At 44.6% G+C, this 70,856-nt stretch overlaps 1 protein-coding gene and 1 long non-coding RNA gene across 2 annotated transcripts; both read left to right on the forward strand.

Annotated features, from left to right (window-relative positions):
* The first annotated feature begins 633 nt into the window (after positions 1–633).
* On the forward strand, positions 634–5,438 carry LOC136571146 (uncharacterized). Its single transcript, XR_010785650.1, has 7 exons — positions 634–1,078; positions 1,602–1,666; positions 2,286–2,349; positions 2,608–2,676; positions 2,992–3,067; positions 3,835–3,956; positions 4,369–5,438. It is a non-coding gene; the product is annotated as an uncharacterized lncRNA (long non-coding RNA).
* A 6,256-nt stretch (positions 5,439–11,694) lies between these two features.
* LOC136571147 (polypeptide N-acetylgalactosaminyltransferase 9-like) lies at positions 11,695–60,539 on the forward strand. Its single transcript, XM_066571507.1, has 10 exons — positions 11,695–12,187; positions 15,117–15,140; positions 15,376–15,416; positions 15,495–15,579; positions 20,240–20,423; positions 21,289–21,486; positions 24,226–24,340; positions 43,336–43,500; positions 59,221–59,345; positions 60,060–60,539. Exons 1-10 carry the CDS (start codon positions 11,695–11,697, stop codon positions 60,175–60,177), a joined length of 1,548 nt encoding a protein of 515 aa, XP_066427604.1. The 3' UTR covers positions 60,178–60,539.
* The last annotated feature ends 10,317 nt before the right edge of the window (positions 60,540–70,856 follow it).

Here is a 70,856-nt window from a genome sequence, read left to right on the forward strand (position 1 = left end):
GAGACAGAAAGAAAGAAAGAGAGAGAGAAAGAAATAGAGAAAGGGAGACAGAAAGAGAAAGACAGAAAGAAAGAAAGACAGACAGAAAGAAAGAAAAGGAAAAAGGAAAGGAAGAAAAAAAAAGGAAGGAAGAGAAAGGAAGAAAAAAAATGAAACAGGAAAAGGGTGAGAGTGAAAAAGAAAGAGCGAAAGTGGAAAAAGGGGTGAAAAAACAGAGTGAAAAAAAGAAAAAAGAGTTGGAGTGGAAAAGAAAGGACATTCGGGAGGGGCGGTGCTGCCTAAGGTGCTTCCGCGCCCAGGAGCGAAGGAGCCGTTTGATCCCCTGGCGGGAGCGCAGCTCCCGGTGGCGGAAAACGGAGCGGTGGCTGTCAGTCCGAGACTACAACTCCCGGCAGGCCCTGCAGCCGTAAAGCGCGGCGTCTGACGCAACGGCCGACGCGCCGTAGGAGTGGCTGGCGGGCCGAGGCGGCCGCGCGCCGGGGGAGCGGGCTGGGCGCGGGGAGCTCCCGGCGCCTCTCCCGCGCGGGACGGAGCCGCGGCAGCGACGCTGGAGGGGCGAAGCCTCCGGCCGGCCGCCCGCACGGAGCCGAGCGGCGCGGAGGGGGCGTCCGCCCGGTGCCTCGGCCTCGCTCAGCGGTCCCGGTGGCGGGGGCTCAGCTCGGGCGGGGCGCGCTGCCGCCCGCCGATGGCGGAGCGCCAGGCGGTGCTTTGCTGCCGCGGGCCGGGAGCTGCAGGAGCCGCCCCGGGCGAGCGGCGCCGGGCGCTGCCGCGGTCACTGTGCGGCGGCTGGCGGAGGCGCGGGAGCCGCCGAGCTGCAGCCGTCTCCCTCGGGCTGCTGCCGCTGCTGCGGGCGGGGGCGGACGAGCGGCTGCGCAGGTGGCTCCGCGGCGTGCTCAGCCTTGCGAGCAGAGAGCGCTCGACAGCGCTGGAATGACACGGCTGCTGAGTGCCTCAGTGCTCGTGGCTCTTTCTTCCACGCAAACAGATGGAGCGGCATCGCTGAGCAGTAAAACACAGCGATGGCCCGGAGAATGGCGAGAGCAAGGAGCACGCGGGCTGGATCCTTCTGCTGGCACAGGTGCGATCCGCAAACTCAGCCCCTTGTGCCCCTACCCTCCCGACCCCCAGGGGAAATGCTCTCCAGCCTCGAGCTGCTGCAAGACAAAACGTGTGATTTGACACTAGGGTCCGGAAAAGGTTTCCGTTTAGATTAGCAAATGCCTCAATTGTTCTTGGTTACATCCTAGGATCGGTTTTAGGCAGTGACTTTATACCGCTTGTCGGATTTTCTTGTGCAATGGTAAGAAAATAGGCAGGTCTGATACTGGTTTCGCTTTTTTTCTACTTCATGTTCCATGAGCTGCTTTTATCCAAGCAATTGTTTTAAAGTTCTACTGTAGGCGTTTCTGGTTCACTTTTTTTTTTTTTCTTTGCAGCACCCGTGACTTTTTTTTTTTTTTTCTCTAAATCGGCAGCAAATATAGCTGAGTAAAATTACCTTGGTTTTCTTCCTTCTTAAATGTTTTTATTGATAATCCTATTTGAATATGCAGAACAAGTGGGTATGTCCTGTAATATATCCTAGCTTTTCTTGTTTACAGGGTACTCAGAAAATACTTTTCCCTTAGAGTCCCACTGAAACATTCTCAGTGCAATCTCCGTTAAGGTATGTGTTTACAAATAAGCCACCATCAGCTGAGATATTTGCCTGTGTACCTTTTCCTGTAATTCAGAGCTTGCGTTCTGTGGTTTTTATGATAAACCTATCAAACTTGTGAAACTGTTTTGCAAGTCTTAATCGTTGAAGGCAGCAAGAAGTGGTTTTAAAGCCTGTTCTTGAGCAGACAAAGGGAAAAAGTGTGAATTTGATGCTGAACTTGTCCTTTTTCATTTGACTTGCCTTGAATGATTTAGGAAGAGAGAGAACTAGAAAAAAGAGAGAAATAGAATTGGTTCTTGAGCCCTCCTAAAATGCTCCCCGTGATTCTGTGTGGAGCCAAAGTGAAGGGTGATGGAACAGAGCCCTGTGCTTTAGAAGGAAATCACTTTCAACCTGATCTCCACCCTGAGTCTCCCTAATTTCTGTTTTTAAAATGCAAACTAAGTTTAGGAAGTGTTGGAAGTTAGTATTTTGGGGAAGAAATGGCAGTTGCACCAACCGTTCCATTTCCCAGAGGCTCTGGGAACGATTCATTTTGTAAGCGCTGTAACTGCAATCGGTTGGTGGTTCGGGGTTGGAATGTGCACTTGCCCTCCTCTAAAGCACTCGTTCATTTGCATTTCAGTGCCAGGAGTCTGGAGAAACTGGAGAAGAGCCCAAGAGACATTTTTCATCCTGAGATACAAAAGGTAGGAAGTGACTTTTTTTTGTTTGGTTCTTTTTCTTTATGATTTCCTGGAAATAGAAGTAATTAAGTATAGATACTACTGGTTTGTTTCTTCCAGTAGCTAATAAGAATAAGAATAATAATAATCTAATACTACTTAAACTGTCTCTTTATCCATTGAACTGGCCATTTCAAATCCAAACTTCTAAACACAAATAAAACCATCATCCTTGTAGAATCTTTAATAGGAGTGGGCTGAAGATGCTGTTTTTGTTGACAGGATTTATTGGTTCTTGAAGGGCAAGAGATGAGTACAAGCCTAACTACTTCTTGCTCACAGACCCGTCCGGTGAGTACAGCTTTGTATTTTGATGGGCTTTTGATGACTTCTAAATCAATTGCTCGTTACAGTAAAAAGAAGTAATGTTTTTTTGAACCTGACAGCAAAAATAACTTGAAGCACCAACTTAATAATAATTGATCACCAATCTAAGTTAATGGTTTTATGCTATACTATCAAAGTTTAAAGGTAAATTATCGTGTAGTAGGAGATAGTATAAAATGTATGTTCTGATGTGTAGGATGTATGCAAAGATTAGAGGAACCAAATTGTTATGTCTTCTGTTTGACTGTTTACCAAATAATATTTGGTTTTATTTTCCAGGGATTGGTGAATTTTAAATTTGGAGTCCTCTATGCTAAGGATAGTCAGCTTACAGGTGATGAAATGTTCAGTCATGGTGAGTTTTCCACCTTCTCCTTAATTGTTTTGCTCATCTGAAAAAAAAAAAAAAAAAAAAAAGGTATGTTTATTATTTGTTACCCTGTTCTGTCCGTTTCCTCAGTATTTGCTGGAGCTCTGCTTACCCAAGCTTTGGGTAAAACAAGCTTTGGGTTCCTTCTGTCCCACTGGGTGTTGCCCAGTTTGGTTGCATCTGGTGAAATTCACCCTGAGCCCTTACAGAACCAGCTCAAACCACGTGAGAGCCATTCGCAGCTCTCTCAGGACACCCGGAGGAGGATGGGTGACGTTTCTGAGCATCTGGCAAGTGTACTTCTATCAAAACTCGGCCTGTGTAATTTCTGGGGAAAACCCTTCTGTATCCTGGAGGGTTCCTCAGACTCTGTTGAGGATCCAGTTAGCAGTTGCTCACCTGGATGGTTCCAGCTCCTCAAGTTAACACTTGTACTCTTGCCCTGTAGTTTAGATCTATTGTAGTTTTGTTATTTTGCACGATTTTACGTCTTTGGAAAATAACGTGCGTTTCACTCTTTGGAACCTCTCGGATCATTCTTTGGTGCAGCACCACCTAATGGGACACTTGGCTGCTGTGCTGAAGGGCTTGGTTACTAGGATTGTAAATCCCGGAGAGTTTGTAAGTCTTCTGTCCCCAGGGAGGTATCACGCTTTGTTCACTCTGTTTGTCAGGTGCTGCTTCTCGTCGGAAGTATTAACTTCAAACTGCCCTGTTCTTTTTTTAACTTTTTTTCCTGGTTCTCTCCGTAGGGCAGGGAAGGACTCTCGTATCCTGGTCGTCAGACTCAGCGCTGCCCGAGAAGATACAGAGAGTGTAAAAATCATAAGAAGCAAATAGGACTGCAGAGGAAACAAACTGGAGAGAACAAAAGGTGATATTGTTCTCCTTAGCCTGCATTAGAAACATCCCCTGTGCTTTCATGCCGGTGGCTGCCAGGGGCTCGTTAGGTCTTTTTAGGCAGGTGTAGGTGTTCACTTGTAGGTTCTATTTTTTGGCAAAGGACCATGAGAGAAGTTTATTTCTACATCCAAATAAACATTCATCTTATCTGAACATAACCTGCCATCCCATTTCTGACGTTAAGGACTCCTGTATAAATACTTGGGGAGGTTTTCTTTGTTGTTTCTGAATGGTTCCATCTACCTGCCGGATACTTGAACAAGTCTGAGGTGGTTTAATTGCATACTGCTTCCTTGAAATTCTGTTGGTCTCTGCTTGGAACCCTTCTTGTAGTGCTTAATGCAAGACTTCTGATGGTGTTTTCTTGCCTGTTTGTGTTTAAGGTCGTGCTCTGATGCATTTACAGAAACCATGGCAGGAGAGAGTCAGCTGCTGGAGAAGAGGAGACAGTATTATCCCTGTGCAGCATAGAACTGCGCTACTGCTGTGTCATCAGCTGTGTCTGCACTGAAAGTAGCCACCTTCACTTGTAGGTAGCTCCTTGGTGCTTTAGGACACGCTGAGGGATTTATTCCTTTTGGGATCCACGATGAGAATTCCCAAGAGAGGTAGTAATAAGGTATGAGATTGGAAAAAAGCCTGTGTCCTTGGAATGTTGTTGTTGTCGTCAAAAGTTAATTTTTCCTTCTTTCTTAGCCAGTAGTCAGCTTTTTGCTTTATTTTTTGTGGGATCAGTACTTGATTGTTTAAAAAATTGCTTCAAAATAACTGCAGTGGCTGGCCACCAGGACCTTGTTCAGATTTGCCTATTTGCTTGTAGCTAAAACGTTTCCATATTGTTTCTCGTTCTATTGAAGAAACTACTGCCCAGTCAACTAAGAACTGAACATCTATCTGTCTAGGACATGGGGAGAGGATTTAGGTCGTGTCTTTGTTTCCAGAAAAAAGTTCCAGTGTAGTTTCTAACTAGAGGAAAAGGGGGGGTGAAGACTCGGGGCTCTGATGCCGTTGGGGGCACCCCGAGTGCCCAGGAGAGGGAGCCCCACTGCGGTGCAGGAGCAGGTATGTTATCACGTACTAGAGAGCAAATGATAAATAGAAATAGGAAAATTATAAATATAAAAATATTTTTTAAACCGTTAAAGAAAGCGGTTTTTTTTACTTGTCAGTAGGCAGGGTTTTGATGATAAAAATGATAAATACAAAGAATATGAAGGTAGAAATCTAAGTCTAGAAATATATCATAAATACGTGCAGATAAAGTTTAAAACTAGAAGAAAAAATCAGTTGCAGCAGTAGATACGATACATAATATAAATAATACTTTAAATACATGTCTAGAATTTTATAGATATTATAGATAATTATTAATAGATTGCATCAAAAGAAACTATAAATATAAATGTGAATGTAATTCTACAAAGTATAAATAAAAATATTTCAATATCGTTTAAAAGAAGGCATTTATTGTATTTATTTGGTTAGAGATGGGGTTTTTATTTGGATTAATAGAAGTATTCTAGAAATATAAATCTAACTATAGAAAGATACAATCGATAGAGAAAGATATTTCTAAAAACACAACCGAACGACGCCGCCTTCGGGGGAATCGCACGAGCTCGGCCGAAGCAAGGCGAGAGCGGCCGACCCTGACGGCCTCGAGCGAACCGAGGCGAGCGGAGCCGAGGCGCGCCCAAGGCACAGAGCGGCTGGGAGTTGGGCCGAAGCGAGCCGAGCTCTGCCGAAGAGGCGAATGCAGGTGCCAAGAGCCGAGTTGAGGCGACAAGAGCCGACTCGAGCCGAGCGTCTCCGGAGCGAGCCGAGCTCCGCCGAGCGCAGCATCCCGGGCAGGGCGAGGCGCCGGGCCGGGCTCGGGGTGCAGCCGGGGCTCTGGGAGGCTTCCCCGCCTGTCCCTCTCTCTAGCCCTCCTTCCTTCTCCCCGTATTCGCCTTCTCTCGCTCCCTTTCCCCCATTCCCTCTCCCCCCACAAACCCGGCTCCTTCCTGTCCTGTCCCTAGCCCGCTACTCCCTTCTGTTCCCCCTCTCTCCTTCCTCTGCCCAGCCTCCCTGTACCCTCGTCCCGGGCTTTCCCTTCCCGTCCCGCTTTCCTGCGCAGCCCGAGCTCGCTCGCCGCCCTTTCTCATGCCCTGCTCTCGCTCCTCTCTTCCCGTGCCCCCTTTCCTTCTTTGCCCCGCAGCCGCGGGGCTCGGGCTGCCGGAGAATAAAGCCCCGAGGGCCGGAGCCCGGCGGCCCTGGGCCCTTGCAGGAGTCCCCGCGCGGGGCCGGAGGCTCTCGGCGGATCCCCCCGTGCCGCTCAAGCAGCCCGGCCGACAGCGCCGGAGCTGCGGCTTTGCCGGCATCGCGCTGAGAGCGGCCCCCGCCCTGTGCCGGGCCGTCCCCGCCGTCTGTGCCGCTCCCTCTCTCGCTGCCCCCGGCCCGTGACAGCGAGGCTGGGCAGGAACCTCAAGCCTTCTGGGGGCTGCCCCCGCTTTCTTGTTGCAGCAGAATCCCTTGCTGGGGCCATGCACGTGTGGGAAGGGCTTGGGGGAAGCGCTGCGCTGTTGTCCAGGGCAGTCGGATTCGTTCTGAGCCTTCTTTGGGGGTCAGGAAAAGGGGGGGTGAAGACTCGGGGCTCTGATGCCGTTGGGGGCACCCCAAGGTGCCCAGGAGAGGGAGCCCCACTGCGGTGCAGGAGCAGGTGGGGGGCGGGCGAGGGGCGGGGGTCACGCTGGGTGCCGTCCCCCAGAGGGACCCAAAGCTGCCACCAAATGCACAGGGAGGGGTGAGTGGGTGTAGGATGCTAAAACCTAGCAAGGCGTTCGGTTTTCTAGGTATTGCTAAAGAATAGGAATTGGTCTCTAAACTCAGCTGGGGAGAAACCCTCTCTACGCACTCATTTGTTTCCAGGAATGTAGAAGGTTCCGACTGGAGATGGGTAGTAGTTCTGAAGATATTGCCGTGAGGTTTTGATCTAGGAACGGACCGAGCTGTGCCCTGGAACCCTCAGAACAGCTGCAGGGGCTGAAGGCGATAGAAGGGGCTCTCTGGCACCTTTTGCCTCCGTTCTCTGCCAGCGCCCAAATCGTGTCGCAGTCCCGGAAGAGGCTCTTGTCATCCCGAGAGCCAAAAGGAAGACGTGTAAAATCCCAGCTCTGCCTTGGGTTTCGTGTGGGTTTTTTACTTCGTATTGATGTCATTCCAGAGAGCAAGGAAAGAAGAAATGTGACCGGGTCCCACTATTGCTGTGTGAAGGCTTTCTTGAAAGGCTGCTGTATTTCTATTGTCTTTTTCCACTCCAAGCTTGACTTTTCCCTTTGTTTTTCGAGCTCTGCTGCATTGGGTGTCCCAAGGAGGGCGGGGTTCCTCAGCAGGGCTCTTAGGCGGTGGCGCTGATTCTGCTTTTTCTGAAGGCGTCTCAAAGCGTGCTACCAGAATGACAGTTTTGTGCACGGGAAAGCTTTCCCTCAGTGCCATCAGCGCACGTCCGTGTCTGAATTGTGGAAGCAGACGGACTAAGAACAGCCAGCACCCGGAGCAGATTTCTGTTGGCTCTGTGTCTGTGAGAAGCGGGCTATGTGCTGGACGTGGAGAGGCGCTGTTGGAGAGTGGCATCAGCGCCAGGTGTGAGCTGTGAGGATGATGGGGGGCTCGGAGCAGCCCCAGGTGTGAGCTGTGAGGATGATGAGGGGCCGGCTCCTGCCGGGGGCGGGGGGGGGGGGCGAGGCTGTTTTAGGGGGAGGCTTCGCCTCAGCTCCCTTTTGCATGGAGCTGCTGAGAAGAGGGGTTCATGGGGAGCTCCCGGGGCTGTCTCATGGAAGGACTGCGAGAGCTTCTCGCAGCGTCTGGGCGAACAGCTGGATGCGCGCTTGGAGACGCGGAGCATCGCTTCAAGGAGGTGCCGAGGGACGAATCTTTGTGCCGGGAAGCAGCAGCCGAACGGGTGAGCGCGTGTGGATTTGGAGCGGGGACTTTGGTCCTTTCCCTTTTCGATTTGATCTTGGCAGTCCCCCCTCCCCGGTTCCCCAGGACCAAAAACGGAGCTTGTGAAGACAAAAGAAGGAGAGGCAAGCAGCTACTCTCCTAATATTGTCTGTGTTCGAACTGGGAGGGATCCGCCTTCACCTGCGGTTCGAAGGGTGTTGATTGAAGGAAAACCTGCCTTTTCCCGGCTGTTAGGGGTATCCCAGGGGTGACAGGGAATCCCTGCGTTCCATTTGAACGGGAATGGGCCAAGTATTGTTGTCATCTGAGGGGTTTGATTTGAAGGCAGCCAGCCCATTTTCATCATCCTAAGGTTTAAATGGAGGGGACAGCGCTGGTGTCCCTCCTTTGCGAGGGTTTGAATTGAGGTCAAAATCCCCCTTTCCACACGGCTTGAAGGATTTCATTGGAGGAAAGCCCCTTCTTTTCTGCTCTCCCAGGGGATGAACTTGAAGGGGAGAACCCATTTCTTTGCCCTTGTTGAAGCGAGGTGAGCGCCGCCCGCGGCGTCAGTTTCGGGGTTCAGTTGCGGGAAGCCGCAGCTCTGGCAGCGTTTGCAGGGCTGCAGTCGGGGCTGTGCCGCTGCATTTGAGGGCGCTTCTTGTGGCCGCGGCCCGGCCCGGAGCGTTGCCGCTCGGGAGCGCTGCCGGCCCGGGCCGGGCGGTTGCCGAGGCGCACGGGGAATTTGGCGCGGCAGCGGCGGAGCCGCTCTGCCGGTGCGAGCCGCCGTGCGGAGCCGAGGGCAGCTGGCGCCGGGCCGGCCGAGGGCGGCAGAGGCGGCGCGGGCGCTGCTGCGCCGGCCCGGCCGGTGCCGGCCGCTCTGTCCGCTCCGGGCGCGGGGCTCGGGCGCCGCCGGGGTCCCCCGGGCAGGGGGAGCGGGCGGGGGCGGGGGGGTCTCCGGGGCGGCGCCGCCCCTGCGCGCCGGAGGAGCCGCTTTGCCGCCGGGAGCCGCGCTCCGTCCGGGGCCGGCAGCGCGGGGTTCGGCTGCCGCAAGTTCTTGGGTGTCGTGGTTCGGAGGTGCTCTGTAGGGATCGATCGCACGGTTTTGTGTGGGTCGCAGTGGGTGTGCGCTAAGGGCTATGGCGTTCTTCCTGACCGGTACGGTTCTCGGTTCAGGTGATGACGATAAAGGTTTGGTTTGAATCGAGTTCTGTAGTCGGATATTTTTTTTGCCGGGCTATTCTGTTTTTAAAGGCGTGCAATGGTTTCTACGGGTCGTTGCGCGAAGCAGCGGCTCGGATTTTAATTCTGTCGCGGTGGCTTTTATTAGCGTGGGCGTGTAGCGTTTGTTTCAGTGGGGTCGAGGCGGCGTCGTGTCGTTAATAGCAGCGGGGTTTTTAAAATCTCTCTAATTGCGTTTGTGTTTATCGTCTTCCAGGGCTTTTATTGATTTGGTTTGTTTGATTGTAGTGTATGTTGTATTGTTACGGGATCATTTGGGAGATATTGTTAATGGTTACGTTTCTCTTTAGGCTTTGTGTTTATTTCTGGGTGGTATTTTTATTTTGATCGAATGAGGCTCTATGCGTTTATTCTTCAGTTGGGAATATTTTTTTTGTCGTAAATTAAAGTTGATTTGGTTTGGGGAATTTTTGTTTTACAAATGTATTTTCTTTTTTTTCTTTTCGTTTTTTGTTGTCCTTTGACGTATTTGGTGGTTGTTGATCAGTTTTATTTTTGGGAACGTGGGTATTTATATGGTGGGTCTTTTTAAGTAGTTTTTTTTTTATTTGGATAGTTATTTTCTTATTTTTTAGTGGTTGAGGGTTTTTTTTTTTCTATTTCGTTAGTTAATTCGCTTTCTAAAGTTCTTTTGACAGAGTATTGGTTATTCTTTGAGTTAGTGTAGATGTAGAATTTTGGTTAGTTTTTAAAATGACGTTCAGGGTCAGTGGCACTGATTGGAGTTGAGCGAGTTGGTTTGGTTTTTTTTAGAGGTTTTTGTGATTTGCTGCGTGTGTTTCTCCAGGGTTTTCTTTTCGTTTGGTTCCATTTTTCTGATGTGATGAGAACTGTCAGTGAAAAGAGTGTTGTGTGTTTTTTTCGCTGGCAGTTGTTTGGCTGGTGGAGGTATCTTGATGGTTTTGGAAGACATTGGTGGGAATTCGATGCTGTTTGTTTTGTCCTTGTATTTAGGAATTGGATTTTAAATGTAAAATTCTAAGGATAGCTATCTTTAAACAAAACAAGTAGATGTGTAGAAATGGGAATAAACTTTTATTTTGGTCTATTCGGTCTATATTTAAAATTTAACAGGTAACATAAGTCTTGATATATTCCAATAAGATATTGTATTTTTTAATAGAGCATTGTGTATGTTTATAGATATATCAATAGAGATGATAAATATAAACACAACTCAAACGAAATTTTAAATATAGAAATGTATTGCGAATCTATGCAGATATATATAAAAAATTATTAAAGGATTGTAAATCTAAAGTGACATAAATCCATACAACACATAATACAAGTGATACTGTATATATCTTCTTTTATATTATAGGAAGTAGCTATAAAATAGTTATAGTACATCACTATGATATAATATCTAAAACATTAGAGATATGGTAAATATAAATACAACAATATTATTAAAAGTAGTTTAAAAGAAAGGATGGTTTTGTTTTTTATTTGGCAAAAGCAGGGGTTTTATTATAAAAACTACAAATACAAATGATAGAAAGGTAGAAATCTAATTGTAAAAATATCTCATGAATACATCAAGCTTGATATAAAAATTGAAAACATTAGAAAAAATAATTTGTAGCAGTAGATATGGTACATAATAAAAATAATAATTTATCTCTATGATGTGAATAATATATATGTGATATGTAATTATGAATAGAATGCATCAGTATAAACTGTGACTATAAATGTGAATATAATTATGCAAGCTATAAATATAAAACTATTTCAATATAGTTTAAAAGAAGGGTTTTTTGGTATTTGTTTGGTTAGAGCAGGGATTTTTTTTGGAATAATAAAAGTATGATAGAAACCTAAATCGAAGTATAGAAATATACAATCAATATATAATGATATTGATAAAACCACAAAATATGAATAAATACAGATAATAGGAATAGGCATAATAGATTGTATAAACGACGTAACACATCAATGTCCGGTATAAATATGCGTGTGAATAGAACTAGGAAAACTAGAACTATAAAATTTATTTCAAGAAGGTTTGAAAGAAAGGGGGCTTGTTTGGTTCTTGCTGGGTAAGAGGCAGGTTTTTGGCATTTATTTTTAGAGGAGTTTTTTGCGGGGAGGAATCGCCCCTGTTCTTTTTTGCCGCCTTGGCTGCCCGCAGCCCCAAGGCGCGCGGCGCCCCCGGCTGGGGTGGGCGGCAGTGCTGCCGCCTTGTGGGCAGAGCGCGGTACTGCAGCCCGCTGCCGCCAGGCAGCCCTCTTGGGCGTGGCGCGTGGCGGAGTTGGTTTGACCTTCTAAAAATGGCGGCCAAAAGGGCGGGAAACCGGAGGACCCCCGGTGTGTGTATCCGGACTGCCTGCACGGAACGCCGGCGCGGTCCCGAGGGGATTTTCTCTTGCGTTTCAGGTGTACCCGGCACGGGCTGTGGGGTCAGCGGCGCCGCGGGCGGGCGTATTTTAGCGGGTTTCTGACCGGCATCTGAGTAATCGCCTCTCTCGGCGGAGGGGGGGTGGGGGGGGGGGGGGGGGTCCTTTCTTGGCCGCCATCATGGGAGCGGCGCGTCGCCAATGTCGCGGAGCTTCATTGACCTTCTCAAAATGGCGGCCAAAAGCGCGGGAAAATCGCGGACCCGGGAGTCTGCCGCCCTGTGGCCAGAGAGCGGTACTGCAGCCCCCCGAGCCCGCGCCCTGCCCCTCGCCGCTGGCACGGGGCAAGGACGCGGCTGCCGAGCGAGGCAAGGGCGAGGGGCGGGAGCGAGCGGCGGGTGGGGCGGGCTCGGTAAATGGCCGGGAGGGGTGAAAGACGTTCAGGAGTGCAAAAGGGACACGATGGCTGAGAAGAATGGCCGGGCGGGGGGTGGCCCGGCGGGGCCGCTTTCGGCGGGCGGCGGAGGCGCGGTCGCAGCGCTCCGCGGGCCGGGGGCAGGCGAGCGCCGTCGGAACGGGGCTGCACCCCCCGAGCCCGCACACGCCCCTCTCCAGGTGCTGGAAGCGACGGCGGGCCGGAAAATCCCGGCGTGGCGGCGGCGCTGCCCGCCCTTTGTGCCGCCAGCTTTGCAAGGTAAGACCGCCCGCCCCGTCCCGCCCTGTGCCGCCGCCTCCCGGTGTCTGTAAACTTCCCTCTGGCTTCCCACTTCTCCGTGCTGGAGAGTGGGAGAAAGGTCCCTGCTGCTTGCCGTGTCCTCGGTGGGCAGAGAGCTCTGACCTTGGCCGGATGGGCTGCTGAGGATTGGATCCATGGGGATGTGCTTTGATGCATTTAGTGACCTTTACAGATTTCTTTCCCCGCTTTTTTCAGTTCACAGAATCGTGGAATAATTCAGGTTGCAAGGGGCTCTAAAGATCACCTCATTCCAAGGCTGCTGCCGCCGTGGGCAGGGACGTGCTTCCATAGAGCATGCCCTGTGCCAGCCAGGTGCCAGAGGAGGAAGGAAGCCCTTCCCACCTGGAGCAGAGGCTGCTGCAGCTTGGCGTAGCCTTGTGTCACCGAGCGTGTGAGACAGAAAGGCCCTTCCTTTCTGGAGGGGTAACAACTCTCAAAGCTCTTTCTCGGGACAAGCAGAGCAATGGAAGGCCAAAGTAGCCTTCAGTTCTTCCAGCAGATTTGGGAACAACTTGAAGGAGGAGCAGAGCTGGCCTGGTGCCTGCCAGCTGTAGTTCCTTTTCAGGCATGACGTGCAAGTTGCCCCTAGAAGTCCAAAGGCAGCTGTTTTTGTAGCAGAAGGAAGTCAGGAGGAGGCAAAGCCACCAGCTAAGTCTGGATAAAAAACTTGGCTAACCTCTTTTCCCCCCCTCCTCCAAACAGGCAATTGTGAAGCACTCAGCAGAGATCTGCCCGGGAGGAAAAGCAGAGCCAATCTCTGAGAAGGGACGTGCGAGCTCTGGCGAGGACGGCTGCTCCCCCTGGCCTTGGTGTGGGACCTCCTGAGCTGCCATTCCTGTGGTGGGAGTGTTTCTCCTCTCATCCAGCCAAGCCAGAGACCGCCTAGGGAAGGAGCAGGTAAGGTTGAAGTACCAAGATCTCCCAGGTAAGAAGTGACACGGCAAAAGGAAATGGCCTCGACTTGCAGCGGGGAAGGCTTAGATTGGATTGGAGGGACAATTTCTTCACTGAAAGGGTGGTCAGGCATAGGAGCAGGCTGCCCAGGGAAGTCCCCGTGCCTGGAGACATGTCAAGGATGTCAAGATGTGGTGTTTAGGGACCTGATTTGGGGGGGCAGCTTGGCAGTGCTGGGGCAGCAGCTGGGCTCGATGTCCTTAGAAGGCTTTTCCAACCGCAAGGATCCTATGGTTCTGGAAAGCCTTGACCCCTCTGGCTCTAGCACAGCACCTGGTTGCTGACAAAATGAGGCTGGTCATAGAGCCTGGAGGTCCCTGTGCCACAGGGAGAGGACAAGCCAGTGTCACCTGCAGGGAGGGTCTCGTCCCCAGAGAGCAGCCAGTGACTCCGTCCCTGCCCGGGGCTCTGGGTGCACCCTCGGGGGGCGGGGGACGCACCTGCCCTCCTTGCTGCTCTCGTCCTTATCCCATATGGATTTAGCAGCAATCTTCTGTCTTTTCTTTAAAACTGTCCTTGGGAGAGTTCAAAGAGAGGGTCATTAGTTATTTCAAAGCCTACATCTTTTACCTATTGGCACTGAAGAGAAAAGACACAAACCTGCTTTGCACCCTTCTGCCTGGAAGTCATTGTGACACAGGGAAGGGAGGAAGGGGCTGGCCGGGGTCAGCCTCTGCTGAGCCTCAGCTCTGGCTGCTCCTGCTCACAGGGTAAACCCAAAAGCTGTCGTGATCAAAAAACGCAGGCGCCCTTCTGACCTGAGTCACAGGGGCCCTTTCTTCTGAATGACTCAAGATGGGAAATCATTCTTGGAGCTTCAGAAGAAAAAAAACCCCAAAACCGTAGGTACATTTGTAAGAGTGTGTATGTACGTACATTTCCTTGCAGGCAGCAGGGTGAGAAAGGGTGTTTATTTGAGGGCCCCCCACACAAGGCTTTTCAGAAGCATAGCAGAGGCATTCCCATGTCTTCCTCACACAAGGTCATCCAGTGCACTCACAGGAATGCCATTTAACTTTGCTTTTCTCTAACCCAGGTGTCACTAATAATAATGCCCACAGCCTTGGAATCAGGATGAAGGTGGAGCCTGAAGGAGCCAGGCACACTCAGGAGAGGGCAAGTAGCTGACTTGCTGGGATTTGGCCCACATAACTCTGAACTCATACGTTGGTTTTGGTTTTCTTTATTGTAGCTGACCGAGAGGCTAACAGGCGATCATGGGGCCCTCCGAGGCAGACTCATTTCAGGTGCAACGTGGATTCACATCGCCGATCATCCAAAAGATAAGTCGGGGGCCACGGCCTGGAGATGGGAGAGCAGCGGGTTGGGAGTTCCTGGGACAGATTGAAAAATTACAGAGGGAAAAGCAATCTTCTCCAAGGGGCCTCTTAGGACAGCTAAAGGGAGAGACTCCACATTTGATGGCAGCGTGCAGGCGGGCAGGGCAGAGCAGTTCCGGTCCACGTCGTGTTGTCCGGTGTACCGTGTTACCTACTGTGTCTTTGGGGTCCCTTTTGCCTTTTCCCCTCGAGGCCCTCACCACAAGCATAATGTGTCGTGTTTAACGTCCCCCTGTTTGTCACGTTCTGTGTCACAGGTGTCTGCACATGTTTGTGCCGGAGCTGCTCTGCCCTGCCGCAGAGGCTGCTGCAATAGGACAAGGCTCAGGGACAGGCAGTTTGTGGGGTGTCGCCAGACTCTAGATGATATTCCTAGATAGACAGAAGATGTTTGGAGCTGTGAAGATATCTTGCAGCCCTTTGACGTTTGTCCTCGCTTTCTTTCAGATGCAGAAGGATAAAATCCAGGGCAAAATCCATCCACCCATCCTGAGTGAGGAGGTTTCCCCGAGCAGGTCAGTCACCGTTTGTCTCTGCAGGGGGAGTGTAAAGTGTGACTCTGTTATAGCTCTGTTCTTTTTCTTTTTAGGAAGTAAAGCTGGACATCAGCAGTCAAGGTGAGGTGGGCAAGGTGAGCATTGAGTAGCGTACAGAAGCAGTTGTTATTGCTCAAGTCTCACTTTCCGGTGCAGCTCTAAGCATCTGTTCCTGTTTCTGTGCTTTAGGCAATCCACTCGGAGTACGCCGAGCCCCAGTCACCAACTGGCCGACGCGCCGGGTTTGCCGCTCTCCCGAGCCCTGGGGAAGTATCACGGGACTCGGCGATGAAGCCTCTGCCTTTTCTGTTTAAAGGTGTCACCAGGGTAGCCTTCAGCAATGGCCGAGGAGTTGCGGTGAGTCAGGGAAGTAGGGAGGAGGAGCGAGGCTCCGCTCAGGTTTCAGCAGCGCCACATCACCTCGTCTCCTCTTAGCCCAGGCGTACCCACGACGATGGCGTCAGCCTCCGAGTGCGGCTGAAGCGTGCGGCCCCAGGAGCCGGGCATTCTTGGGAAAACAGTGAGTGGCAGAATTGTTGGGTTTTGGCCAATGTGCTGCTGAGGTTATGCATTGATATTTCGTTTTCTTTATTGGAGCGGACAAAGAAACAACAGGAAGTTGTTTAACAAGAGTGCCAGCAGGACCTTCCCAGCTGTCGAGGCAGCCTTCCCTTGCACCTGACACAGACCGGCATCCCCAGATGCCTGAGAGATAAGTAGAGGGCTACGACCCACAGAGGGGATGAAACCAGGGCGCAGGGCAGGGACCCACCGGGAGGGGTTTCTGAGTCCGCTTTGGAGACGGGGGTGTCCACGAAGTGGCCCCTTAGGCCTGGGGGGGAAATAAAAGCAAAGTCTCACTTTTGATCACAGTGCTGAGGTGCGCAGGGCAGAGCAGTGCCGGTGTGTATCGTGTCCCTTGTCTTTTGTGTATTATGTGATATTTGGGTATCTCATGTCTTTTATCTTAGCCCTGTGAAGGGCCTGTCGGAAACCTTGGCGCCATTCTTAGAATCTGTGATCTCAGTGTTCCTCAGCCTGGTACCCAGGCCATTGAACTTTTGACTCGGGAGCTCCGACAGGCATCAGAATTGCATCTCTCTTTGGAAGCATCCAGTCAGGTGGCTTTTCTGGTCTTGTTCTGAGCTGCACGGACAGCCATGCTCCTCAATGCTCCATTTCAACGGATTAGGCTTTGTAAGAATGCGAGGTTAGGGAGAGGATTCTGACCGTAGGATTCCTGGGTATCCATCTTTGCAGTTCTTGGAATAAATCCTTCAGCCAGCATCTTCCTCCAGGGTTCTCTGAGCCTCATCAGTTTGCCATCTGTCTCACCTCGGTCATCTCCTTTTGCATTCTCTCAGTCCTTGCAGCCACTTTCCTTGCCAGGAGATTTCTGTTCCTGTTGTGTCCCCCCGTCTGTCACGTCCTGTCCCGTGTCACGGGTGTCAGCACACACATTTGTGTAGGAGCTGCTCTGCCCTGCCGCATAGCCTGGTGCAGTAGGAGAAGTCCCTGGGAGTTTGTAATGTGGGGTGTAGTTGGACTCTAGATGGGATTTGTAGATGGACACAAGATGTCTGGAGCTCCTAAGTTGTCTCTGTTTCTCTGCGAGCCTCTCAGTAGCCCTCGGCCGGTCCCAAGTCAGCAGACACCGGGGGGGCAGCCCCGACACGGCCGAGAGCGGGGAGACACCCTCTGTGCCCCGAGGGTGCTGAGGGCACCTGGGCTGGGGGGAGACACTCTCTGTGTGTGCCCTGAGGGTGCTGAGGGCACCTGGGCTGGGGGGAGACACTCTCTGTGCCCCGAGGGTAATGAGGGCACCTGGGCTGGGGGGAGACACTCTCTGTGCCCCGAGGGTGCTGAGGGCACCTGGGCTGGGGGGAGACACTCTCTGTGTGTGCCCCGAGGGCATTGAGGGCACCTGGGCTGGCAGGGAGACACTCTCTGTGCCCCGAGGGTGCTGAGGGCACCTGGGCTGGGGGGAGACACTCTCTGTGTGTGCCCCGAGGGCATTGAGGGCACCTGGGCTGGCAGGGAGACACTCTCTGTGCCCCGAGGGTACTGAGGGCACCTGGGCTGGGCCCCTGTGCAGCACAAGAGACACCAGAGACAGCAGTAGAAGAGAAAGGGCTGACTCTTAACAGGGGTTAATCCAAGGCTTTATTAGGATCCCAAAGGAGCTCCTGCACCTCAGGGGCCTCCTGCCGAGAGCCCCAGGGAGATGTGCCAAGGTCACCTTTAAAGGGAGGTGGAAACCGAAAGTAGATAACTTCTTACCAACCATTAAGTGACCCTAAGGGATGGATGCTGGGGGATCCAGACATACAGGACAGCGTATGGGGCAAGGCTTGGGGGGCTGACCCCTGGCCTCTGGCTCATCACTCGACAACTTGGACCGAAACTTCTGCATGGAGGGGATGGGAGGCTGAGTGATTGACAGAGAGGCAGGGTGGGCATTTGGGGATGATCTCATCCCGGGAAAGGGATAACACAGGTAGAAGGAGGGGGGTACAGTCTGGGATAAACCATTTGGGAAAAATATGGGGATACAAAACAAAACTACTTCAAAGTATTACAAAGTATAAAAATGCACTACAACAGCTATGAAATAGATTTTATGTTTACTCAAGCTTCTAAAGTCAGTCCACGTTAGGAAATGCGTAAGGCAGGAGTAAGAGTAGCCCACTTACTGAAATGCAGTGACTGAGAGAGCAATGACTCTGTCCAGGCTACTGATTTCCGAGTCCTCCATTAGAGCCTGCTTTCCTTTCGCAATTCTGTCCTCCGTGGTGATGCTGCATTGTTGTGGCAAATAAAGCCTCTGGTATTGCAGAGCTGTGAGCAGCCACTTAGACCAAGAACAAAGCTTTAATCTTTTGATAGTCATCCTGCTGCATTTTGGGAATAGAGAACGGGTTTGTGCTATTTTTAGGTGCATGGAATTACAGTAACATAAATGTCTTCTTTTCAATTTAATGTGCTGTTAGCTAGTGGTTGGTTTGATAGTTCTGTGCTTGCTACAAATCTCTGTGTGTTAGGGGGTGAGCAGTAAGAACATGGAGTTTGGCACAAGCGTGAAGGAAATTAATGTGGGTTTTTTGACTTCATAAAGGAGAACAAGTGTATTGATCAATAAGCAGCAAGTCAAATCCGAAACAGAAGAGTGCTCTATGCTATGTAAGTGGCTCATATTGTTTATTCCAGGTGATGCAGTCGCAGACAAACAAATTGAATAGATATTGGCAATGTAATGTTGAAAATTTTGGGAGTATATCCAGTCCTAAAATATTGCTGCAGCTTAAATGTTGTGAGGGACATGATCAGCAGACTGTTTCTTTTTAATTCTTGTTTGTCTGAAAACCTGCAAGAATCAGGATTTTTCTGTGATATTCTCGGTTCATGCAGAGTTCATTGATTCAAAGGTACATGGCATGCAGAGTCCTGCAAGGCCTGAGAAACAGCTGCATCACACCTGGTGGATGTCCAAGAGTCTGCACAAACAGGGATGAACTTTAGGATGAACTTGTAATTGATGAGCTCTGTTGTTCTGTCAGCTCAAGAGAGCACGCACCCCCCTCCTTTCCAAGGATGAATATTTAATATGGCTCACAAAGTGTGCTTGCTTTTAATTTTCGGTGCCATTACCCATTCCAGCATGCTGCTTGTCCAGATCTGTTGGAGGTGAGCAGCTCCCAGAGTGAAAGGCTGATTTCTCAGATTCTCAAACTGCCTGGGGCTCAATGGCAGGACACCCCCAAATTCACTTGAGAATGTATCTCAGGTTGTCCAAATGCTTCCTGCACTCGGGCAGGTTTGGTGCTGTGACTGCTTCCCTGGGGAACCCGTTCCTCAGGAGAAGTTAAATGGCTTGCTAGGGTTTTCACAGTCAGCATTGAGCTTTAATGCAGATTTGATAATGCCCAGTACAGCATAATAGCCACAGGAGCATTATTCTGCATCAGAGCAAAGACATTCCTGGATTTGTGGAGAGATCCAGAATAAAGGGAATTTATTGTCCCAAAGGGAATTCTGAGCGATACCATAATGTAAATAGAACATAGGAATGCTAATAAAGAATGAAGTGAACATTGCTTTCAGTTAATAATAATTGTGAACACAATATTTATACTCCACATATTGTATTTTCTCATGCAGTGGTCTTCAAACCAGAGAGATAATAGCTGTTGATCTAAGAGTTATTATACTTTAATTAGGAATGATTCTTCTCTAGAGCTCTTACTTGTCTTTGTTCTAAGAGCGAAAGTTGTTGAACTTTTTAGTCAAGACAGAAACCAGTTGTCAAAGTTTAGAAAGAAAAATGGAAAGAGAAAAATAATGCCTTTTACTCTTAGTTCTCTTTTTTTCTCGCAATATTGGTAGAGAATATTCATGGAAAATACTTAGGCTTTTTATTTTTTTTCCTGGAAATATAAGACAGGTGCCTTGTTTTTTGTTACAGTAAAATAATATACTCTTATGTAGCTATGAAACTTCATTTTGTGCCTTGTTACTGGTAAACAGTGCCAGGATTCTGATGGCAGTCATGTAGGCTAAATAGTTATGTCTGAAATTTTTTTATTGCTAAATACTTCATGGTCCTTCTCCTTTTTGTTTGCCTCCTTTTAGACTGACTATTTGAGAGTTCTGAGTAGCCGTGTGAAGGCTACTCCCGTTTTACTGAAAGTGTGGTATTGGCATTCTCTGAACAAAGAGAGATTTAATTCTCTCTCCCAGGATTTTTCCTGGGGAAGGCAGTGAGAAACCTCAGAGAAGAAGAGAAAACAATTCTTATCTCTACTTGCTGCTCCTGTTTGGAACATGTGGAATGTGTCATGGAGATGGTTTACCAGAAGTGATTTGTGAGCTGGACACCAGCGAGGGTTGTTTGGATTGATTGGCCAATTGGGGCAAAGCTGTGTTGTGACTGTCTCCAGAGAGTCATGTGTTTTTCTTTAGTAGTATTTGGTATCTCTTTAGTGTAGTTTTAATATGGTATTAGTGTAATATAATACAGCTTAATAAAGCTTAATAAAGCATTTGTTCAGCCTTCTGGAATCATGGAGTCAGAGCACATCATTCCCCGGATGGGGATCGCTCATCTACAACAGAAAGCGCGGATTTTTACACCTTGTCAAGCTGACGTCTCTTGCTGACGCCCGATTCTTGCCCTTCTACAGAGGAGCTCAAGGAGAAGCTGCAGCAGTATGTTGATGAGGTGAATGCCCACAAGCCAGGTTTCATCGAGGTTGTCCGGCACAGCAGGCAGGAGGGGCTGATCCGCTCCCGAGTCAGCGGCTGGAGAGCAGCCACAGCACCAGTCGTCACTCTCTTCGATGCCCATGTGGAATTCAACGTGGGTTGGTATGTGCCCCTTCCATTCTCTCACCCAGGGACCTTTTCCAAGCACTGGTGGTAAATTACTGACGTGCATTTAGAGGGTGAGTTAGAATTTTGAGCTTTTTAATGAAAATTCAGACATAATCATGGACACAAGCAGGAAAAATGTGTTTGTGCTGTGTAATATGATCTAGATACATTTTTATGGTTTGAGTAATCTGCTGATCTAATTACAAGGTAGTTAAATCACATTAGAAAACTGCACATTAAAAATCTCCTCCAGTAATGTAGCCCTTTGCCCATGAGGGTGAATGTATCTTCATTAAAAAATATTATGTTTCTTTTACATTCTGCAATGTAAAGAAGCGCTATTTTGGTTATTTTGGCCACTCTGCAAAAGTAAACATAACTAAAATAATGTATTTTAACATGTTCAGTCTGGATTTAATATCTCCCTTGCTCCTTAAGTAAAAGTGAGGTAAAAAGGCAAGAGCTTCTGTCTCTAGGATAGATCTATTATTAACTCTGCTCCTGATGTCCTTGGTAGTGTTGAGAGCCTGAAGTTATCATTACTTGGTAGCAAGGGTATAAATGCTCTATGATATGCAGATACTCATTTCTTCCATCCACCAGCTCAAATCAAGGTTAACAACAGAGCGTCCTAGAGAATATGTTGCCGTGTATTATTTTGGGGCAGAAAGGGCTCTGAATGGGTAACAGCTTTAGACTTTGCTCCTTCTGAAAAATACAGCATTAGCTGCTATATTGTTTATTTGGTGGTGGACTAAATACTCTTTAAGGGCTCCTTCCAAACCAAACTACTCCATGATTTCCATCAGTGCTATGCTTGCATTGGTATAATCTTAACAGTGTATTTCTTTTTTTTTAGGGCTGAACCAGTGCTCACCAGGATAAAAGAAAACAGAAAAAGAGTAATTTCTCCATCATTCGATAGCATTAAGTACGATAATTTTGAAATAGAGGAGTATCCCCTCTCAGCACAAGGCTTTGACTGGGAGCTGTGGTGCAGGTATCTGAACCCTCCTAAGTCCTGGTGGAAACTGGAGAACACAACTGCTCCAATAAGGTAATAAATAACTAAATTACAGTGTCTAAAAGCTCTCCTGGGTGTGACAGGGGGCAAGTGGGCTCAGCTGTGTGATAGGTTTTACTGACTGTAAACTTCAAATACTTAAATGTCCTTGATGCCTACACAGTCATCAAGAAAACTCCTGTTTTCAGTAGATGTTTTTAAAGGAAACTTTCGTTTTCAGTAGATCTTTTTAAACAGGTTTCCTGCCCAAGTGGAATGGTAGGCAGGGCTGCTCAGCAGCACTCCATTCTCCAAATGTCTTGCCTGCTAATTTAGTGCTTACAGGCCAGAAATGGAATTTTCTTTGCAGTTACATTGCATAAGCAGAGCTGGCCTGACAGCTGTATTCTCTATAGTGTTGTCACATAGGTGCACAGCTGTGCTGTGTGCCAGGAGTTAATGTCTGGTCACTGACACTGTGAGCAAAGGCTGTATTGGGTCCTTGCTTTGGGACAGTCTGGGTCTGTACTTTGTTCCCATGTCCAGAGTGTTGTCAGACTGGTACAGAACAATACCTTTGTCTCAGGGAGGGGAGTAGTACCCTCTGAACCCACTGAGCAGCTCTGCTGAGAGTACAGGCCTTGCTTGTAGACACACATTCATTCCAAGGAGGGCACTGGTACCTGTGCTCCAGCTCCCTGCAGAAAGAAAGTGTGAATGCTGTTCTTACCTCCTGAAAGCAGAACCTCAAACAGCACTGGCAGCTGTTTTTCATCCAGCAGCTATCTTTGCAGGCAGGCACTTTTCTCAGGTTCTTTCAGTTTAACACACTCTGAACTGCACTGACCTATGAACAGAACCTAGAATTGGAAAGCAGGAGATAAAAATTAACAGGTTTGCCAAAGACAAACGTAAAAAGGGGTTAATTTCCACAGCATTAGAAATAGTTATTGCTGTTAATGAACTCTGTTGACACGATAAAAATGTTCCTGTGAAGACAGGTTGAGAGAGTTTGGGTTGTCCAGCCTGGAGAAGAAAAGGCTCCAGGGAGATTTACAGCACCTTCCAGTACTTAAATTGTGATTCCAAGAAAACTGGTAAGGGACAAAAGTAGGTAGTGATAGGGCAAGAGGGAACAGCTCTAAAGTGACAGAAGGCAGGGTTACGTTAGATATTGAGATGAAATTCTCTCTGTGAGTGTGGTGAGGCACTGGAACAGGTTGCCAGGGAGGTTATGGATGTCCGTTCATGGAGGTGTTCAAAGCCAGGCTGAATGGGGCTCTGAGCAACCTCATCTGTTTGAAGATGTACCTGCTCATGGCTGGGGTTTGGAATGAGATGATCTTTAAAGTCCTTTCCAGCCCAAGTCATTCTGTGATCCTGTGATTAATTATAGGGAGTAACCATTATGATTTTTAAAATTAAAAGTAGTGAAACACAAAGTAATGAGCGAATACACTTTTCCATTTTACCCCCAAACTCTGTTCCATATGAGGACTGGGCAGTGCGTGTACTTTATGAATTTCAGGTTTGTTCCCTAGCTCTTTCCCTGGCACATTTTTTAATTCAGTGCAATATGCTGCATGTGTGTGTTGGATAATTAAAACAAACACACCAACAAACAAAGCCATGTGTCTTGATCGATGGTTTCTATCGTGCCTCCATTATTCTTTTAGAATTATAGCAAAGGGAAGCAGATGCACTGAGAAACACTTAAAAACAACAACAAAGGCAAAAGGACCTTATCATAAAAGAAGCATAAGTTTTGTATTGATGTTTTCTTCATGAATAAATACATCAAAGATGGTCTTTCATTGTTATAAAACGGGTACTATAGCACTTGGAGGCATTAATATATAGATTTCTGTAGAACTGTACAATTTGTGATTGACAGTCTATGATCTGTTTGAAAGCAGATGTGTCCACTAGCTGTAGCTTGAGTGTTCTCCATAAAAGCAGGGTGATTTCTCCTGTACTGCTAATTAATATCTTGTCATTACCAGAGTGCCAGCATAATAATCTGAAAACACATATTTATTTCTTGCAATTGTGGATTATAAGGTAGGAGAAAAATGAAAAGGCTAAATGACTCTGTATCCTTCTCTACTCATAAGGTGAAATTGTACCCTCTGTGGCTGAACTCTTACCTGACTAAAATTTGCTCTGTGTAGTAAAAACTGGTTGGTTCCCACCATGACATAAGTAGAGTTTACTGATCCAGTAAAGCGATGTGGTTTGTTTAGGTTTGGCTCAGGATAATGGACTAATGTTATGCTGGTAAAGGCAGGCTTTGCTTGATTCTGTATTAAAAAAATTTATCTGGATGGTCCTATTCAAGAAATAATCTCTTTCTTTAGGTAAGCTTACAGACACAAGTTTTTAGCTCTAGCTGAACCTGGCTTCTGGCTAAACACACAGAACTGCACATCATTTGCAATTGTCACAGACAAGAGCCTTGAGGACTTAGCAAAGACAGAGACTACACTGGCTGGTGCCCCAGAAACAAAACTGGGGCACCTGGATCTCACACTACTAGCGCTGAAATCCTTACTGCTCTGGTGAATATTTATGTCCAATAATTTGTCTCTAATTTCTTTCAATGGTGCTCATTTCAGTTTAGAATTAGGAATGTCAGAAGGCAAGGCTCAATAAAGCTCTTTGAGAAATACTTTCTTAAGAATCTGTTTTGCTGCATCATTTTACCTAGCAATGATAAATACAATCTGTGCCTGAAAAATAAAATTCTTCATAATTTATCTGCTAATTTTGGTTGCTGATGATTTATTCTTCCAGAAGTCCTGCACTGATTGGATGCTTCATAGTAGACAGAGAATACTTCCAAGAGATTGGATTGCTGGATGAAGGCATGGAAGTATATGGAGGAGAGAATGTGGAGCTTGGAATCAGGGTAAGTAAGGAAAACAATTAGCCCATACTGGTGGCTTACATTTAAAATATAGCTTACTTCTTATTGCAGAGGGGGAAAGCAGTCCAAACCATGGATGATGGCGTGAAAAGGAGATCCACAGCTCTGCAGACATGTACATTTATTTGAGGAGAGAGGAGGGAAAAAAGAGCAATAGCTCTCTTTACAGAACTTAATCTGGGACAAGAGTAGATGTGTAGAATTTAGGATTGTTCTTTCAACAGAGTTTTGCAGAGTTGATAGCTAAATTTCCCTGCTTACCTGTGGTCCCAGACTCAGTAAGAAAAGTTTCTCGCAGGTGTGATGAGAAAAACCTTTCTAGTTTATTTGGTTTATTTGAATTAGGAAAATCACTGTGGAGCAAAGTAGAATATAGGGGCATTTATGCTGCCTTCCAGACATAAGGGAATTAAGGTATTCATAATGTGAATATATTGTGAGTGCATATGTTTTCTTTTTCCATTGTACACTCTTCACCTGTTTACTATAATGCAGTATTGTGTGTGATTTGTGTACTTCTTTCTGTATCTCTTCACAGTTAAACACCTTTCTGTTCTCTTTGAGAATCTCTCAGGTTTTTGATAAGAGTGGAATTCCTAGGTAGATAATGGTAGTGAAAAATGGGGTGGTGTGTTATAAAACTAAATTCTGAGCCCTGCTAGGAAATGTAAGGGAGAGGTAACATTGTGGTTTGAGCCTTTTAGCTGCCAGAATATAAGCATACCGTTGTACAATAGCAAAAAAAGGGGAACTTACTGTAAGAATATATAATTATTTCCTGAGACAGCAAGATATAACAAAAAATACTCATTTTTTATTTTGGGTTACTTGAAATTCTTTTTCTTCTGCCTGTTAGAGATAAAGAGGTTTTTCAGCCAGAGTGAAGCACGGACCCTCTTTCAGCTTTCTCTCTCCCTGTTTCACTTTTTTAAGGAAAGGGAGAGAGAAATGCAAGACTGCTTCTTTTAATAACATTGTTCTTCTCACTGTAAGGGCCAGAGAGCTGCCTTCTGCTCCCAAAAACTTATTTTGCAGCTCAGTGTTGCAATGAGTTGAAAATTACCATCACTTTGATTTTTCTGTTCTTTTTCCAACTGACAAAACATTATTGTTTCCTCGTGAGTGCAAGGAGTTGTCTCTTGGTTTGCATCATGAGATGTATCCTGTCTGGGCTGCAGCACTTAGCCTTGGAGGAGTTGATGTTGGTATGTTGGTAGACAAGGCCAGAGAGACACAATCTCTCCATAACTGAAATTTTGGAGTATGCTGGATCACTGAAATAAGGCCTGACACTGCTCTGATTTCCTTATGGCTTTTTCTCTGTCTCCAGGGAAGCAGTGCCTGACCTACATAAAATACTCTCATCTGTAACAGATTGTAGTGTGCAAGGTAACATAATACATGCTTCCTTATCTGAATTTATGCTGGCTTGGATCTGCCTGTATGAAAACAAATTACCGAGCTGTAATAAATTACAGATTGTTTAACAGTTTATTAATGCTCTTCTCACAATCCTCAGTGTGTCTGAGATCATACAAGGGTGAGACTCAGTGAGGAGAGACCTCAGTGTGGTCTTCAATATCCTCACCAAGGGAGGTAGAGGTGCAGGCACTGATCTCTTCACTCGGGTGGCCAGGGGCAGGACCCAAGGGAACGGCCTCCAGTTGTGTCACAGAAGGTTTAGGTTGGATATCAGGAAAAGGTTTTTCACTCACAGGGGTGGTTGGGCGCTGGAACATCTCTACATTACTTGTGGTGCTTTCAGCTGTGGGGCTGCTGATGAATGCCTTAATCAAAATAGTCATTGTTCTACAAAAACGACATTGTAATTACAGTATTAGTGCAATGAATAATGTTTGCCTTTTAAAATGCTGCTCTCCAATCTGTGACTATGTAGGCTCACTGCACCTCCTCTTTCATTGTCATTTTCCTTTTTTAAAAGAAGTATCTAGATTTTTTTACTATTCTGCTGTGTGAAAAGCATTATCATTCAGGATAATGGACAAGCAGACACTGTCTGTCCAAAATGGCCTGCTAGGGAAATTTTATGCAAAAGCTTGTAAGAGCAAACATCTAGAGGAACTGGAGAGTTTATTTTTGACTGCAGAAATAGCACATGTTAGAATCATTTGAGCTACCTGTTTATCTTAAACACAGTGGGTAGAACATGGTCCCATGTCCATATATCACTGATTTTGTTCCAGAGGATGTAAAACTTCTGTGAGGAATTAGACCCTGACAAATGGAGACTTTTCCCACTATCCTCACCCAGGAGTTATGTTTGTTACCTCATCATCTGCACAAATATCTAGTTATTTATGTTATAGGAGTGCAAGAAAATCACCAACTATTGGAAACTGTATTTGAAGGATCCATTGCTGGCAAACCATTACAAGCCACAGAGAGCAGGACTTTGGAGGATTGTTCTCTTGATTCTGAATTTGCTTCAGAGCTGCTACTCAGCTCTGTTGGTCTCTGATTTGGAATACTGTTTTAACTACTAAGTTTTTACCCTTGTCTATGGATTTGTAACAGCATTTGTAAAATACTAAACATATATTATTAAATAAATATTAATAGAAATCTTTTGTCTTGAGCTAGAAGCTGGCAGATGAGTTCAAAACACGAATGGATTTGATTCTTAGAAGAAACTCTTTACGCTTCAACCAAATGTTTTCTTGTAAATCTGTTTATTTGCCTCATAAGACAAAAAAGGCCGGCTGGTTGATGCAAGACTTAATAGAATCCTCTTTGAGCAGTTCAATCATTTTAACTGGGGTTTAGAAAGATTCATTTACTGTGAAGAAGCATCATATTTATAAAATCAAGTTAGAATGAGTGGTGCTTCTTTTTTGTTCAGTCATTCCCAATTGAATGGACTTAAGTGTGCTTTTAAATTACCAGGTTGCATTTAGAGGGCAGATTGGAATCACATTTTCATCCATGTGACCAAGCAGGAACTGTGTTGGTAACTGCCTTAAAAGAATGTGAGTGTAAGGCTGGTGTTTCTCAGTGTCATTTGGGCTCAGCTTCTGGCTTGGGCCTGCACAAGCAGTTCTTGTGGCCGTGGAAGACCCTACAAATCCTCTGCAATCAGTTGCATTCATTCAGCCAGATTCTGCTTTGCGTGGTTCAGGTCTGGTTTGCAGTAGGCTTCTTAAAGGCCTCTTCCAATTCCTACTGAAGTCAGAAGAAGATTTTCTATCAAAAGCAACCCTGTAGCAATTCTTTTGTCTTTTAAAGCAGCCTACATGCTTGATAAAGCTCTGGAATATCTGTTACAAGAAGTTATTTGTGCCACTTTTAGGGATGCCCTAACAAATACTCAGTGATCTGCCTCAGGTCCCAGACTAAGTCATCATCAGAGTCATGGGAATGCAGGCCCAGGCTTTGACTTAGAGTAATTCTGTGTGTCACAAAGACTTTGTGCTTGCAGATGAATTTGTGTTCACTAGGATATAATGGCCCTCTTAAGTGGGTAAGAGGAAAATTTATTAGAAGGTAAAAGCTCTTTAAGGGATTGGGTCTTGTTCCAACTAAATGCTATATCAGGACTTTACATCGGCTGACCCAGGAGGAAAATTGCATTTATAGTTAGACTGAGTGTGGCGCACTACTTTTGTGTAGTATATTTCTGTAGTGAAATTAATTGCTTCATTTCTTGCCAGTCTGGTGGTTTGTCTGCAGACCTTTTGTGAATCTCATGCTGTTTCTGATGGTGGAGAACTGGAGGAATGCAGTTAATGAATAGAGATGGAGAAATTAGTTACTTGAGCAAAATATAGTCCTAGGGTTCTTTGGGGTATTTTCCATACATGAGGGTCCCTCTGTGGCAAAGCAAGCAGATGTGAAGTCTGTCATGGCTCTCTCTGATCTATTGGTTTTGAATTCCAGAAGTTATTATTTGTTTGTTAGTTTTGGGCTGGGTCTTGGTTTGTTGTTTGTTTGGGGTTTATTAATGTGTTTTTGGGTCTTACCTATCTTGTCTTTTCTTTAACCTCCTCCCCACAACATGCTTCTGGGATCGTGATTTTTCACTGCTTCTTAGTTAAGTGAGTCTCTCCCATTTGGTGCCTAGAAACTGATGGCTGCTTACATGTTCCAGCCATTTCCAGTCCACAGTGTGTGTGTATCCTGATTGTTTCTCACCTGAGATCTTTCTTACAATATTGCCCTTGGGATAGTGTTCTTTTTGTTAATCACAGGCAAGTGAAGGTACTTACACTCGGCCCCAAATCTCCATATTTATGGGGAAACATTTCACCCTTTTTCCTCTTTACCTGGAAGTTTCCAGCAATTTTACCTGTCGGTGTTCCTAACACAGGCCATAAATGACACGAAACTGGGACTATATTGCATGTAAATAGATGTCTGACTTTATTAAGGAAAGCCTTTGCACAGCTGTCCTGGCCATGGCTGGGGTGGAGATAATTTCGTTCCTAGAAGCTGGTACAGTGCTGTGTTTTGGGTTTAGGATGAGGATAATGTTAAACTGCACCAACAGTGTTCAAGCTCAAGTGAAGTTTCACAGCACATAGGCTACACTGGGTTACATTTTCTCCTTCTCCTTGCCATGCTCTTGTTCTAGTTCCTGCAGCAGCTCACCAGTGCTTTGGCCCTGCCAGCACAGTGGTCTGCCCCACACTGCTGCCTCTGAACACCTCTGCTTCAGTAAACTTTTATTGTCTTTCAAATACAGGGTTAATTGTAATGCTAATCAGTTAGTGATTTGCCCTGCTGCCTCACAAACTGTTTTGTTAGGCAGATTGACAGGCTGGCGTGCCAGTGTGATAAATATGGCCAGGAGACTCCTTTAAAAAGGCCTTTATTACCCGAGGGGTCGCGCACAGCGCCGCTGCTCCCACAGCACGATGCTGAGGAGGAGGAGGAGTGCAGCAGGAGGGTGCGTGCAGCTTTGTCTCTTGGCAGAGCTGGGGCTTCCACCCTCAAGAGAGTCCTTAGGAAGATGATGTTGGCTGGTAGATACCCTGGTAGTCCAGGGGTATCATCCAAGCTGAGCACTATTAAAATTATGGTGGCAGGACGGAATCCGGCTCTGGTCAAGGGTGGGTGATTTAGTGTGGTTCTGGTGGGTTAAAGTCAGAGTTCATGTTGGTTGTTTTGAGAGGGTTCATATAGTTCCCACGGCCTCTCATTTAAATTCAGTCCAGATGCAAGGCCTCCTGGGAGCAGGGGAAGTGGTTCCTGACAGGAATGGATACAAATCTAAGGTGAGATGGAAAGGGGCACAAATACAGAGTATGACAGAGAGAGATACAAATACAGGGTAAAATGGTAACACAGAACAACAGCAACTCAAGGCAAGTCCTAGAACTCTAACATTCAATGTTTAACAACAGACCGACACTTCAAATTAAGACCCTATCAACGTCATTAACACCAACTAGCAATTACTTCTCTGAAAAAGAGCTCTCATCTCCAGGGTTTCATTTCTCACACCAAGAGGTAGAAGAAATGTCAGCAAAGGAACAAAGAAGATGAAGGGATTTTTCACCAAACTGCTGTGTTGTGGGACTGTTTGCATGGAGAGGGAGTAGTGGGCTGTGCCATGTGTGCCTGGTGTCCCTTTCTGTCCTTGTTGCTGGGCTTACCTCCCTTGCACTCCACTGAGCAATGGAGATCTTCCCCAAATATGCCTCAGGAAAATTAATCAAGATGTTCCCCATTTTCGCACTTGCAGCTATCATCACTTCTTGTAGTCTTAAAGCCATGTTTTTAGCTTGTTTTCAGTAAGAAGGCCAATATCCTTTGCCACTAGGGAATGATTTGCTCTCCAGAAAACATCCTCAGTACGTGATCACAAGTGCTGCTCAACAGTACAAGGTTGGTGATGTGTAAAGGCAAAGGGCTGAGAAGTCCAAAAATAGAAATAGCCTTAGTTGTTACTCTGAGGTAACTTTTAAATACTGCTTTTTCATATAATGATTTCTCTTTAAATTTGCATTAAAGCTTTAAATAGAGAGAAGTTTATTTTGCTTTTATCCATTTTGTGAAATTAAGAGGAGACAATTTCTAGATTGAAGCCTGAAAGAAAAAGATTGTAAAGATTGACCAAATGTTGCTTCTTACAAGATGTAGCCAATGATTTTCATAGCTCACACTTTCACCAAGACGAAAATAATTCCTTAGCAGTGCAAGTGTGGCATAAGCACTTGCCTAGCACCCTGTGTAACCAGCAGTGGCTTATCTGTGTCAACAGGATTATTCCTGAGGTTAATTTTGTTTTGCAAAGTACCTCACTGTGTCAACAATTTGAATCCCAAGATGACACAGGCTAAAATTCTCTATTTACAGGATTGTAATTCCAACAGGTTAAAAAAAGAAAGGCTCTATTGAGAACAAAACAAGTAATTGCCATGCCTCCAAATTCTGCCAGTCATGACGCTACTGAGTTTTTTGGCTTGGTCTGGTTTCAGTCACTCCTACATTGGAATAATTGTTTTTCCCTCTGTTCTTATGAATGCCTCAGCAGGTAATCTGCAGCTACAGCGTGTGTAATTATACATTACTAGTGAATCAGTTTTGTGGTTTTGCTATTTCTGGGGAGAGAACATTTTATTAGCTGCTCCCACAGGAAAGAAAAGTATTACAGCAGCAGCTAACATGGGCCATCACTATACCCTACAAGGAAGGATGAGGAGGCACTTGGAGATTTCTCACAAGTGTTTTTTCACCAACTGTGCATGTGTAGTTGCACATTACCAACTGGGAAGTAATATAGATATATTTATGTTTTATGAGAGGAAAGTGTTATTTGGAGTGGTATGGGAAATAGTAAAACAGTTTAACTCAATATACACTTACACATCAATGGACTCAGGTGAGATACAAGTTAATTAGTGCATTATTAGCCTCATGTTTAATGCTCTCTGCACTTTCAAGTCATAGTGTAATTGCCATTGTACCTTCTTATATTCCAAGTCTTCACGGCCTAAGCTGGGAAGATTCCATATTTGTGGCTTTCCTCTAGTATTTAATTTCATTGAGATATTTTAATATTGCAAGACTGATTTAGTAATCTAACAAAGATTAGAGGAAGACCAGTGAGGGAGAGCAAGGGGTTATTGTGGTAGTACAGAAGTGAGTAGATGACTGAGATGGGTTCACCAGGATGGATGCAGCATGTTCAGGTCACAGGTGTGAAGGCCAGACACCTTTATGTGTGTGACAGCACCTTATATTGTAAGGCAAGGCAGTGAGACAAAAGACCAGCCTGGCTGAACAGGGAATTCTTCAGGAGCTCTTGCCTCAGTCTTTAATAGTACTGATAGAATTTGGGCTACTGTGCTATGGAAAGGGACCTGGGGGTCCTGCCAACGGCAAACTGAATGTGGGTCAGCAGTGCCCTGCAGCCAGGAGGGCCAGGCCTGTCCTGAGGCACAGCCAGGAGAGCCAGGCCTGTCCTGAGGCACAGCCAGGAGGGCCAGGCCTGTCCTGAGGCACAGCCAGGAGGGCCAGGCCTGTCCTGAGGGCATCAGGCACAGGCAGGAGGGCCAGGCCTGTCCTGAGGGCATCAGGCACAGGCAGGAGGGCCAGGCCTGTCCTGAGGGCATCAGGCACAGGTAGGAGGGCCAGGCCTGTCCTGGGGATATCAGGCACAGCCAGGAGGGCCAGGCCTGTCCTGAGGGCATCAGGCACAGGCAGGAGGGCCAGGCCTGTCCTGAGGGCATCAGGCACAGCCAGGAGGGCCAGGCCTGTCCTGAGGCACAGCCAGAAGGGCCAGGCCTGTCCTGAGGGCATCAGGCACAGCCAGGAGGGCCAGGCCTGTCCTGAGGGCATCAGGCACAGCCAGGAGGGCCAGGCCTGTCCTGAGGCACAGCCAGGAGAGCCAGGCCTGTCCTGGGGATATCAGGCACAGCCAGGAGGGCCAGGCCTGTCCTGAGGACATGAGGCACAGCCAGGAGGGCCAGGCCTGTCCTGAAGGCATCAGGCACAGCCAGGAGGGCCAGGCCTGTCCTGAGGGCATCAGGTGTGAGGGTTTCCAGGATGAGGTGAGACATTAATCTGACTCTATATATTTTAGAAGGTTGATTTATTATATTATGATGTTATGTTATGTGATATGAGAATGATATATTAAAACTATACTAAAGAAAGAGAAAGGCATCAGAAGGCTAGCAAAGAATGAATAATAAAAAACCATGACTGACTAGAGTCTTGACACAGCTGGCTGTGATTGGTCATTAATTAAAAACAACTCACATGGCACCAATCAAAGATGCACTTGTTGATAAGCAACCTCCAGACCACATTCCAAGCAATCAGATAATTATTGTTTGCATTTCTTTTCTGAGGCTTCTCAGCTTCTCAGGAGAAAATCCTGGTGAAGGGATGTTTCATAAAATATAACCGTGACAACAGAGGTGGCTGGGCACTGGAACAGGCTCCCCAGGGAAGTGGCCACCACACCGAGTCTGACAGAGTTGAGGAAGTGTTTGGGCAATGCTCTCAGACACGTGGTGTGACTCTTGTGGTGTCCTGTGCAGGGCCAGTGATTGAACTTTGATGATCCTTGTGGGTCCCTCCCACCCCAGCATGTTGTATTCTATGATCAGGCTTTAGGCACAGTGCAAGATTAACAAGACTGATCAGGCTAAGTGTAGCTGTGGTAAGGAGAGAAAGGTAAAGCCATAAAAGATGGCCAGCACAGTACATTGCTCCATGAATACTAAACCAGTGGCAATCCTGTTTTTCAGTCTCCTTTTGTGCTTTTTAAGACAAAAAGTGATTTCTTTTACTTCCTGTTGATAACATCAACTTGGCAACGCAGTGATTGATGTGTGGGTTATTATCTGTGCCTGGCAATGAGATGGACACACTTGGCAGAGAACTGGATGGGGCCATAAGTGACCCTTGCCATGTGTTACCTCCAAGTAACACAGGTGGAGAGTGGTTCCTGCAGTTCAAAGCAGCAGCACACCATGCATAGTTTAACAGTACACTCTAACAGTTTCACAGCTCATGAAGATACATGCAAAATTAATCCCTGCAGAACAAAACAATTTAAAAAGTACATAATGAAGCAATTAGCTAAAAGAGGAAGAAAAGTAATGACAATTTAATTTGTGAAGAACCTTTACATGTATTAGGTTTTCAATAAGAGTGTTCTATGAAGGCACAATTAATGTAAAATGAGGCCTGTGAGGCAATTAATGATGACTTCAAAAGTTAGATTTAAGGGATAATTTACATATTAAAACTGAAGAGCAGCTCTAGTTATGTTCAAGTCTTTTATTTTTCTTTTAAAAAGCCTTTTAGATTGTGAGGGGGTGTTTTTGTCGGTTACTTAGAGTTTCACATTAATCTATCAGCTTGGTTATGAAAAAGGCTGTTCTTCCATACAAATAAATAAGTTTACCGGTCATGAAAGTATGACCGGATTGTGTGATGATCAGACATATTTAGTAAAGGTTATCTGAATTCAGTGGAGATATTACCTAAATAAATATTAACATATTCCATCCAGTGGGTATAGTTTCTAGCTCTGCAGAGGCAGATACCCAACAAATGTGCACAACAATCCAAAAACTTCCAGGGTGTGATAGAAAAGCCACTGATAGCAACTAGAAATATGAACCTTGATTTCAGTGATCTTTGTGTCTGACTCTCTGTCCTTTCTGCAGTCACCTGTCCAGATACCAAAATAAAAATGCAGATTCAAAATGATTATGGTATTAAATGCAAATAGCTTATTCATACTTGTCTGTAGAACATCAGGCTCATTACTTTTATCAGTAAACAATTAATGGTAATGACAAAGGATGACAAGATTTGCAAGTAGTTTTTACAATAAATTGTTCCCAAAAATATATTTCAAAGATACTGGTAACTAATTAGTTTGTATCCACAGTAGTAATTAATTTACACTGACTGTTTTTTTAACTTTGGGGCATCTTTAATGAGTACTTCTAATTTTGTAGTTTGCAACCTTCACAGAAGCTAGAAATTACTTCAGCTTTTTGAGAAATCACTTAATTATGAAGAGGTTTTTGTTTGCAGTCCAAATGAGGTGATGGTATCAAACAAGGTCACATCAGCTCTTGGAGGAACTGCACGCTCTGTGTAAATTTAATGAATGCAGTGCATGCTAATCAACTGCTCCGTGACTTGTAGGTTTTTGGTTTTGTTATTAGATTAAGGTTCTAGAACATAAAAAGAACACTCAGTGATTAAAGAGATAAAAAGAAACTTCTAATGAAGAAGTGTTATATCATTTTATAATGAAGTATATATTAAATATTTGAGAAAGGGATCAACTTCAGAGTTGCAATTGTTTGGATTAAATATGCAAATTCAAATACATTTAAATGAAATTGGAGAGGATTTACTAAATAATGTAGTGCAAGATGTTTTCCAGATGTGAATGGAATTTGCTTAAAACACCTTGTTAGCAGATGGATGTGGGTATTTGTAAGGAGTGTGAGTGACACGTGGCTCTGCAGTGCTGTGGGATGCCTGGTGGGAGCGAGTGAGGGCTGACAGGGGTTTCAGGACTTCACAAGTTGCTCTGAGCAGCCACTCGGTGTGCTCCTGCCCCTGTAGCTGCCTCCCCTGTGCCAGCCATCCCCCTGCACTGCCCCGTGCTCAGCTCCTGTCCCCCTCCAGCACAGGTGTGCCACCACCTGTGTCCTCTCCGTGGTTCTAAGTTGCTCTCCTGACTCTCCCAGTGTGGAGCCCCTGTTTTCTGTTGCTCTGAGTTGCTGCTCGAACCTTGGTAAACAGAAATACTCCCAGATTTAGGGCCACAGCTATAACGATGTGCCAATAAACATTCAGTACTTACCAGAATTAGGAGAACTATGGCAGTAAATACTGAGAGCTTATATAAAACCCATGATTGACAGCTTTATTCAATTTAAAATGCAGAGCTTAAGTTAATAGGATTTTTGTCTGCTTGTTTAAAATAAAACCAATGCAGAATACCAAAGTAGGCAAAACCAGAATTAAGTATTCCACTGCAATATGATTTCATGAATTTAAATTCAAAAGAAAAGATCTGGCATTTAGTACCTGTCTATTTTCTATCAAAATGTTAACATATTTGTGATTTTAAGCATGTATTTCTAGCACCACAGTGTATTATTGAAGGTTTCTGAGCACCTTGGTTTTACTACTATCAAATATTGTTGCTTGGAGTTCAGGTCCTAATTAGTGCATGGACATGAAGAAGAGCAAGTAGGTCAAATAATCAGTATGCTGGTGCCTTAATTCAGTAGATTCAAATCTAAACACTGAAGTGAAATAGTGAATCTCACTTTATTACCATTAAAATCCAAGTTAAGGTGTGGCTACACTTGGTGTACCAGAGCTGTCTGTCAGCTCTTCACGAAGGCAAGATTCCAAGTTAATTGATCCTCAGCATGGGTACAGTATCATCATAATGGTTCTAAAGTTGAACCATCAGGCTGAAAACCTGCCTCCAAAAGCAGCATGAATCTTCTGAGGGTTGACCTGTGGCTTGGGAATAACTTTCTGTAATTCTCAGCCCATGTTCTCATGTATTTCCTTCCTCAGCAGTGTTTTAGGGCAGCACAGGACACAGAGATGCTGTTGCTACAGGACAGCACAGCCTCTCTCCTCTGCCACTTCCTACATGAATAATAAATGGGAAAACACTTGATTTTCATCTTAGTGATGTATATGTTTGTGTTGTTCAGAATGACCTTGGATTCTGTTGGGCATTTTCTAATCAGGGTTGGAAAGCTCTTTCTTTCTGATGTATTTATGGAGCAAGAAGTGCCAGAATAGGAATTAGGAACAATACAAACAGCCAAATAAAGGCAATGGGAGCTAAGTCTGGATTTACTGGAATCCATCAGACTGCTCCTTGGCTGGAGTTACAGTCAAGTATGAATCTGCTTTGAGACTTTGGACCTAGTATGTTAATATATTAATCCTGACAATAAATGACTTCATGGATTCATTTGGAAAAAAATATGGTTCAAAGATGGAATAAAGCAGTGGTGAATCAGGCTTCTTATCCCTCAGTTACTATGCCAAAGGCAAAGTAGCAAATAAATACTGCTGGTGGTGAGCATTAAGTTTGCTCATTATAAATGCAGAGACGTGTCCCAGTCTCCAGCGTGATTTCATCTGGGAACGTTGCCACAAGGATTACAAATGGCTTTCAGCCTGAAAATTGGTATGTATTGCTCTAAGCTTACAGTGGGGAGTTGGCAATTTATCCTTCAGATAATCATCTTGTGTTAAGTTGAACATCTAAGTGTAATTTTTTGCAACATGATAAACCAGCTCCCATGAATAATTTACTGCAACTGGCAACCCACTTCAGCTCTGAAGCCTTTATGAAGTCTGGTGGCTTTTCAAAGTTTAATAACAAACTTGGATCCAAGACTCCCATCACACTCAAAGTCAGTGGAATTTCAGTGTTAATTGCAACGGGAATCACAATTTGACCTTTCAGGGCAAACTTCTCAAGGACAGAAGTTCTGCATGACAGCATTGAAAAGGCCAAAGCTGTGCATTTGTGTCCAAGTAAGCAGAGCTCATTTACCCTTCCCTGTACTCTACAGCATCATGGGGGTTGTGCAGATTTTATCTTGGGTAAGTGTTTGAAATATTTTCACTGGGCAAAAAAATGTTGGCTGGATTACCTTGGGTGTAATTTCTGCCATGGCAGGCTTAGGTGTGTTCTGCACTGTGCCACTGCAACGCAGCTACACGAAATGTGAGTGTTGCACCAAGATTATCCTTCCAGCCCTCAGGAAGCCTGCCAAGGTGATTGAGTTGGTGATTTTCAGAAAGAGCAGCAGCACCTTTCACTTTGGCAGGCCCTGACTGAGTGGCTGATCTGTACAGTGAGGTCTGGCCCAGCCTTCTGGTCTGGCTCTGTCTGACCAGGCTGGGCCAGAGCTGAAGTACAGGAGGACATTCTGTGGATGGTGCTTAGCATCATCCCCCTGTGTGAAACAGAGGCAACCAAACCTTGTCACAGATCTTTAATATCAGCAAGGAAGTACTCTACATGCATGTGTAGTTCCATTTACATTGTCTCAGCTCTAAACCTTTCTACATCCCTAACTGTTATTTGCTGATTTTGGGCCTCCTTGCTCAGCTCTGCTCTGTGCTGTGCTCCTTCCCTGCCCCCTGGCACCTGTGGGTGCACTCTGCAGGGCTTTTCAGGGAGCAGCAGCTGAGCAGAGGATGAGCTCTTTGGCAGTGAGAGGGCTGTGCAAGTGATAGTTCAAGATTACAGCTGAAAGCAGAATTTGTCTCGGAGGAGATGGGTGGGAAAGAAGGATCAAAAGACCCTTTGTTCTGAATTTAACTACTGAGATTTAGAGGAGACTGTGACTCCAAGCATGAACTCTCAATTTTCCCTCTTCCCTGCTGATTTGCTACATGAGATTGCATCAGGAGAGAGGGGAGTCCTGGCATTCCCCAAAAATGAGCAAGGGTGTGTCTTGGTGCAATGACAAATAAAGAGTGAAGCTGCTTCTCCTTACTTCTGGAGTTGGTCTGAGTAGCAGTACTGAATACAGCTCTTGGCAATATTGTAAGCTTTCTTGATAGTGCAGCAAACTCTTAGAAAATGTTAAGCTTAGAATATTAAATAGAAAAAAATAACATTGAGCAAAAGTTCATCTGAAATGCATGTCTGAAGAACATTTAAAACACCCAATTTTCTCTAATAGTTCCTAGTCATTATGATGATTTCCTGAGAATCCTGTGCAGTTCTCAACTACCACTCATTCATGTTCTCATGAATCCTTTCAATATCCTTTAGCTATCTTTTTTCAGGACAAATAAATATTTTTCTTAAGAAAAAAAGATAAATTGTTTAACGAAAACAAGTATGCCTTGACTAAACCACACATTGTCACCTCATATGAGGATTTGGGGAACCATTTAATTAGTTTTAATTATGTGATACCAATCTCACTTTGCTTGTCCTAATGTGAATAGACAGATTATTGGGTAGAGCAAACGGAAGTTAAGTGATGGCTTTGGATAGGACACTTCTAGTAAAATAAATTCAAGAAAGCTGCAGACTGATTGTTCCTTCGGTTGGATAAAAGGGTATTTGCAAGCCAAGTTTCTCAGCAGATATTAAAAATACTGGCAACAGTTTACAAGAAACCCCCACGTTTTACAGTCTGGGGGAAGATTATCTATGAAGAGTTTAGTTATGAGGCTGGTCTTTGAGAACACAAGAGAGACTGGAGCAGAAGCCTTGTGGCAGACACCTCTGTCCTGCTTTGAGGCAGCCAGTGTGCTTCTCTTCACACCCAGGGAGGAAACCTCTGTTATTTATTTGTTTGCTTGCTGCAAACCTTTAGGTTGATAACCCAGGGTTTTGTTTTGAAGAATTCCTTTCCCATCCCTTCAGTCTGCTGCGAGCCCCAGGCCTGCAGGGAGCGTTTCCTGAGGTCCCTGAATGCAGCTGGACCTGCAGGGAAGGGAGGCAGCCTCCAGTCATCCTGTCCCTGTGTGCGGGGCACTCACCCACCTGCTGGGACAGTGCTGGGAGGAGAGGGGCAGTGCCAAAGGCTCAGGGCACACATTGACACTTTGTGGGTCACAAATCCTACCCAAGGTTTCACAGAGTTTCTCACTGACAGCAATGCTGAGTCCTTGCAGCTTCACTTGTTGAGAAGGTGAGTGCCTTTTGTCAAACCTAAGTGATTTCCTGAACAGAAGTGCTCCCTGCCAGGTGCCCAGGAGACACAGTTGTACGTCAATGCTGCTGTAGTGAGAAAACAAGATGGTAAAATGCTGTGGGCTAGAACAGACTAATGAAATGTAAGGGGGCTTATTTTGTTACAGACAAAGAGAGTTGTTACCTGGTGCTTTGGTACCAATATTCAAGCAGGATTCTTCCTGTGGAAATTCAGTAGCTCCTCCGGGAGTATGTGTTTGATGGTGATGTGAAAATCTGTGCTTGTTTTGCTAAGGAACTTGGAATGAATGCTTTAAATCAGCATACAGCAAGTGTCTTGACTGCAGTGGATCAAAATAAATTTTTGTCTAAGGCTTAGTCCCTTGAACAAACACTGCTGTGACATTTGCTGTTGTAGCTCAAATGAAAACTCCAAGTTCCAAGTAAAAATTTCACAGTTAACGCAACAATTCAGAAGCTCATATTTAGTGTTCAGTCATTTGGACTTCTAGGGCAGTTCTGGAGTGGTTGTTCAACAAATCACTGCCCTGAATTACTGCAGAATTTCTGTCCTGTTGTGTTGGTTGATGGCGATGTTTGCAGTATTGTAGAACAAATGTGCCAGTGAAATGCATTTCACCTGTATCTTTTCAAGTGTTTTAAACGAGAGTGCCTCAATTGTCCATTTTGTGCTGAAGTGCACTGCAAAACAGCTTGTGTGCTTGTTGATGCTTCTTAAAAGCATCCTCCTAAGGAAGGAGGATGTATGTAACAGCTTGTTTAAATGACAAGTGCAAGCTGTGTGTTTATACAGCTGCAGGATCTTAAAGCATGAGCATGGTTTTAATCTGTAAGGCCAAACTTTACCTGAAGGTCAAGTTAAAATATGTTCAAAAAAAAGGCAGAGTGTGCATGGCTGACATGTACATTTTGAGAGGGTAATTCAGTTCATGTAACTCAGGTCATCTCCTATGGCCTGCTCCAGACAACTAATTTGTGTACCATCCTTAAACAAAAAAACCTCAAACAAAACAAAACAAACCCCAAAAAACCAAACAAAACCCCAAAACAAAACAAAACAAGCCTTCAAAAAGTATTTTGGAAAATGTAAATAAGCAAATAGAAACAGGAAGGTCTTGTATGAAAGCAATTAAAGTATTCTGAATATATGAAACTGTTTAAAGGGATGCTTTACCATGGTTTCATGTTTAGTAGCTTTAGGTTTCAGACTGGAACAGTAATCAGTGATAGTGAACTCTCTTTTACCAAATGGATCTCCTCCCTTCATCCCAACAGGGTTATTACTGTGTTCTCTCTGTGCAGGCGCTGTTCAAGTCTCAGAGTGGGGGACAGGAACCAGGGGCTGTTGGTAGGTTTTAAGAAAAGTTTTCTGGCTAAGTGCAACATAAACCAATGCCTTCCTATTGGCTAACATGCTGCTCAAATTGAATTTTTAGAAGTTGTGTGGTTTTAATTTGATTCCTCCAGTAGAAAAGGACAGCAGTCAAGCTGCGAGGTTGTGCAACGTGTTAAATTCTGAAGTGAAATAAGAAATGGATTTATTGTATAAGAGACTAAAATGTTTGTAATGATACATAGAACAGTTAAATATTGTCCACGTTACTGGATAAGCAAAGCAACATCTTGGAAGAGCCTTGCTGGACAGGCTGCCCCCCTCCCACGTTCTGTTTTAGTTTGAGCTTGTGCCACTTACCAAGCTGAAAGGTGCCTTTCCAACACTGGGTGAGAATTCAGGATTTCTCACCTCTGTTTCCACCTGGCCCACAATGAAAAACGCAGTTATATTAGCAGGTAGGCTCTCTCAATTAGCAGCCTGCTAATTAACTCTGTGTTTGATTGTTCTGCTTCTGTACAGTGTTGCCAACAAGCAATTGAGCAGTTCCTCCAGCCAGAGCCATGGTTCTGCTCCTGCCCAGAAGGAGGCTCGGGCTGAGCCATGGCTGCATTGACACCAGAAGCAGCTGGCAGAGCTGTAGTGTGAACTGGGTTGGTTCTGTCCCTCCAGAAGGTGAAATGATTACCTGCAGCCTTTGCTGCCAAAGGCTGAGGTGTGTGAGCTGATAAAAACAGCTCAGCCACGAGGGTTTGCAGGCACACTGCCTTCTCTGTGCAGACCTCAGGCCACAGAATGCACTTCTCAGAGTTACAGCCAAGCCTGCTCATCGGTTTCCAGCCACTGATACGTGTAAATAAGAAAAAAATGCAACCCCCCTTTATGTTCTTACATCATGTTTTCTGTAGTGACAACATGCTGAAATGGAATATCCCTTCCTGTTAGTTAAAAATTTAAATAACCAACAATTTCCCTTTATGTTTTCTAGTCGTAATTTCAGGTAAGAGGTAAACGAGCTGTGACAAAAAGTTCATCTGTAGGGTGTCCTAACAATCCCTTTGTAAGATCATCTTGATCTTTTAGCCTTGCTTGGTCACTACCTCAGTTTCTCCAAAAAAAATGTCTAAATAGATCATATACATGTCTAAAATAGTTGCTCTGGGCCTGTCTAGAAAGTGCATTCTTCATGTTTAACAGTTTTCTAAGGCATCAGTTTTGTTTGCAGGAATGTTAATAACCTGACTTGTGGATGCAGAGTGATCTTGTTATAGTTCTTAGAGTTTACTTCAGTCATAACCATCCATTCTGGAAATGTGCTCTGCCAGTTCCTTTATTACCCTGCTCTCCTCCTGTAGGGCATAACTAAACTATTGAGCTTTTCTCTGTTCAACCTCTTAAAACTTCCACTCACCTCACTTCAGCCAGCTCAAGCTTGTTACTGTTTCTGTGGGGTGAAAACAATGAAACTTCATTAAGGGGGCAAAACCTTGGCTTAGTCTAAACCATTAATGGTAACGTAATTAACTTTAGTGCAGCTCTGGCAGGTTACATCTGCCCTGGCAGTGCTACAGGAGGGTAAACTGGGGACACAGTCTTGCCCAGAACACCACCATTTGTTGTGGTTGTATTCAATCCCTGAATTGACTACTTACAGCATTCCATTTTTTTTTTAAATTTTATTTATTACATGAAGCTCCAAAATCTTTCATCAGACCTGGCTTGTTCTGCTTTTCTGCTTTCTCTCTTATTTTACCAGAGTGTTCACAAAGGAGAACACTCACACATAAAACAGTTCACAACGCCAACAATGAACAAATACCAGGAAAATCTGGGCACCAAAAAGATTCCCAAATACACCCAGCAGAATTTCCAGTTTCCCTTTTGTTACAGACGAATAGAATAGCTACAGTAAATGGCAGGGGCATTAATTTGGTGCTTCTGTCCACTCTTGTCTGTTGTGACTCTGCCACCACTGAGTTACCACAGACTTAAAACCTGGAGCACGATGTTTCCCTTTAATCTTTCTCATGGTCCTTCCAAGAAAAAGGTCTGATTGTAGCAAAATAAATTCTATTTGTGATTAGCAATCAGGCAATCCTGGTATAATCCTGTGTTACCTTCCTGGGCTTACACGTAACCTGCCAATCTGAAAGGGGACATATCCCCTCCATCCTTCCCCTTCTTTCCTTTCTTCCAGAGAAACCTTCCACATATCTTTGTAGTCAAACAGAGTAGAAAGAATTTGTATAACATAATAAACTCATGTCTTTGGTCCCAGGTGTAATCCCTGAGGCCTTTGAGGGCCCTTCTCTGCTAGAAATACAGAGCAGCCAGTGTCTGTCCCTCTTCTTTGTCTCTTGTATCTGTGTGTATTGACTTAGGAAATGTAAAATGAGAACAAATGCCTTGCAATGTGGCCATTCTGTTCTCTCTCATGCCTGTATCTGTCACCAGCTGCTAACAACTTTTTCTTTCTATATAGCATCTGCTTCAAGTGTGGATTTTAGCATTTGTTTGCAGAAAACCTTAATTTATCTTTCTATCTGTCCTATAAAAGACTGAGATGCTCTGAATTCCTGTGCTGCTGTTCTCTTTTTTTAGCTCTCCAGTGAGGTGTTATCCACAGATGAAACAGTCTAATCAGAGCTGATGGCCATATTCAAGCCAATCCCAGGGTGTCTATCTTCCTCTTTGAAGACCCTCAGAAACAGAAGGAAAAACAGAAGGAAAAAGTCACATGATGAGACAATAATCAGTTGTATTTGCATATTTCCTCTTCAATACTTAACCAATATTTAAGCAATTAATTGTTAATTTAGACCAACTTTTAAAATGTTGTGTTGCTTCCTGCATGAAAGGAGATCCTTTCAAAGCCACCATGGGGTCAGCCTATTCAGCATATTTATCTTTGCCATTAGCTTTTGGGTGAAAGTGCTGCTTCTGTGTAGAGGCCACAAATCCTGTTTGTGCTTCCTGTTGCAGAATGTTCATTACACAAGCAGTCAGCAGCTCCACGTGGGTGTTCTGAGCCCCACCATCGGCGACGATGACAACAGATGCCTGGTGGATGTCAACAGCAGGCCCAGGCTCATTGAATGCAATTATGCCAAAGCCAAGAGAATGAAGCTTTACTGGCAATTTACTCAGGTAATTTTTGCCCAGCAGCCATTTCAGAAAGTTTTAAAGCTCTGTTTCTGTGTTGAAGTGTGAGTAATCTGTTTATTAGCAGAACAGAACCAGATTTATCCTCGCTTGCTTTGCACAGAGCCAGGAAGCTCTGTGCAGGTTTAGTTTTGATCCCAATGTCAGCTACCTCAGTAGGGTACAAAACTTGTATTATATTTTCTGAGTTCACCATGAATAACTCCTAAGGCACAGCACTGTTATGGGGAGTGGGAAAAAAAGGTTATTTCAGTGGAGTCAAATGCAAAATAACCTATTTCGGAAAGAGGAACAGAAATCTGTATGGTTTTCTTTTAGAAGTAGCTGTCACAAATGGTGGTAGTGGATCATTGGTGCTAACAGCCTCATAATGAGCTAGTTCTGCAGTTTCTTTTGTAAAAAGGCTCAGGCTTTTACACATGAGTGTGAGAGAGGCAGAAAGAGGCTCGAGGAAAGGCTGAGAGGTGCTTTCACAGGGATGAGAATGCTGATAGGACACTAAGGCCGGGCCTGGTGTCTGCATTCCTAACTGATTTAGAAACATGAGGGAGAATAAACAAGCCCCAGAAGTTCTGGGGCTGGAAAAGGTGCTCCAACACTTAGGGAGATCACTCTGGTTTAGCTAAGAGGAAACAGCAGGGTGACTCAAGGCATCTCAGTGCTTCCACAGTGGAACACTTCCAACCACTGGAACCTGTTTTGGCTTCAGGCTAACCTATACCCTGAGGACAAAACAGGTTCCAATGGTTGGAAGCCAAAGACAGTCAAATTCTGTTTTTCAAAGAAAGATGAGTTTTTCCTAAGGTAAGTTTAACACAGTGGAACTTTGCCATGTCAGGTGCTGGCATGCTGGTGACTCAATGAAATGAAATGACATTACTAAGTCATTACATGTCTAGTGTGAGTTTGCTGGTATCATAGTTGCTCCTCTGCAGTTTTGAGTCAACAAATCTAGTTGGGTACTCCAGCCCACAGGCTGAGGCTCACCATTAAAAGCAATTTTTTTTCCTACGTTTAATTTTTCTGTAACATCCATGTGGATTTGCAAATATCTTTTCTGTCAACTCAATAATTTCTTTAATAGCCATTATCCATATCCTTTAGGACATTTGTAATACAGTTAGTATCAATCTTGGTGCAGAAAGCATCTGGACATTAATCATTAAAGCATAGTATTAGCTTATTTTGTATTTATACTTGAAAGTTGTCTAGGTCTGTAGGAGGTAACTCTCAAGCAATAGATCTTAAATCCCTAAGTTGGCCACTCAAGGGCAAAGTTTCAATTATATTTTGTCACAAATTTTAACACTAGTCTTTTCATGAGGGGAGCCTCACTGTATCCATCTCTGATTTTTTTATACCAATTCTAAAAAGTATAATTAAAATTGAAGAGTATTTCAGTAACATTTTAGCATGGTTCACCTCTCCAGTGATTGCACTGTATACCCCAAGGTTTTGGTGACAATTAATGGTTTCTACTCCAGGATACTACTGCTATTTCATAATACTGATTGTGTTAGATCTTACTGTGGGGGCAGGGGACAGCAGCAGAAGGCCTTGATAATTTAGCTGTTAAAATCTTTAAAAATGGGATTCAGCAGTATCAGGACTGTTGCAATTCCCTGTTCCAGCTACAATCTCTCAAGGAAGGTGCAGCACTGGTAAACTCAACTCTGTGGCCTCCCTCTTCCTTCTGCAAAGGAACATCTCCCTGAGAGAAGTGAAAGCTAGTTAGTTGTTTGTTCATGATAAATTAAGAGACAAATGAAAGAATTAAAAGTTTTCTGTTCAGAAAGGATTTTGCTAAGCCCAAGGCAATTAAAATGTCATTATTGCTCAATGGGGTACCTTCTGTAAGTTAGAAGAAAGTTAATGAATGTAATCAGGGCTTGCCAAGATCACTGATGAACTCCATTTGCAGTGCACCCATTTAGCCTGGTGAACAGATGTATTTGTGTGGCCATCTTGGAAGTTCTCGCTAAAAAGACTTTTCATTACATCTTTAAAGCTCTGGTTTTTCTTTTCCATATGTGCAGTGAGCAGGACTACTGTGAGTATCATACTGATGCTTATATTGCCTTGAAATTTGTGAACCATTAATTAAAATGTAGATGCTGGTTGTAGCCTTTTGTAGCACTTTGTTTTAGCTGGAGCTGTGCTTTGACTTCTCTGGGCTCTTGGGCCATTCCATGGGAATGTCTGATGGTGTAGGTATGTAAAAATACAGCAGGGCAAGTGGGGAACTGTGTGAGAAGGGGAACAGGAAACAGACTGAGCACCCAAAGTAGGATAAACCAGCTGAACTAGATTTCCCTGACCAGCACAAAAAACTGCATTTTTCCTGACAGACATTTATGGTAAATTAGTTTGAATGAGGAAGCACTACAGTCTGAGAGGCCCCACAACAATCTGTGATGGGACATGTACAGCAGTCTGGTTGATAGAAAACTGCACAGCTTTTAAAAAAAAATATCCTTCAGGTAACACTTTGATCCTCCTTTGTACTATGTTATGATGAGTGAATTCCATATGGCAAAAGTAGAAGATGGGTTACCCTCAGTTAGGGGACTCCTTGCTTCTGTAGATCTATTACAGAACTATTTAATTAATTATTAAGTCACATCTTTTAGATCAGAAGTATGTGTATACACACCTACATATATATATGTTGTGCATATATATCAAATTTTATTTTTTTTTTATTTTATCTTTTACTTTGGTTTTAAAATTTTAAATTCCCTGGCTATCTTCAGTTGCAGGCAGTTGGAGTCAGGCAGCCAGGTGTCCACTGCTACTTTGTGGACAAAACTGTGGTTTGATGGGCAAGCACTTGGAGGGAATCACTGCCTCTGGTGTCTTTGTCCTGTACAGAAACGTGCATTGAGCATTCAAAGCTTGTAGTGTGTGTTTGTATAATCAGGATCTCTCTGAGCACATTTCCATGCTCCACAGTTTTGTACAGCTGCCAAATGCAATGAGACCCAATAAAATGCAGGCTTTGGTGGCATTCTTGCTTGCAAAGCATCTTCAAGTGTTTACAACAGTAATTATGTCAAATTATGTAAATTAGCCCAGAAAAGAGTCCCATCAACTGGGTGGTGTTCAAGAATTTGATTGTTCAGGCTGTTTGTCAAGTCTTCTCTTAGAGAAATGTTTGTTTTGGAAATACTTTTATGCTGGAATGTTTTCTAGGTGTTTGATAGCTCACCTAGTTCAGTCTGTCTCATCACTTTTTCATTTAATCAGAACCAAGCCAGAGCTTCCAGCAAAAAGCCCAGTAAGTGATCAGAAATTACATAAGGCAGAGGAGATAGAGGCAAGAATTATTTGGTAGAAAAAGGTCAGAATTTTAGTAAAATAAGATTTGAAACATGGTCTCAAGGAAGCTGCTTTGTCATCATTAAGCATGAGGAAAGCAAAACCTCAGGCTGTCAGCTGGTTTTGGCCAGGAGCAGGTGCAGCCACTGCTGGCAGCAGCAGCAGCTCCCATGGAACCAAGGGCTGGGACAAAGCACCAGCTCAGCAGCATTTCTCACTGTGCCCAGTGCCCAGAGCTCAGTGTCACTGTCCCCAGTGCCCAGTGCTCAGTGTGACTGTCCCCAGTGCCCAGAGCTCAGTGTCACTGTCCCCAGTGCCCAGTGCTCAGTGTCACTGTCCCCAGTGCCCAGAGCTCAGTGTCACTGTGCCCAGTGCTCAGTGTCACTGTCCCCAGAGCTCAGTGTCACTGTCCCCAGTGCTCAGTGTCACTGTGCCCAGTGCCCAGTGCTCAGTGTCACTGTCCCCAGAGCTCAGTGTCACTGTCCCCAGTGCCCAGAGCTCAGTGTCGCTGTCCCCAGTGCCCAGTGCTCAGTGTCACTGTCCCCATTGTGCAGTGTCACTGTCCCCAGAGCTCAGTGTCACTGTCCCCAGTGCTCAGTGTCACTGTCCCCAGTGCTCAGTATCACTGTCCCCAGAGCTCAGTGTCACTGTGCCCAGTGCTCAGTGTCTCTGTCCCCAGAGCTCAGTGTCACTGTCCCCAGAGCTCAGTGTCACTGTCCCCAGAGCTCAGTGAAGCTGCTGGGACTGCTGCAGTGATGGTGCTACAGGGTCTGGTCGGTGGCAGAGAAGGGGCTGTGGGAAATGAAGGCCAGAGCACCTGGGCAGGTGAGGCCTCAGGACATCTGTTGGTAGAAACTGCTTGTGGCCATCATATCAGTCCTCTGATAGGATTAGGTTTGTTGATGTTCTGGAGAAGCAGTACATTCTCAGTGCTGCAGCCAGGTTTTTCAGAGAACAAATCCCAAATTTGCAGGATTTTAAGAAGTCTCTCAGTCTCCAATCTGATTTTCCAGCTTTGTTGCTGATGCAGAGTCAGTTGCCTGCCCTACAAGTGAAATTTGTCTCTATGTACCTCACCTGGGTGGCAGTAGATTAGTTGGAAAGTTCATTTACCTCGTTAGGGCTCCTCCAGAGGCATAGCAAAGGCAAAAGGGGAAGTTTTTCTTTAATTACTCTTTATCATGAGCTGTCCTGTTTCTGTTCAGTTGGACAGGGATGTGACCATTCCATTCTAACCAGACAAGCCACGCTCTCACTTTCTGCTGTTGTGAGAAATGCAACAGGGGAGAGCTCTGTGTAAAAAGAGGCAAAAGAAAGGACACCAGGCTGAGCTACAAACTTGGGGTCAATCCTATACAGCTGTTTCATACTTAGTTAATTTCAGTAATTCCACTTCCAGTGTGGTTGCCATAGAAAGGTAGGAAGAATCTGCATCTCTAGGGATGGGCACTCACCACATCCCTCCTGGGAGGGAGAAGATGTGCAGGGCCTGCTCTCAGCACCCTCCTGTTCCCATATCTTCTGATAACATTGCTTGTGCATGGTGTGGAGGACTGTGATTCTAGTCACTGCTGAAGGTTTCCACAGGATGTCTTCCCATTCATAAATGCCTGGAGGGAGTGGTTTATGCTATGGCCAGAAATTGTAAATGAAATTTGTTGCTGATGGCTGTAGTTACAAAATGTATTTCCTAAATGTCATAGTAGGAACTGCTTGGGAAGGAAAAGGGAAGACAGACAAGCATATTAATTACTGAGTTGTTACAGGTATTCCTCAGATAAATATGATGATTTAGATCTTACTTAAATAGGTGTTAGATAAGGAGGTCTGTTTAGCTGTATAAAGAAACAATAGACCTTAAAATGACTGAATTTACGTCTCGTTCCTCCTAAAGGCTTTTGCCTTTAAATTTCTCTTACCCACCTTTATCTAATGAAAATAAAGGTAGTGCAGCGCTAGGTTACCCAGTGCCACAGCCCAGAGAAGCAGAGGAATGCAGCTGCACAGCCAGATGAATCTGGTGGGCTGGGGAGCAAGCAGAGGATCTCTGTACCAATTTCAGATGCCCCCTTGCTGAGCACACAGCATGCAGAAGCAGAGCCCAACACCATTACAGAGCAGCCAAATTGTGATGTCCACTCCTGTTTGCATCCCATCCATTAGCCAAGGACACCAGCATACAAGAGGGATTCATCTCAGCAGAGCTCTGTGTGTCTAAGGGAACAGTGGCCCCCATCCCCTTCATCAGATTCTTCCACTATGAGAGCCACAGGCTGGCAAAGCAGCATCATTGATTTACAAGGAATCTGTATTAATGTGGTATTTCTAATACTCTCAGTATGTCTCTGTAGCTTAAGCCATGCTGTACTGCTACAGAGCTGTGTGATTAGGCAGTGCTGTTTGCCTGGCAGCTCAGAACAGAAAGGGATGGTGATCCTGTTAAAAGAAATTCAGACTTGGATCCTGCAGGAGAAATATAAAGAAAAACAGAACCTAATTATTCCATTCAATGAACCAACAGACCAGGTTAAGCCCTGTATTTTAGTGAGGCAATCTGATTTTTAAGTAACCAGTATTGCCAAGTGTGGAGTTTTGAACCTCAGACATAAAAGAGCACTTCCACAAACCCCATGGCTCAGTGTTGGTGTAGAGGTCCCGTGCATCAGCAGCATTTCTAAATTTAGGTCTTCTTTGCTGATTTTTTTTCTCAAATACTACCCCAGCTTGCCTGTACTTCATATTTGAACTAACTGGATAACAGCAGAAGGAATGATGGCTGGAGGATGAGGAAGCTGAACCATTGTTCTGCTTAGACATGACAAAACTGTAGTTCATATTTCAATTTGCATTTTTCTCTCATAAATTGGTCCCTAAATGTGTAACTTAATATTCTTGTCATATTTCAATATGACAATATGAATTTTAAAAAAGGTGCATTAAAATATTTCTTTTTTATTCATCATGGACTATGTCTTACTAAAAACCTATAAACATTTTTAGTACCATTTATGCAGAATGGAATGGAGAAGTACAAAAATTTAAATGCATACAGGCTTTCTCCATTTTGACTGCAACTTGACCAGTACTTGACTGCAAATGTAAATGCTAAAAACATGCAAAAATATGGAATAGAAATATTACTATACAATATTGTGTTTTAAAAACTGATGTTAGATTTGCTTGGCAGTTATTACCAACTGATGCTAAATTTACTTGTTAATTATTGCCATAGCTAGTGGTAACCCAAATTTCATTGTATCAGTTCAGTTTTCTATTTGGAGTAATTTTCTAGCAGAAAGTTTGAATCTTTGCAAGTAGTTCAGTTTCTGGGTTAAAATGCATTAAGCCTCCTTCTTATGAAGCATTCAGATTAGAAAACTTAGATTAATTAAATACAACACCCACACAAAGGAAATAAAATCATCATTCAGTATTTTTGTTTTCCAAGGGAGTTATTTCTCACAAATAATCTCATCTAAACCCCATAAACCTTTGCAAGTCCGTTAACATGTCTGGGAAAAATATAAAAATCTTGGGTTTCCTAGTTGTGCTGAAAGGAGTTTCTCATTTATCTGGCTGAAGAAGAGTAACTAGGTATAACCTATGCTAAGGCTGGTAAATAGCAATGTGAAGTTGTGTTCTTCACATCACTTGTGCTATATTAGAACAATATTTTCATCCATGGAGAGAAAAAGAGAAAGAACAAGGCAGTGAGGTGCTCCTAGGCATGAGCTGCAGCTGCAAGATGTGAATGTGAATAGGTTTGGACCCCTCACTGTCAGCAGGACACTGAGATGCTGGGAGGTGTCCAGAGAAGGGCAGCAGAGCTGGTGACAGGTCTGGAGCACGAGGCTGAGGGAGATGGGGATGTGGTGTTTGTGAGGGTCCCCAGGACGAGGTGAGAGATGAAAATCTGACTCCATGTTCTCAGAGGGCTGATTTATTATGATATGCTATGCTGTTACTCTATTCTACTCTATTCTATTCTAGAATGCTATACTAAAACTATACTAAAGAAAGAGAAAGGATACATCAGAAGGCTTCACAAGAATGAATAATAATAAAATCTTGAGACTCCTCAGAGCCTCAACACAGCTGGACCATGATTGGTCATTAAATTAAAACAATTCACATGGAACCAATCAAACATTCACCTGTTGGTAAACAATGCCCAAGCCACATTCCAAAGCAGCAAACACAGGAGCAGCCATCAGATAATTATTGTTTTCATTCCTCCCTGAGGCTTCTCAGCTTCCCAGGAGAAAATCCTGGGCAAAGAGGATTTTTCAAAAAATGCCATGGTGGCATGAGGGTGTATAGTCAGAAGAAAAGGAGGCTCCTGGGGCCCTCATTACTCTTTGTGAGGGGAGGCTGTAGCCAGGTGGGTGTTGGTATCTTTTCTCAGTGCTAGGAGGAGAGGAAATGGCCTCGAGCTGTGCCAGAGGAGGTTTAGATTGGATATCAGGGAAGGGTTGTCAGGCAGGGGAATAGGCTGCCCAGGGAAGTGGTGCAGTCCCCATTCCTGGATATTGAAAAGACACCTAAAAGTGGCACTTAGGGACATGGTTTGGTTTGGTTATGAAATTGATAGTGTTGAATTAATAGTTGAACTCAGTGATCTAAAAGGACACTTCTGTAATTCCAGGTACCACAGTGATATTACTTTTATTAAAACCAAATAGGAAGGCAAAACCTAGGAATATACAATTTGCTGCATCACAGATCACAAAATTAATTAAGTGGATTATTTACCTACTCCAGAAGACTGTCCCAGGCAATGGGCAGTGCTTGCTGTTTCACAGAAATGAGCTGTTGTGAGCCAGCAAGTCACTGTAAGTCCAAGAGGAGGATTTCCTTCTTGACCCCTGATTTGCTCTCTTCGAGAAGATTGAGGCTTGGTTTGTCTGAATGATCATCTCAGCATGCCTAAAAAGAGTTATCAGCACTCTTAAAATTAACTCAGCCATCAAAAACATCTAGTCAGTCACTGAGCACTGATGTCTGAGACAGGGAATTCAACAGGTTTCCTGTACTCTGATAAATCACCATAGCTGTAGCAAATTTTTAACCTAACACTTATTTTTTCCTTAGAAGCTTTGTTCACCAGTTCCTCACTGCTATTCACAGGTATGCATACTTTGGAACACTAAAGGCAGGTCCCACTAATGTCCATTCCCCTACTAAGCAAAGTCCTGGTTTTATTTCATGTTACTGTATTTTGTAATTCCCCACCATCTGAACAGTCCATCACACTTCAAAACAGCTTTGTTGCCTTCCTCTGGCTTACACTTTGAACATCTTGAAGCCAGCCTAGATCACAGCAGATAAATCAAGCCTGAGTTGTTTGCAGAAATAATTTGTGTAATCTCAGAATGAAAAAGGTAACTTTTCTGAGAGTTTCACAAAATGCAGTACTAAAACAAATAAAGCAAATGTCTCCAGCACTCCTGTTTTTTTCTTGGTTGTATCAAGGTATTGTTTCACTACAAAAGCAGCTGTTGCATGGCACAATAAATGAAAAGATAGGAAAGAATTCTGGATTTAGTTAGAGAAGAATTACCCTGCAGAAAACATTGGGCAAAGCATTAACTTTGGATATTTTCCATAGGTTAAGTCTCAGATATGACTCCAGAAGTGTTTAAAATGCAGGATTTGCCTATATCCAACTCTTGTACTAGAGGGAGTATAAAATGTAGCAGTTGTTGCTGTGAGCTGACATGGTTTAGAAACACATCTTAAGTTCTCGTTTAGTGCTTGAGTGTCAGAGCTGGAGCACGAAGTAGCCAGTGAGCACTGAATGTGGTGGGTTCTGCATATGGAGGTTTCTGAGTGCTGCCCAGTAGCATAAGCAGGCAGATTAGGGCAAGGGAAGACACAAAAGACAAGTGTGAACATCATCCCCTTTAGTGATGAGGAAAATAAAATCAGAAATACCCATCTGTGAATCATCCCTCATCAGCATGCATCTCTGCAGCTTACTCCTTCAAGTTCCCAAACAGGCAGTTCTTCCTGAGTGCTGGTAGGGGTTACTCAGGACAGCTGTGGTCAGAAAAGCCCAGCACAGCATCCTCAGCTGCAGGGCATCAAGCCAGTCCTTCCTTTTCAGAAATGGCTTGCCAGGTAACCCTGGCTCTCAGAACATCAACACAACACAGCATCATCTGGGTTTGCTGCCACATAAAAACCAAACAATGCATGCAGCTCTAAGTTCTGCATTTCCCATCGTTATCAGGGCCATGTAGGGATAAAGGATTCCCTTTTTAATCTGCTTTCCACTCTGCCACAGCCACCCCCCAGCCCTGAGACAGTGTTCAATAATTAATTACAAAAATCTCATCATAGACCTAGAATAGCTGTTTCTGCGTGTTTTTCTAGCATGTCAGGAAGATTTCCTGGCCACTGCTGATAGAATAATAATTCATGTTTACTTTCTGTAAAATATCTTAGTCTGGCTAATGTATTCTTCTCCAAAACTTCTGGTTTTGTAGTCTTATCCCAATTTTCTGTAGTGAAACACATTTCCAGCTGTGATATCCTGAAGAGCTTCTTGGTATTTCAGTAAAGGCTTGAATTTAATTATTTCCAAGTTATTATTTTCCTAATCTTGCTATTACCAGGACTGCAACCTGTTAGAAATCTGTGATATTTTTTTTTATATGTGGAGAAATGTTAGTGATAGGTATAGATCCACGTGTTCCATTTCTGATTTTTATGCCGCATCTCTCTAATTTTTTTTCTATTCCAATTACATTCTCTGAATGAAGCTGCATTTCCTTGTACCAGGTTTAATTGCTTTTATTTTAATACCTCAATTAACAGTATAGTGTATTTCTACATCCTGGAGAGAGTAAGCAAATCAGACCATCCAATCTAGAGTAAAGAAAACAGAAAATGATTGCACAGATGTCTAGTTATTAAATCCTGCTCTGGACATGCAGATGAGGCTGCTTCATTTGATTTGTCACAGCTGCAGTATTAAAAATTTAGTGCAGCATTAGGAAAATGTAGCATTTATGATCATGTAAAACCTGAACACTCAGATGTCTTGGGAAAGGAATGAGACAAAATTGTGATGTAGACATTGAAGCTGTGTAACTGTTGAATGGTGTGCCTGATCCCTCTGTCAGAGGATGTTTCACAGTATTTACACACTGAGTACCAGCAAGTGGATGTCAGTGCTTGGGTGGCTACCTGACAACAGAACTTGAGTGCAGGAGGAGGGAAAGAGTTTACATTTCCCTTAAGAAATGGTTTGGCTGATCCCTACTATAACACTACTTAAGTTTTCATTGTACATCATAATTAGTTTTGTTTAGTACTGGAAAAATGAATTCAGATTTTAAGTGAGTCTTGTAAAAATTCTCATGTGCTTAGCTACCCTTTAAATAAAGATCCAAATAGCTGAACAGATAACAATATATTTTTAATATATGAACCTGCTGTATATGATACTTCATATACATAAAAGCAGTTAAATGCACCTCATTTTCACAGTACTCATCTAAAATATATTAGGAAGCATGTGTTTGAGTAAGGGCAGCTATCAATATACTTCAGTGAGAAATATTTGAATTAAAATAGTTCAAGTTAATTGATGAAACATTTGAACAGGAAAAGATATGTTAAAGAGCCTGCTTTACTTCCAGCACACCTGTTAGACAAAGAGTTGGAAAATTTGTCATATTTCTTTGCATTCAAGAAGAAGTTAATTCATTTCCTCTATGTTATATATATCTGTGTCCTTTATACAGCTAAAAAGCAGAAAATCTAAACTGAATAACATCAGCCAATATTTCTAAGAAATGGGCAATACTGAAAATGCATAAATTACTGGATGGGATAAATTATTCCCTTCTTCCTGTGAACATTTTCTTATTGCTTCCACATCCATACAGAGGTGAATCACACGGAGGAAAAAAAATATATATATATTTTTTGTATAATTTGAGTAATTTTCTTTAGGTTTAAATTTGGTGTACTAAGAGTCACTGAAAATGTAGCCCAGTATTCCTGGGAAATGCACAAGGAGATCAAGTGTTCTGTTTGAAGTGGAGATTGTCTCATACACCTCACCATAATTCTTTGATTCAAATGTATCAAAGCAACAGCAAAGATTAGAGTTTCTGCCTCAAAGGCAGAGTGAACATGTAAATATTTGAGGTCACTGGTTGAGGTCCACATAGAAAATTAATAGACTAGAGAATGCAGTGATCTATACAGTGTATGTGATAGGAGGCTGGATATACTTATTAACCTTTAAGGACCTTTTTCTGAAAAATCCATGTTTAGGCAAGCATGTTTTTTCTCTTTCAGGCAGAATAACAGGAGCTTTAATATGATGAGCAAAAAGCAGGTGTAAACTCTGAAAGGAAAAGTGTTCGCTTTAGAGTAAGTCCTTAAAAACAGCCTCAGTCTGATTTGCAGTAGTGCTGACAACCTCCAGCCCTCATCCTTCTTCTCTGCAAGTGACTGGGTCTGACAGAGTGATCAGGTTTGGTAACTGTGCATCCACCACCCCCAGTAAACCAAAAAAGATCCCATAGAACAGTTCAGCAAAAACTAGCATGTCTAAACTGTCTGATTGCTTTGCACAACTTTGTCCTGCAAGGGTTTGCAGGCACAGCAGATGGTGTCCTTAAATGCCATGGTACTGGATAAATTCTGCTTTAGTGAAGGACTGGGAAGGAAACCCCTTCCATCCAGTAGAAATGCAGAAAGTGCAGTAACTCTGAAGGAAGTCAGAAGCGTTGCTTTCCACTCTGTGTACCAGGATGTTGACTTGGGACAGTGTTGGCATTAACAGTACACTTACAAATCACCCAGTCAGCCTTCTGTGTGTCTGGGTACCAGCAGGAGCTGAGAGCATTTGTGTTTCTCACAGGAATTGCTTCAATTTGCTTTGCAAAAACCATGCAGTTCCCAGTCAAACCTGTTAGTGCTGACACGTTCAGTCCATTTTTTACAGAAGAGTTGACCTGGATGCTTATTTATCCTCTTGAGACTCCTACTGCCATTGAGCTGTCTCTCATCATCAGTGATCTTAATCCTAATTCTGTTCAATTGCCCACAATGCCTCTTGAAACTTCTTTCAGTCTACAGAATTGTGTTTAATGTTTCATGATTAAAGACATTACTCTAGGCTATCAATTTTTGCCTTTAAATTGGAAAGTAGAGATCTTGCCTGGAATGGGGGAAGGAACCCAGATGGGCATCTCTCCTTTCAGTGAGCATGAAGTGTAGTAACACAATAAACCCTTTTGCCAAGCATGCAGTAAATCCAATTATGAGAGTTTTATACAAGTTTGGATAACTGCTTACTATAAAAAAAGGCAAAAAAATAATTAACTTAAAGGGCACCTTTGCCTGCATTTGGCTTTAGGGTTCCAAATGCTAATGATGACAACAGACTGCAGAAACCATTCAGGAATGCTGGAATTTGGAGGCCAGGCCAGTTAGAGGAGCACAAGACAGTGTTAGCTTTTGATGCCTCAGTCCTGCCTGCTCATTTTTTTCCTGGAGTTACTCAGTTTGTGTGCTTTAATCCTTACACAGCTCACTAGTTCAGGCTTTGCAACCTGTATTAGGTGCACTGTCAGCAGTCCAGAGCTGACAGGACAGTACCACTGTCCCAGGCTTGGATTGGGCATATGAAGGGGTGAAAACAAACACAGTAAGTAGAAAAATAACAGGAAATTTTAAGTAATGTGTGTGAATTGAGTATAGAAACCTTCCTCCCTGTACTTCAGAGCAGTTCTAAAGCCAAAGCAGAGGCAGAGCTGAACCAGGCTCTGCTCTTGTTCCTCCCTGTCTCTGTGGATCTGAGAGCCAGCAGTGCTCATCCTGCCTTTCTTCCTTGCTGCACCCCAGGCCATTGCTGTAGGACACATTCAAGGCCCCGTGCAGAGGAGAACAAGTGGCTCTGTGGGGGTTTAAATGATCTGCCCAGTTCCCTGAAGAGCTGCTGTGCAGGTGAGCTGGGAGTGCTCATCCAGCTGTGCTGCAGCCCCGTCCTCACACGTTCACCACAGCTGGATTTCACCAGAGCCCCCGGGGCAGAGTGCAGCCACTGGCTTTCAAAACACTTGCAGAATGTTTGGGCCTAACTCTTTGGGGAGGATTGAATTTTCTTAATGACTCTGAGTAAAGTGTGCACTGCACCCACTCTGAAGGCTGAGGCAGTGGCTCTGCACAGGCCTCTCATCTCTTGGAAACAGAACAGCTTAGCTCCTCACAGGGCTTGAGCCTTCACATTTCCCTTTTGTGGTTAAAAAAGGCACATCTTGCTAGAAGCATCTGTGCTCCCTGCAATACTCAATTCACACACATGAACCACTACTTAATTTTGGTGTCTCTGTGTATTCCATACAGCAGCTCCAATGTACTCAGCAGGCTGGTTTTCAGTAGCCAATGCAGAGCACTTTCCCCACATCAAAAAGAGCTTCCTTGGCTTTTTATCTCCCACCTCACTTGTTTCTGTTAAATAAAAGCCAGATTTTACATGAGGGCACTTCAGAGAGAGTGAAGGAGTGTGAGGGGGCTTTTAATATGGTTTTTTGGTTGCTTGTTTGTTTTGTTTTTCCTTAGGAATGGTTTACACTTAGTTTGTGTAGCTGCCTGTATTAGTGTTTCTCATGAACACATTTACTATAACACCTAGGTCTGCTCTACAAAATTTAGAAAAAAGGAAAAAACGTTGTCTCCACAGTGAACATCCTCCTTCCTCCACCCCCAAATCCACATGGCATTTCAGCCCATTCAAGTGAAAGAAACCCTTAACCACTGACACAAATGGGAATTAAGCAGAAAAATTCCAACTCCTCATGGCAGTCTTTAAGTTTTAACCCTGTGCCTTCCTCTACCTAACAGAGCTCCAAGTGCTCTACTTCACAAAAACATGGAGAGAGGGAATTCTGTTCCTGTTCTTACGCCAGTAAATTAGAAATGACAGGAGAAGCCTAAGAGTGCCATGCACAGAGTCATATCCCAAGTCCAGAAATCAGGCAAATAATGGACCCCAACTAAGGTAGTTTTCTAACAAGACAAACTGGGACAACTTTCCTCAGCTTCCAGTGCAGGTTCCGAGCTGAGAATGTCTCAAGCACCAGAAGTCGGATGAGAGACAACCAATAAATGGAAGATGCAAAACTGCTTTACATAGCTAACAGCGACACAAGCACCTCCAGCATCAGCTGAGAACACAGGGAAGTTCATCTTGATTTTGGCTTTAGACTGAAACACTTGTAAGGTGTAATTCCCAACTGCCAGTTTAAGCCAAGAGAGCTGAGCCTGGGTGCCATGCAACACTGAGTCTCCCCAGTGGAAAACCACACTCTACAGCTTTCATCAAGGATGGAAATGTTATTCTGGAAGAAAACAGGATAACTGTTCCTTTCACAGTGAGAAAATATCCATTACCTCAGAGTTTCACATGTGAATAATCTGGTTCAGAGCTCATTAAATTAACTTGGAGAAAAAAAAATCAACCTCACTACAGTCATCTCCAGAAGGCCAAAGTAACAAAGGGAATGGGGGAATGAGATGAGTGGAGGGGCAGGGATAAAGTGTGAGTGTCTAGGATAAGACAAGAAATGGCATCTAATACAGAACTGAAAAAATTTTCATCCTAGTTTCTTCAAATTTCTTGTATGTCATGCAGTGTTATTACTTTTGGATAGTTTGGAGTTTATTTTCCCACCAGGAAGCCAAATTTAACTACTGTTATTAATACAAATGTCAATAACAGTTACACAGCAGTGGGAAAATACAGTTCATTCAGCATTTCATTATGGAGGCGTATTAAAATGCCTCTGCAAGCCTGTCTGTCTGGTAAAGTAATCAGTGGGAGTTTTATCGAGGCTGCACATAGGCCTACCAGGAGGATTTATGGGAGCCACATGTTTCAAATTTTTGTGGATTATTCTAGAAATTTCCCTCTTGTCCAAAGCTATATTTAAAATGTGGAGCTTTCAAACCTAATTCTGTATTTCATTAACCAGGCCCAAAATGCTATTTTAGAAGTCCCATCTCAGAGAAGGTTCTCGCTAAGCATTACTGGTGGGATAGGAGGGGACCCTCAGCCACCTGTGTGCATGAAGCAGAACCTGCCCTGAGTGGCACAAGCTGCCCCTGGCTGGGGAACAGCACACAGCCTTTCTGTGGGGTTTGTGCCAATGTCCTTCCACTTTGTAATGACTTTATAATACAAGGTACAACACAGACTTGAACAGAGCTATGAGGTGGTGGGCTTTTGTATGGAATTGGGTATTCAGTTTGGGTTTTTTACAGAAACTCTTTTTTCCCATCGTACCTATAAGCGATTTGAATGCTTCTGCTCCTTCCATACTTCAGGTGTACTAATCTGCACCAAATCCTTTCTTTGATTTACAGATTCAGCCAGTGATTCTCTACACAAGCCCAAGGTCCTTTTTAGAGAAAGCCACTTTCAGACCTGTGTGCAATTTACTCTACTCTATCTCCATGTATCTTGGAAGAAACCTCCCAGACACTGATGTGTACGCATTATCTGTTGCCTTCCTTAGACAGGAGAGAGGAGGAGAGAACCAACTGAAAATAGATTTAAAGAGGGGGAAATGTAACTTATGTCACCTGCATGACAATTTAATTGTAATTGAGGTCTATAGGTTTTTGTGTGATAGCAGAGATTTAAAGCTTGATGCAACTCAAAAATGAAGGCAAGGCTTTAATAAGGCAGCATTAAGCTGGGAATTGAACAGAATCAATACTGAGAATTAGCAAGAAAAGATTATAAAAGACATTTCAGTATTCAAGGAAAAAAGAGTTTTTGCATTTTATCATTTATGCAGCCTACCATGGCTGTGTTTTGCCTTATTTTGGTGTTCAGAAGTGCAGCAGAACCACAAAATCAGGGAACTCAAGCAAACAGGAAAGCTTTTGGCTTTTTTATGGTTAAAATGCATGGGTAGAAACACAGCTCAATTCCAGAAATCCCATTTGCTGAAATGGAAACCAGGCAATTGAGACTATTGCAAACTGCATCAGAGATTAAAGCAGCCTCCAACAAAGGAACCCTCATTCCAAATCCAGCAAATCCTTACCTTGTCTCTAACTGTAAAGGTTTTCACAGTAGATGGACACTGGAATGTTCTATAACTTCTGTTACCCCGCAGGAGCAATGCAACAAGGTCAGTGTTTAACACAAACCCCTCTTTTTCTTCTTCTTTTTCTTTTTGCCCCAATCTCTACAGGGAGGTCCTATCCAGAACCGAAAATCCAAGCGCTGCCTGGAATTGCAGGAGAACAATGAAAATGAATTTGGATTTCAAGTGGTCCTTCACAAGTGCACTGGACAACGCTGGTCCATAACAAATGTCCTGAGAAGCTTGTCATTATAGCTGACTAAATTTTGTTCCCATTTCTTTTGCTACTGTGTAGCAAGTACTGCATTGTCGCCTGCTGTACTGTATCCCTCCCGCTCCCCGTCCCCCCAGCTCCTTCTCTCCCCTTTTTGTCTCTGATTTGATTTTGTGAGTGTGTGGAAATAGGGTTTGTGGGCTGGAAATAAGAAGTTTTTATTTCACAATGATGTTTTCACGACATTTATAGAGATGCTGAATGACAGGTGACGGGTAGGCTATCCTAAAATATTTTACAACTGTAAACATTAAGCAAATGGAGAATATTTATATCTCAAACTTTTATTGAATAAAAAAGCCCAAACACTGTTACTGGGTAGGTGTCTCCATGGAAATCAATTTGGAAGCTAAGTGCTGGTTTCATTGCTTCATTAACCCAAGCCTGATCCTGGCATGTTGCTGCAGAGCATCAGAATTCTGCAGACTTTGGATAAAGAGTTCTACCTGCACACCAACAGCTACAGCAAGGGAGGATTTTCTCCATTCTCCCTCCAGAGATCTGTCTAGGCCACGGTAGGTACCGGTGTGCAAATACAGGGGAAAGGTCTGGGGTGTGGAGGTGTTATGTCCCCAAGTATTTTTCCTCTCCAGTACCACTTAATAAAACCCCAGAGAAAGCTCCAGGGCTCAAGTGAGGCAGGGAAGAGAATTTATTAAAAAGAAGGGAAAAAATATCCCAAGAGAAAAGCAGCAGCTACTGGAAGAAAAGTAAAATATAAACCCTGACATTTCACAGTGGGCTGGCCTCCATTTCAGTGGCTGAACCTTCCTTCCAATTCTTCATTGTTCTTACAAGTCTTTTTTTTTTAATGCAGTTGTTCCCTGGGTGCTGCAGACTTGGGCAAAAGTGGCTCCATCCAAGAGAAAAAGGGATGAATTCACTCTGCTTTTCTTCCTGCCTTGAAGGAGGTGTGAATGCAATTCCATATCACTTCATCTCTTCTCAGACTGGTGAGGAGAGGAAATTTGATGAGGTAAACCAGAGCACTGGGATTACTAGAGTTCATTTCCAGCAGCTTTTATTTGTATGTAAATTCCCCCATATTTTGATCAGTTTTTCTTGACAATAACAGTACACCTACCACATCTACCAGCTGATAAGGAGATACTGACAATTAAAGGAAATAGAACATGGCAAGACACCCCAAGCCGCCTTCCTACGGTACTTGCTTAAATATTTATGGACAGCAAATATCTTGTCAGGTATCATCCCTTGTGCCAGGATATCACCTAGGGTGCTTTCCCAAGGTCTCCCACTGTGTGTTCTCTCACCACATTTGCACTTGGGGCAAGCCACCAGCACCAAGGAGGAAAAAGTTGTGCTGGTGATGTGAGGAGAGCCTGCAGAGCATCTCCACATCCTCAGGGAAAAGCTGTTAGGGCTTGGTTGCTATCAGAGACCCTGGGTAATACTTTTGAAGATGGGCTGTTCAGAAGGGATCCAGGTTCCGGGAATTTATTCATTGATATGTTTATATACTTATTTTTACAAAGCTACAGGTTTCAGGAGCACAGATTCCTGACACCATACCCAGTCATTCCCAGCTGGAACTCTGACAGGAGAATTCCTGATTATCCTTGCCTGCCTGATCTTTCCAGGCTGGCCAACATCTGCTGGGAGTGACTGTGCAGGGCATGGTTTAGGATTGTCCTCTTTTGCTGGGGAAGGTTCTTTGGCTTCATCTTTCTGAAGGACCAGAATTTCATCCTCCAACACCATGTGTCTTTTTCTGTGTCTTTTATAAACAGAAGTTAATCAGTCAAAACTAATCACTGAGCCTTTTTGTGTATGGTAATCAAGAGGTAGTTGCAAAAATTATAATTAAGCAAGTAGCTGTCATATGTCATTTTATACTGGGTAGCACTGAATACTTATTTAGCTGGAGATATAAAGGGAAACAGATTTTAGAAGGTCATACTTACATTTTACAATCAATGTAAAAATGTGTCTGTAAGCATCATTTTGCTTGCACAATTTTGCTTGCAGACCTAAATTATGTGTATTTGTGTGTGTATATCTCTACATCATCAAATACATGTAAATTTATATTTAAAACATCAGCATGCATGTACACAGACAGCTCACTGGCCAACCACAACAGAAGCAGAATTACATTAAAGTGCACTTTCTCCAACTACAGCCTTTTGAGATGTGCAGATAAGAGACCAAAATGTCAGCTTTGGTTCACAAGTACATCACTGCTACACAGATCACCTGCACTGCAGCTATCTTTAATGCTGACAAAAAACGCAGAACACGTGATCCTTTTTCAACATTTTTTCAAGTGAATGTTAGAAGTTTTCCACAATAACTTCTCCAACCAGAATACAAAATAGCTGTGTTCACACAGAGGCTCTGGAGGCAATTAGCAAGGCTTTTATCTAACAGTGCATTTTCTACTGATTTTCTAAATTTTCCCCCTGCTGCACACCTTGCTTTAAAAATACTTAAAAGTGCAAAAGTTGAGTCTCAGGTCTGTCCTTCATGGCTACATTTTAACAGCAAAGCAATGTATTGTTGTTTACTGGCTAACATGAGCTTTGTATTGTCACATGAAATGACAGTTTTACCTGAATTCAGTCTTGTTCTGAACAGTCTGAGGGGATTTTTGTGATAAACCAGCTGAAAACTGTTTAGCACTACAAAAACATACTTTTCATGATAATATATTGTTTCCAGTGAAGTAGTCTCATTTGAGGTGCATATATGATAGGATAGTTTTTCAATTGAAGAATATAATCTTAGGATATGAAAACAACAAATATATATTAGTTCAAAAGGCCAAAGGTGCATGAAATTTTAATTCAAATTTTAAAAGGAAAGAAACTGAGTAGTCTAAATAAACTAGACCACAGTTTAGAAGGTGGTGACTGCTCAGGCCTAAAAGTATGAAGAGTTCAGCCTTTAAACTCTGCTGACATTCTTGATCAGAAGTCTGTGTGGGTGGCAGTTTTGGGGTTTCTTTAACGAACAATAGCAGGCAAACATTTTAACGTAGAGACTCTTTCTTACTCCTAGAGAACCAAAGCTCCTGTAAGCACACACAAAGAATGTTGTGAGCTCCAGCTTGTCATTTGGACTGATAGTCCCTTACCTTCTCTCGTTGCTAAAATCACTTGATTTCAGTGTTTTATTTCCCCATCTGCTCTAGAAGTGGCATACCAACAGGTAACCTCAGGAAGATCTGCCCATTTTCTGCAAACACAGATAGTAAATAACCATATTTAAGTGCCCATAAATGCCAGTTATTCTCATACCAGTTAGGAATATTTTGCTGCAGATGACAAGAGCACTCGTTCAAATTCAAAACAAGCCACCAAAGGTTACATTCTTATTTTCAGCATCTGTTAATAAGGGTTTTCTGTGCATCATATTTTTGTGATTTACCATTATTTTATAGTTTTCTGTATTCTCATAGACATTGTTCAGCTGTTAACACAAGAAGTATCACTTGAGTTAAATGCTCTGGAAATGCTCACAATTAAAGAGGAGATTCTAAAAATATGTCCCAAACTTGTGGACAGATCACCTTGAAGAAGCACTGACAACCACAAAAAGCATCCTGTTGCACAAAAAGGACCTTGCCACCAATATTGGATGCTGAGACCTTTCTAAACAGTAGAAAAAGTACAACACAAGCAGTGCAAAGACAAGAATCAAAAGCTGTGCATGGGCAGCACTTTCCAAAACAGGTCTCGTGCTTTAGGCATTTTTGCTGACCATATCTCATCAGATCTGGCAGCCATTCAGAGAGAGCTTCTTTTATTAAGAGATGAAGAAAGATCATCACACTAAAGAAGTGAATTGCCTTGACTTTTAGTGTGCCTCACATGCTTTGCTATTGAACACCTTTTACCTGGGCATGCATTGCAGGAGGGAAAAAAACACCACAAAACCACCAAACCTGTATCAAAGCTAGCTTTACATTTCTGGCAGGCATCACTTTCCTAATCTGCCTCACTTTCCTGTTCTTAGAAATCAGAGTCCAAAGTTCAGTTGAATATCTTGGAAGGCACATTGGGTATGTGTGAGATAGCTAATCCTTCTGCCTGCAGCTGAATGCAATGTGTACCACCTCCATTTTTCTAACCTGTGTGTATTGTGCCTAGGCACTTCAATGTTAGATTTCTGTGTATTTAGCAATGAACAAAGTTAAAGAAAAACCCCTCTCTTACACCCAGTTTTTTTAGCAGAGAGACAGAAGCGTTCAAAGTGTCAGTTCAGGCTTGAACCAGTTCATATTTAAATCATTTTATTGTTCTGTAGCATGACTTCCTCTACTTGGTCTCACAATCACAACTCCTGTCAAGGATGGCAAATTTAAATAATTCTTCTTGAGAGTAAAGCTTTCAGATATTAAACCCTTGACTGAATTTTCCTAGGAGATATTGAATCACATGGAGATTTCATCATCTGGGAAAGGGCTTGGGGGAAGCGCTGCGCTGCTGTCCAGGGCAGTCGGACTCGTTCTGAGCCTTCTTTGGGGGTCAGGAAAAGGGGGGGGGGGGGTGAAGACTCGGGGCTCTGATGCCGTTGGGGGCACCCCAAGGTGCCCAGGAGAGGGAACCCCACTGCGGTGCAGGAGCAGGTGGGGGGCGGGCGAGGGGCGGGGGTCACGCTGGGTGCCGTCCCCCAGAGGGACCCAAAGCTGCCACCAAATGCGCAGGGAAATTGCATTCCAATGTCTTGGGACAGAGGCTCATGGGAAGTTTTCTCAGCTATCCAAGGCACGGAGCCCTGGAGCCAAGTCAGCCTGAGCTGCTGCGTGCTTGCTGTGAGCCTTGAGGGTGAGCGCGCATCATTGCGGGCTTGGGATCGATTGAAATGCGCTAAGGAAACCAGCTCTGGCGAGGGAGGCAGGGAGGGAGGGAAATGCTCTCTTAACATGTGCCAATGCTTCTGTCAAACTCATCAGGGCAGGACAGCGTTCAGACTGAAAGTGTGAGAAGATGTGGAGTGAGACAGAGAATCTGACAGGAGCACCGGACTCACAAGTGCACGCATTTTGCTTTTGGCTTGGATTTAAACTCAGAAGTTGTAAGGAATTTGGGAAGGAGAAGGGACATTCCAGAAGGAAAAGAAGAAAAAGAAGTTGTTGTTGTTACAGCCCTGGCAAAATCTTTGGTTCTAGTAATAAAGGAAGTTAGTTGAAATTAAAAAAAGAAAAAAACGTGGGTTTTTTCCTTCACTGTTGTATTTGTTGGTGGTAGATGGTGTGTTGTTTTATTTCTTGGTCTTATTAACTCTGTGTAAATAGTTTTTTGAGTGAAGCTACCTTTCTGGATGGGTTGGTTTGTATTTGAGGTAGGATTAATTTCAAGAGGTTTCTTTCCTAGACTTCTGACAGGTATTCCTGGGATTTTGGTTTTGTTTACTGTATGTATCAACAGAGAGATTTGGTAGGGCCAGCTGGGCTGCTGGAGTTTTAGGTGTTAATTTATTAGATGGCTTTTGTTCACTGCAGTTTTGAATTGTTGAAAGGGTTTTTAATGTAGTGGTTTTAAGGCGGTTTTTAAGAATTGTTTGTATTGTTTCACGTTGTTTGTAGTTGGTGTATGATCAGGGATATGGTGGAACTTCTTGAACGTTCTGGTTTTAGTGTTCCTAAGTTCCGATTTCTTTCTGGTTTGATTTTTTTTTTTTAGTTTTATTTTTTGAGACAGGGGCATTTATATGGTGGGTTTTTATAGGCAATATGTTTTTAAATTTGGGTAGTGATATTTTTTAGTATTTTAATAGTTTAGATTTTTTATTTTAATGCTTTTTTAATATTTTAAAATAATTTTTATAGATGATTGGTTATTATTTGTGGGTTAGCATAAATGTAGAGCTTTGGGGGTTTTTATAGTAATGTTTAGGGTCAGTTGTAGGGTTTTGAGTTTAGTGAGTTGGTTTGATTTTTTTAATTGGTGTTTGTTTTTACTAGCAGTTCTGTCATTTTCAATGTGTATCTGAGTTTTTTGGGGTTTTGAGCCATTGGTTTAGGAGGAAGTTTATGATGAGAATGTACGGAGCTTTTGGGCTAGTTATAGTGGGATTTCAAATTTCTTGACAGTTTGGTTGATTTGAGTTTTTCTTAGGGTTAAATGTTGTGGGGTCTTTGTTCTGTTAGTCCTAGAAATAGGTTTTGTTTGGATATGCTGCGATGGGATGAGCGTGGGCTGCGTACCGGTGCTGACGAAGGCGCAGGATTTTTGTGGTTCTGATGCGTTGGGTCAATGAATTGATATGGTCTAATATATAGATTAAAGTAGAAATAAATATAAATATAAAAATAAATATTAAATGATAGTGGTAAACATAAATATAGAAAACAAATAGATAAATATGTAAAACTATAATATATAGTAAATTATTGTAACATACCATAATATATATAAATGATAGTCTATTTTATATATATATCCAATGACATATAAATCTAGATTGTAAATCTAAAAGTATTTAAATATAGTTAAAATAAATTGGGGATTTTTTGATTTTATTTGGTTATAGGCTGGGTTTTTTTATAAATAATATAAATAATATAAAAATAGAAATAGAAATATACAAATATATATTATATACACCCATATCTATAAATATGTATTACAAATAAATATAAGAAATATACAATATAAAAATAATATCTCTATTTTTTATTATTTATATTATTTATAAAAAACCCCCTCCTCTGTGCAGTCTGTCACAGTTGCCCACAGTCTGTCGTGCTGCTTACGGAAGTGCCAAAAGCCAAAACCTTGAGGAACAGACCTTAATCTGACTCTATAAATGGCTTTAACAATCCCCTCCTTTCTTGTTTTCATTTTGAGGCAATCCTGATTGACTTTGGTTTTCTCCAGCCAGAGTTAATCCAAAATCTGTCTCTTCAGGCCCCTTTCTGGCCTTGCCTAGAGCACAGCACACTTTTTCCCCCTTGAATGTTTCTCCTGGCTGGTGAGGCCATGAAAGGAGTGGGAGATGATGGGAGAGGAGCTCAGTGCAGGCAATTGCAGAGTTCCTCGCTCTCCCCTGTGCAATAAGGAGGGGAGCATTGCCCAGCAGGCAGACGATGGAACGAGTGGAGATGCCTTGTGAGGAAGGCAGAAGGAATTAATGTCTGCAGGAGCCCAGGGAGCGCTGGGGCTGTAACTGGGAGATGCACAGCAGACATTCTCCCCAAAGGCAGGGCAGGGGCGGTTTCTCCTGTTTCTGGGCAATGCCGGGGTGGCTGTCACTGCTGCTGCCACTGGAACTCTCAGCCCAGGGCTCAGGCCAGCGCCAGCAATCATCTCTGCCAGCTCATGGGCATTGCTGGATGTCTCCTGTGCTGCTCAGTGACGCTCAGCAGTCTCAGTTCTGGTCAAAATCATTTCAGTGGGAGCTATGAGGCACAAAAATGCTGAGACCAATTTCACAGAGCCACCTGTCCCTCGTGAGTGCAGGGTGCAATCCCAGCAGAGCAGGGGCAGCTCTCCCTGGCTGTGCTTTCTCTCAGCACCTGAATGACCCTCAGTGTTTGGCAGGAAAGGGGCTCCAGTAAACTGCCTCCTTTCTCCTCTTCCTGGAGTCCCAGCTGCAGAAAGAACTGAGCAGTGGGGTGCAATCCTTTGCAATCCTTGTTTGAAATGGCTGAGAATGAATCTCGATCCCAGCCTCAGAACTGAGCCCCGGTCGTTGCGTTTGCCTTCTCCTGGGTGCGCTGCAGTCGGTGCCGTGCCCCAGGGCAGGGATTTGTGTGCCAGCCTTAGCAGGCTGAAGTGCTGGAGATCTCTCGGTGGGCAGGAAATGGAATGGGCTGCCTTGGCCGCACCTGCTCCTGCCAGCTGGATCCAATATCCATGGGGGACTTTGCAGGCACCGCGTGCGTCAGTCCCGCTCCTTAGGACAGGCTCCCAGCTCTGCCCTGGCACTGATCCGGGAGCTCTGGGACACCAAAGGTTTGGAGCGGCCCCTGAGCCTCGGCAATGCCTGCAGGGCTGGAGGCTTCCCTGGGCCAGGGCAGGGAATCCCTGCTTGTTCCCAGGCGGGAATGCCCGGGCTGGAGCAGCTGGGAGGCATGGCCCATGGAAAGGGACGCGAGCTAAAGGCCAAGAGCTCAGGTGGAAGCAGCGGCTGCCAAGGGAGCTGAGCCAGAGGCAGCCCGGGCAGGGCAGAGGATGGGAATCCTGAAAGGTGAACGTGCCCAGACCGGCAAAGGGCAGAAAGCAAAAGTCCAAGCCAGCAAAAGACAACGTAAACCGTGGAGATAAAAAGACTCTTGAATTTGCCTTTTCATAATGAAATAAATCCAGCTGGAACAACATCAATAAAAGCAGTGGGAAGGATCATAGCAACAGGTGGGGTTTTGCTCAGCTCTGCTTCACTTTGATTCCACTACAAAAGATCAAGGCTTCTCAGGAAGATGGAAATGAACACATAGGTTGATCCAAGAGCAGTGAAAAGTGGGAATGAGGCACTTGTAGCCCCAGGAATGGCTCTGCCCTTGTGCGCTAAGAGAGCTTCAGCAGCAATTCCCGCTTTGGTGACATTTTCCAACAACGTGGATTTTCTACAGGGGCAGACTTGGAAAAGAGCAGCTCCACACTGAGATCATGTTGAGAGCTGCTCATGAGTGTCACAGCTGCAGCTCCCCAGAAGCTGAACTGTTCACTGCAGAAAGAAGGAGAGGCAATTTGTTTTGCCATTATCAGTGTGCTAACAATGTGTGCCATGCAAAGGTCACGAGCAGAGATGGCAGCAGGCTTTGCTCTGAGAAGCAGAACAGGTTGGATTTAGGGCATCCTAATGAGATTAGAGTGAGACAAAAGCTCAGCTGATAGGAGCAGAGGAGCACGTGGATCCATCCAGGGATTTCTGTCATGGAAAGCTAAATAGGCAAAGATCTGGCATCAGCTTTAATTGATGGCTGTCATCTTTCCGCTTTTGAGACCTAGTCAGTGGCATGGTATTGGCCAGAGTTTTCAAAAGAAAATGGCATCAGTGTTAGGAATCTTAGCTAGGTGTGATTGCGTTAAGAAGGAAAGGAGAACAGCATTGTTTATCTTTGTTTTGGAGCCTGCAGCCATTGTGGCTGCTTTGCACAGTGCACGTTGGTAGCGGTCGGTGTGCGAGAGTCTGTAAAATGAATATGAAAGCTTCTGGCCATGCCTTGATCCCGCCCAAGGAGCACAGAGCGAGTTCTCCCCTCAGGAGCAGCCCTGTCGGCCGGCAGTGCCGGCTCCTCCGGGGCACTCCCATCCGCCTCCTCCTCCTGGCGGAGCCCGAGCAGAGAGCCCGCGTCCCCAAGTCCCCGGGCGGGATGCGAGTCCCGGGCTCGGGCCCGTCCCTCTGCTCCCGCTCAGTGCAAGGGGCTCGGTGCCGGCTGCTGCCGAGCCCCGGCCGCTGGGGCTCCGCTTCCTCTGCCAAAGCTGCCGCTGTCCCTGAGAGAGGCGGGGCAGCTGCCATGGCCCGGGAGCGCGGCCATCCTTGGGGAGCTGCTCCTTCCCGGCGGCGGCAGCTGGGAGCTGCCTCAGCCTGAGCTCAGGAGCCGGGCAGGAGCGCCTAGATCGTCACCCGCTGCTGCCCGCTCCGGCCCGGGCACCGGGCACCCCTTCGGTTCCCCCGGGCCGAGCGGATCCGGGGCTGCTCCCCGCGCCGCGGCAGCGCCTGGAGCCACGAGCGGCATCGCTCCGTGAGCCGGAGGCGGCGCAACAAACCCGGCTGGGGATAATGGGATATCACAGTGCTGGGATAACGCGGTATTGCAGACAGGCTGCATTTTATGGCATCCTTTCAGGGCAGGCTTCCTACCTTCTAATGCCACGGGTGGGTTTTTTGCCAGCCTGAGGCAGTTCTCCCAGGAGAATCAAATGTGTGAGAGGTCCATTCCCTGTGACCATCTGTGGGGATGTCTGCAGTCAATTCCACGAGCCTGTGAACTGAGACTAATAAATTGGGCATTTTTCTGGTCTCAGAATCGGGAGTCCTGTGGGTTGTTTGCTTGTTTTGGGTTGTTGTTGTTTTTTTGTTTGGTTGGTTGGTTGGTTGGGGGTTTTTTTTGGTTTTTTTTGTTTGTTTTTGTTTTTTGTTTTTTGTTTTTTGTGTTTTTTGTTTTTTTTTTTGTGGTGGTGAAGGTGAGGAGGGCTCAGGGACAAAGTCCTCCGCTGCTGGCACTTGGACCCAGTCCCAGCCGGCCAGGCCGAGGGCTGTGAAGCCGGGACTTGAGCCCTGTGTTTCGGGGGTGCAGAACGAGGCTCGCCCAGGCCTCGAGCACAGAGGCCGAGTCCTGCATTTTGGGGCCCGGGCTTGGCCCCGGCCTGACGGGGGCGGCTTCGGGGCTGAGAGAAGCGCTCAGGCGCTCCCTCGTGGCGCTCGGCAGCGGAGGCCGAGCTGCGGCCGAGGCTCTTCCCGGAGCCGGGACACTCGTGGGGCCTCTCCCCGGTGCCGATCGGCGGGGGGTGAGGAGCCGGGAGCGCGGCGTTGCGGGGTGCGTGGGGCCGGCGTTCGGGGGCTCGGGCCCAGCCCCCGCCGCGGTCTCGGGTGCCGGAGGCCCCGGGGCCGTTGCCGGGCGGGCGGGGAGGTGCCGGGGGCAGGAGGCAGGGCGGGAGCCGCTGTGTCCCCGGGCCTGGGCGGGTCCCGGCCGGGGCTCGGCGAGCCCGGGCCCGACG

Source organism: Molothrus aeneus, unplaced genomic scaffold (assembly GCF_037042795.1).
Source record: "Molothrus aeneus isolate 106 unplaced genomic scaffold, BPBGC_Maene_1.0 scaffold_71, whole genome shotgun sequence".
In the NCBI taxonomy this organism is placed as follows: domain Eukaryota; kingdom Metazoa; phylum Chordata; class Aves; order Passeriformes; family Icteridae; genus Molothrus; species Molothrus aeneus.

Excerpts from the sequence above, each read along its gene's own strand:
- LOC136571147 (XM_066571507.1), top strand. The coding sequence starts at position 11,695 with ATGTCGCGGAGCTTCATTGACCTTCTCAAAATGGCGGCCAAAAGCGCG. Across the intron at positions 15,417-15,494 it reads GCAATGGCCGAGGAGTTGCG|CCCAGGCGTACCCACGACGA; the intron begins GTGAGTCAGGGA and ends GTCTCCTCTTAG. Across the intron at positions 24,341-43,335 it reads ATGTGGAGCTTGGAATCAGG|AATGTTCATTACACAAGCAG; the intron begins GTAAGTAAGGAA and ends TTCCTGTTGCAG.